Source organism: Lonchura striata, chromosome 35, assembly GCF_050655825.1.
Source record: "Lonchura striata isolate lonStrDom1 chromosome 35, ASM5065582v1, whole genome shotgun sequence".
NCBI lineage: Eukaryota > Metazoa > Chordata > Aves > Passeriformes > Estrildidae > Lonchura > Lonchura striata.
In genome coordinates, this window is record NC_140737.1 from 3,282,621 (window position 1) to 3,351,912 (window position 69,292).

General features: G+C 52.5%; 4 protein-coding genes across 4 annotated transcripts; 2 read left to right on the top strand and 2 right to left on the bottom strand.

Moving 5' to 3' along the window:
- Positions 1-23,310: 23,310 nt before the first annotated feature.
- On the bottom strand, positions 23,311-24,625 carry LOC144247635 (olfactory receptor 14A16-like). Its single transcript, XM_077788953.2, has one exon. The coding sequence runs from the start codon at positions 24,578-24,580 to the stop codon at positions 23,552-23,554; it is 1,029 nt and encodes a 342-aa protein (XP_077645079.2). The 5' UTR covers positions 24,581-24,625; the 3' UTR covers positions 23,311-23,551.
- Positions 24,626-32,581: 7,956 nt separating this feature from the next.
- Positions 32,582-34,684, bottom strand: LOC146764265 (uncharacterized). The gene has a single exon (XM_085565294.1). The coding sequence runs from the start codon at positions 34,016-34,018 to the stop codon at positions 33,032-33,034; it is 987 nt and encodes a 328-aa protein (XP_085421420.1). The 5' UTR covers positions 34,019-34,684; the 3' UTR covers positions 32,582-33,031.
- An 11,723-nt stretch (positions 34,685-46,407) lies between these two features.
- Positions 46,408-51,110, top strand: LOC144247603 (serine/threonine-protein kinase PAK 3-like). The gene is made up of 9 exons (XM_085564992.1): positions 46,408-46,611; positions 46,980-47,071; positions 47,902-47,950; positions 48,963-49,072; positions 49,827-49,944; positions 50,337-50,436; positions 50,685-50,698; positions 50,740-50,913; positions 51,096-51,110. Exons 1-9 carry the CDS (start codon positions 46,408-46,410, stop codon positions 51,108-51,110), a joined length of 876 nt encoding a protein of 291 aa, XP_085421118.1.
- Positions 51,111-57,530: 6,420 nt separating this feature from the next.
- On the top strand, positions 57,531-69,108 carry LOC146764266 (uncharacterized). Its single transcript, XM_085565324.1, has 2 exons — positions 57,531-57,594; positions 67,732-69,108. The coding sequence occupies exon 2, from the start codon at positions 67,743-67,745 to the stop codon at positions 68,649-68,651; it is 909 nt and encodes a 302-aa protein (XP_085421450.1). The 5' UTR covers positions 57,531-57,594; positions 67,732-67,742; the 3' UTR covers positions 68,652-69,108.
- Positions 69,109-69,292: the final 184 nt, after the last annotated feature.

The following is a 69,292-nucleotide window of genomic DNA, read 5'->3' on the forward strand; positions in this document are numbered from 1 at the left end:
GATATCTTCCAGCATTTGTGGATAGACTTGTTGAATTACCTCTGTTCAAACAAAGGGGAACTGAAGAGGATTCTTTCAAAGTGTGACTCCTCCCTATTCCATCAGCAATAGTCTCACAGGATTTATGGGTCAGGAACATGTACAACACATGGCAGGGAAGCTGGGCAAGCAGTGAGTGCTGTACCAGCAGGGCCAGAACGGTGCAAGAGCCAGCGCCAAACAGGCTGAGGCAGCCAGGCCAATCTCATCGTTCCAGGGCTCTGGGCTGAACACACAGCTTCAATAACGTCAGGTGCGCTCCCCACAGAGCCTTCTGCAGAGTTCTGGGTGAGGACTGCCAGCTTTCCTCTTTATTTTGTATCAATGTTCTGGTTTGAAAGAAAAACCAGTGAGAGACTGTAAGTCAGAAATACAATTTATTGGGAAAAGAGAAAAAACCCAAAAATATGTGCAATAATACAAAAAGAAGACCACTGACAAAGTCAGAATACAACCTAACACCTCTCTGGCCAACATGCTGGTAGCAGCCCAAATTGGAGTGGCTGCAGTCCTCTTGGAATGGCAGATGTGGTTGCTGTGTCTTCTTGGAAACCTGAGGAAAGGCTGCCTCTCTGTCTAGAAAGTCCCGGTTTTATCCAGGTGGGAATGCCTAGCTCCTCCCCCCTGGCCGGAGCATCTCACAATTGGCTGATATTATTCTGAGTCACGAGTTGTGTCCTTGATCACCTGTTGAACAGAACTGGCTCCTGGAGAGTATCTCTGAGCCATGTGGCAAGACATTGTTGGGCCTATTAACAGGAGTTAGGGAAAACTGCCCAGAGGCAGCTCCTACTCAGATGGTAATAAGAAACATCTTGGTGCTCCAATCTTGGACAATCAGAAAAGGAAATTTTTCTCTCGTTTTACCCATCTTACCTATGCAGATGTGATGGGAGGCCATCTCTCTGTTTGTGTAGGTGTTGAACCTGAGAAAGACAGTCTGTAGTGTCAGCTGGGTACCTGAGGGCTGTCACGTAAGCAGTAAGGGTGATGTCTTGGTTTGACAAGACAGGAGTCTGTGAAGGAGGGCAAAAAGCCTCCTGTGCAATGGAGAAGGTAAACCCCCTCCCTCCGAATTACTAGGATTTTTTAAATTAAAAGGCTCTCAGGCAAAGATATGGGAATGGGAGTAACAATTCTTTACTCGGAGAAAACTAGATAACAATTTAAAAAGGCAAATGCAATCAGTACAAACAAAACTAGTGATAAAGTCCACAACCTGAGGATTCGGGGTGTTGGTAGCAGTCCGGTTGAAATGATAGCTGCTCCTCTTGCAGTGGCTGATGAATTGCAGCTGAAGTGGTGATCTTTAGAAGGTATAGTTTTCTCTGAAGATCTGGTGGCAGTTGGGCCAGTCTTCCTCTGTGCCGGGGCTGCCTCCGAGCTCCGCCGCCGCCGCCTCACCACGCTCCGGCCGCTTCTCTGGGAATCCTGCCGAAGGAGCTGCTTCTCTGGGAATCCCGCAAAGAGGGAGAGTTGCTTCTCTGGGAATCCCGTAAAGAGAGAGAGAGAGCTGCTCTGTCTCCAAAAAGGTACCACTTTATACAATAAAAGAGTGCTTGGCTTCCCCCTCTGGGTGGAGCACCTCACAATGGGATGGTTTTATGTTACCAGGCCTGCAGTGAGCCAGTCAAGAGCCCATTAACAAACCATTACCTCTTCGGAGCAAACCATTGTTCTTGGAAGAGATAACAAACCTGCCCAACCTCCCAACAGATGGCAAATAGAATACAAGCTTATCTTACAAGCCAGGACAAGTGAACTGTCAATGTAAATCATTATAAAGAATGTAGTATGTTCCAGTCCCTCTTAACATTAAAATTCAGTGCCACCTGTGGCTCCAGTGGGCTGTGGATTAGGCATGTGTCTTTACCAAAAATGTAATGCTTATCGTAATATTTTTCAATTGGAATTGGGTCCAAAAGCAGGAGGATCTTGGTGCGAAATTAGTATTCAGCCTAAACATTACAACTAATTATGAGTTTTGTTGAATAAATGCACATGTACAAATGTGCCAGCAGTTAGACTCTTTGATGAGTAGGTTTGAGGCATTTTTTCATTTAGTCTGTAGTGTGAACTTCAGTGCCTGCAGACTTACATATTAAATTTCTCTCTTGGTCACCACTTGATGATTATCATCACTAGAATTAAATTCTTAGTGTAGTGAGGAGGTGGGAAATAGATAAGAAAGTCTGTTGGGTTAGCATGGCCAGGTTTTGGTAGGTAAAGTAATGGTTTTTTTAAGAAGCTGTTGGAAGGTCCCCCATGCCCACAGAGCAAATGCCAGCCGGCTCCAGGAGAGGCACACTGGCCTCGGCCGGGCCCGTCAGGGATGTGCTGATGCCTCTGTTATTGCTGTGAATATGTAAACTCACTGAAGAAGGGAAAAGCAATTGCAGCAAAGGAATTGTGTCCAGAAAGGAGCGAGGGTGTGTGAGAGGAGCAGCCCTGCAGACAGCCAGGTCCCTGCAGGAGGGGCAGGAGGTGCTCCAGGCACGGGGATGCTGAGATTGCCCTGCAGCCCTGGGGCAGCCCTGGGGAGGCAGCTGAGCCCTGAGCACAGGGAGGGCACGGGATGCTGAGATTGCCCTGCAGCCCTGCAGAAGCACATGCCCCAGCAGGAGGATGCCTGAGAGGAGGCTGTGAGCCCGTGGGAGGCCTGTGCTGGAACAGATTGCTGGCAGGGACCTGCAGACCTGTGGAGAGAGGAGCCCACCCCAGAGGAGGTTTCCTGGTTGGACGTGTGATCCTGGGAGGACCCGAGCTGGAGCAGGTTGTCCTTGAAGGACTGCGCTCTGTGGAAGAGTGATCCCCGTTGGAACAGTTTGGGAAGAACTTGTCAGGAAAATTAATCCACAAACACCAGAGTGTTATGTCATTGTCACATGCCCCCAGCTGGGTAATAATTAGCATTGACCCCATGATTCACAGAAGGCTGATTAACCTCTTTATTATATTATATATCATTATTAAGAAACCCATTGCTCTTATATACAGTTATAATACACCTGGACCTAATTGGTCCACTAATCCAAACACCACCACATTTGCTAATTAAAAAAACATCCCTTGGCAAATAAATCTCCATAACACATTCAACATGTGCACAACAGCAGGTGCAGCAAGTGAAGATAAGAATTGTTTCTCATTCTTTTCTCTGATCTTCTCACAGCCTGCCCCCAGGACAATGCCTGGGAAAGTTGTTTCTCTCTGTGGCCAGAGAGCTGCTGCCACAGGTTTATGTCCTAAACAGGGACAGAGGAGTCCTTTTATTTTATTCAAATAAAGGGAGAGGCCATGGGGCATTCCCTTGAGGTCTTTCCAATTCTTGGAGGACACAGCCTCCTTTTCATCCTAATTTCCTTTCTGTCTTTCCACACTGGATGAGGTACTTAAGCGGTACAGACTTCCTGATATGTCTGATACCAAAGATTCCCCTCTAATGTATGACCCTCACTTTTAGATTTTAATTTTCATGGAATCTATGTTTTTCCCCCATCGTTTATTTCATCTTTCAATATCCAATTTCATTTATCAGTAAACCTACAGTTCGTTTGTTGTCTGAGATTGAGAGGCCAGATGTTTTCTATTGCCATCTGTGTAGCAGTTGCCTCTGGACTGTTTTCCTTATCTCCTGTGAATGGGCCCATCAATGTTTCCCCACATGGCTCAGAGATAACTCCCTCCAGAGCCATTTCTGTTTAACAGGGGATCAAGTGTTGAAGCATTTCTGAGAGAGAGAGATCATGATTTATGTTTGGAATGAGATTTGAGCTACTCCAGTCTGGGCCTCAGATTTGGGCCTTGTGAGGCCTTCCAGCCTCTGACGCAGTTAGAAATTAAGAGTTTGTGGCGCAGTTAGAAATTGTATTAAGGTGTCATGGGGAGCACTGGGCTGTCTGGGTGTGAAGTAGTAGAGGTTTATAGTGTAAGGTTTCGGCCACCTTAAGACAAAGATAAACAATGTTAGTTTGCCAATCAGAGTGCCTTTGTAAATTGTAAACTATGTAGATGTGTATAAAAACTGCCATCTTCTCTCAAATAAGCAGAGAACGTTGCATTAATAATATTGGTTGGATGTGCATTCTGTCCGCCCAGCTTTCCTGTTTTATGATATTCCTGGCTTTTATCAAGGACCCACTGTGTTACTCAGAATGAAATCAGCCCATGGTGAGATGCTCCACCCAGGGGGAAAAGCTAAACATTCCCACCTAGATATATCCTGGGATTTCTAGACAGAGAGGCAGCATTCCCACAGGTTTCCAAGAGGACACAGCTGGGGTTTTCCACTGGATCGACTACACCTTTTCTACAGGACCACTGCTCCAACAGAAACCAGCTTTGGCTTCCCTCTGGCAGAGAAGCCCTTTTGGGGCACAGGTTTCTGGGGCAGGAGACGGGCACCGGTGCTGCCAGGGCTCGGGGGAACTCTGCTTGGGCGGGGACTGTGCCTCACCTGCTGCTGTCAGCGCTGCGCAGGCCCCAGGGCTCAGAGCAGCATTCCTGCCCTGGCCCACACGTTCCCGGTCTGTGTCCCACGGCCGTGCTTAGGATGGCCACCATGTGGGACATGTCCCGAGGAGGCCGTGCCAGCTTCTGTGGAGGCCCTGTGCCCTTCCCGCCGCGGCTGCGTCGACAGCTGTGGGGGCTCCTGCTGCTCTGAGCCCGCAGAGCAGGGCAGCGTTTGCTGATGGGCTGAGCCCTTCCTAAAGATCCTGTTGGACTGTCTGACACACCTGGGGCAAGGCATTCCTTCCACCCTGGGCCACTCTGGGGGGCTGGGGGTGGCCCCAGGGCAGGTGGCAGTGCGTGCAAGGGCCCTTGGTGACACGGTGCAGCATGGTCACCATGGAATGGAACGGGACAGGGGATCCAAGGGCCCTTGGTGACACGGTGCAGCATGGTCACCGTGGAATGGAACGGGACAGGGGATCCAAGGGCCCTTGGTGACACGGTGCAGCATGGTCACCGTGGAATGGAACGGGACAGGGATTCCAAGGGCCCTTGGTGACACGCTCTGGCAGAGGTGTTGGCAGTGACATGGCCACGCCACAGTGCTCGGTGCACGTGACAGGACAGGACGGGAGAGAGCGGTGCTGTGAGGAGCCCTCGCACAGCCACTCGTTCCTTGATGACTCCGAGGCTTTCCCGAGGCGTTACTCCTGCAGGTGACCTCCTGGGCAGACCAGAGCACTTGGTGACCCCTGGCCTTCCTGAGGCATCTCTTCTGCAGCTGCCCTCGAGAGCAGAATGTGGCGTTTGCTTAGCACCGTCTTTGACAGGAGTCTCCTATCCTTGTGGCTGGAGCCCTCAAGACCAGAGTGCAGGACTTGCTGTCCTGTAGCCTTGCCAAGACTTCACTCTTGCAGGTGCCCTCAAGGCACAACTGCAGCACTTGCTGACTCGGACCTTTTCCGAGCCACCTTTTCCTACAAGTAGCCATGAATCCAGGCAGTGACGTAGAGCTCAGACCTGCGAGCTTGCCCAAGCTGGCCTGGGGCAAGGAGGAGAAAGAAGGCCCTGGAGCTGAACCAGCACAGCAGCGTGAAGAGGTGGAGCAGTTCCAGCCACTGCAGAAGGGTGAGTGGCAGAGCTGGGCTGCAGGGCTGGTGCCTGCAGCCAGCTTGGCCCCATCCCATCCCATCCCATCCCATCCCATCCCATCCCATCCCATCCCATCCCATCCCATCCCATCCCATCCCCTCCCCTGGGGCCATGCCCATGGACAGGATGGAACAGGGGCCGGGCAGACACCCCACAGCCGTGCTCCGTGCCCGGGGCCGTCGCGGGGCTGTCCCTGCCTGGGCAGCGCAGGGCTGGGCTGTGTTCTCCGGCCTCTCCCGCAGCCCCTCAGCTCGGGCTGCGCTCGCTCTTTGCCAGGTGCAGCCGTGCAGCGCACACGAGAGCAGGAACGCACCCGTGGCCGCTTCCGCAGAACAGCGCAGGTACCTGCAGCCATCCCCACCTGGGCTGGGCCTGCTGGCACTGCTCAGCCCAGCAGCACGCCTGCAGCACTCCGTGGCTTCTTGCCCTTCTCCTACAGCTTGTTTGCAAATTCATCAAGAGAATTCAGCAGGAAGAGACCAGCGCCATGGGCCCTGGGCTCAGAGCATACTCAGAGCTCCTCGGACATGAGACCAGTGCCGCCCTGCTGGATTTGCTTGTGCAGAGGGGTGTTTCCAGAGCAGAGCAAGTAGGCAGCTGTGGCCAGGCTTCAATTCCCCCATGAGTCACACAGCTTCCCAAGCCACAGTGCTGGGCCCTGTGAGCCTTTGAGGCCATCACATTGTGGTGGGAAGGGAAACACTTCTCTGGGGACACTGGGAACACTGCTCGCTCTGGCAGCTTTCCAAGTCTCCCTGTGCCTTCTCCAGGTGCCCGCCATGGTGAGGTACATCCACCAGTGGCTCATGGCCAATGATTCTGCTGAGCAAAGGCTGGACAACACCCTGCTGTATCTCACAGAAGCGCAGCCAAATGACGCAGTAATGACGCTCCTGCGTGTGGCCCCATCCTGTGACAGGTATGGGGCCCACCTGCCCAGAGGGCTCAGGGCTCACCCCAACCCATCGTCCTGTACAGCCTGTGGCAGGTGTCTGACCAACAGAGAGTCCCAGGGCCCTCTGGCTGCTCCCTTTGCCAGCCCTGGCACGTCAGCCCCCGAGCCTGCTGCCATTCTCCCTCACTGCTCCACAGGGGCCTGTCCCCAAAGGGCTGGGTTGCCTTAGTGCTGCTGGAGAGGGGCAGTGGGCAAAGGCAGAGTCGGAGGTCATCCTGGGCCCCTAGAGATGCCCAGGCCACGGTGCTGTGCCTGAGATGCCCTGAGACAGAGCTCTAACCCCGCAGAGCTGCCATGGCCATGTGGAAGAGCATCATGTGCACGCCCTGGACTGCAGAGCTGGCACAGCAGATACTCCTGGATATGCTGGGGATCTGGCCAGACCACAGCACGTGCACCTCCGATGGGGACAAAACGGGTGTCTTTGTCCTGGCTGTGAGTTTCTGCCAGTGGCCTTTGCTGGCCCCAAGGCCGCCTCTCCAGCAGCTCTCCATCCTCCTTCCTCCACTGCATCTCCCTGCCTCAGGCGCTGGGCTGAAACCTGGCCTCGGGGCAGCTCCAGGGCCACCAGGCCCGCTGCTCCGCCTGCGTCTCTCCGGGCCTCTCCCTCCCGTGCTCGGGCCCTGCCACACGGACACCTCGGCACTGAGCGCTGTCTCAGGGGGCTTTGTCCTTTGCAGGCAACTGTGGTGATATGGAAGATCCTCCAGGAGCCCTGTGTCCCAGATATAGTAATGGAGCATTTCCCGCAGTTATTTGTGCATCTGCCCTTCCAAGTGTTCTTCAGCACCAAAGAGATGCCAGAGGAGGTGGATACCTTCTGGAAGGGATGCCAGGAAGAACACGGCCTTGCCACCAGCCCCAATAGGTGCTCCATCCCAGTCCTTCTGGCCCTGCCACACGGACAGGGCAGGAGCCAGTGCTCCCATTGTGACCAGGGCTTTGCTCTGCACTCAGGTTTGCAGTGAGGACCCTGAAGTCCCTGCTGTGCCAAATGGACTATGAGGATGTGGTGGTGTCAATGGAACGCAAGCATGGCTGGGACATGCTGCTCTGTGCTGACACCCACCATTATGCCGTGGGTCTGCTGGCCAGGTGAGACCCCCTTCTCCCCACTGCTCTCGGCATTTGTGCTCTGTGTCTGGGGTATCCCACTCAGTCCCCGTGGCCGTGGGCCAGAGGGACGAGGGATGGCCAAGCAGACTGGGAAAGGCTGGGAGAGGACGGTGCCCAGTAGCAGCCACATCTCAAAGGGCCCAGGTCCCCCTGCAGGGTGGGTGGTAAAGACAAGAACTGCGTCAGTCTGTCCTGGGAGGGGCTTCCCCCCGGCTCAGGGTATTAGTGTCGTAGGAGCAGGCCCCCAGCCAGGTAATCATTATCACTGACTCCATGTATTGCAGAAGTCTGATCAATAATAATCTTTAGTAAGAAACCCATTGTTCTTATAGATAGTTATGATCTAGGTTGATTTTAATTGGTGTTCTAGTATAAACACTATCACCATTAGTTAATTAAGAAAGCACCCTTTGGTTGACAAATCTCCGTAACATATTCCACATGTTCACAATACCAGGTGCAGCATGTTAAGATAAGAATGTTTTTTCATGCTTTCCTCTGATCTTCTTAGGCTTTCTCAGGCGATGCCTGGGAAAGTTGTCTGTTTCTCTCTGAGGTCAGAGAGCTGCTGCCACATCTTAGTGCCATTTTCCACCTTCCAGGGAGATGCGCAATGAATCCATCTGCTTGTGCAAAAGCATCTCAGGCTGTCTCCTTGAGTTGCTCAGCAAAGAGATGCCGTACTGGCACTTCCCTGCCATGGCATTCCTTGTGGAGGTGAGTCTGAAGGCCGGCGCTGCCTCCCAGCTCTCTGCCCTCTCGTAGCCGCAGCTGCCTGGGACGGTGCCCACGCCCTGCGCTGCTGCCTGGTCCCCGCCCTGTGCGGTTCTGGGCTCCCGCCGGCCGGGTCCCCTGTCACTGCCCTGTGCCTTTCAGGTCCTGCATTGCCTGGACTTGAGCGCATGCAGTGACAGCATCATGGATCTCTTGTCGAGGCACTTGCTGAGTGAGTGCACAGAGATGCGCCGCCAGGTTCTGAGAGCCCTCCTCTTGCTCAGGGATAATCTCTCACTGGTAAGGAGGGGCAGCAGCTGAAGCCGTGCAGGCAGCATGGGGCTGGGGAACGCAGTCACTGGAACTTGGCTGGGCTTCAGGCACTGGGGCAGCCGCTCCCAGCTCTCCTGCCTCCCACTTCAGCTGCCCGAGGGCTGCGGGACAGGCCTTTGGCCTCTGGGCCCTGTGGCAGCAGGGTGGCCTTTCACACACCTTTGCTCCGCACAGGCCAAAAGAATGTGGAGCCTGACCAAAAGCCTCAGGGAGCTCCTGCAGGAAAATGATAGTGATGTGGTCAGGATGGTCATTGTTCTACTTAGTGATTTGTTCCTGGATAATGACGCCCCAATACCCAGCCCCATCACCCTGCAGCTGGCTAAGGTGCTCCTGCCACTCTTTGACCACGTAAGGCTCTGTGCCCTCAGCCACGGCCACTGGCTGCTGCCCAGACACGGTGCATTGTGAAGATGCAGGCCTGCGCCCACGCGGGCCAGAATCAGCTGATGCCAAGGTCTTGTTTCCTTCCTGTTACACAGGATGATAGCCACGTGCAGCAGCTCTCCATGTTTGTCTTTCCAACCTTGCTGTCTGCTGTAGCAGAAGAAGGAAAAAAGCCCCTGATGACACAAGTGTGTCAGAGCCTGCTGCCACTCTTCTTCCACTGCCATGATGAGAATCAGTGTGTGGCAGAGGTGAGGACTCGCGGGCTGCTGCTGTTCCCCTGGGCGGGGGCTCGGCTGCCTCCTGCCCTGGCGCCTGGCAGGCTGCAGCCTCCTCCTGGCCCTGGCACAGGGATGCTGATCCTGGGCTGCGGGGCCATTTCCGTGTCTCTATTGCTCTCCAGTCTTCTCAGGAAACCCTGCTTTGTGTGGCCAAATTCCTGAACAGGAGGGATCTTGAAAAATCTGTAAAGAAGGAGAAACTGTGGAGGTTCATTGAGATCCTGGTAAGGAGGGCCGGGAAGCTGCAGCCCCAGCCTGGAGCAGCCCCTGAGCGCGGTGCTCGGTGTGCGGGCTGGCAGCTGTGCCCCTGCCCGCTGCTGCAGCCCGAGGCCACGCGGGCTCTGCTCCAGGCTGTGATGTCAGTGTCACATCACCGAGAGCTGTGTAACATCACAGACATGTTGGTGTGATTTTGCAGAGATGTCCATGTGACGTCAGAGAGATGATTGTGTGATGTCACAAAAAGTGGTGTGACCTCACTGGGTAAGTGTGACATCACAGACCTCTCAATGTGACGTCACAGAGGTATCAGTGTGACATCATAGAGATGTTATTGTGACGTCCAGGATGTTGTGTGACATCACAGAGATGTCCGAGTGACATCACAGAGATCTGTGTGACATCACAGAGAAGTCAGTGTGACGTCACAGAGATGCCCATGTGACATCACCAAGAGCTGTGTGATGTCACAGAGATGTCAGTGTGACATCACAGAAATATATGTGACATCACAAGGTCAGTGTGACGACACAGAGAACTTTGTGTCGTCACAGAGATGTCGCTGTGACATCACAGAGATGTCAGTATGACATCACAGTGAGCTGTCTGACATCACAGAGTTGACTGTGTGACATCACAGAGATGTCTGGGTGACATCACAGTAGGTTGTTTGACATCACAATGATATTTGTGTGACATCACAGAGAAGTCAGTGTGATGTGAAAGAGATGTCAGTGTGACATCACAGGAGTTTGTGTGACATCACAACTATGCCCTTGTGACATTACAGAAATTTCATTGTGACACCACAAAGTTGTATATGTGACATCACAAGAGATTGTGTGATGTCACAGAGATGTAAGTGTGACATCACAGGGAGCTGAGTGACATCACAGAGATGTCCATGTGACATCACAGAGAGTTGTGTGATGTCACAGTGATGTCAGTGTGACATCATAGAGATGTCAATGTGACATCAGAGGATGTAGTGTGACATCACAGATATGTCTGTGTGGCATCACAGGAGGTTGTGTGACATCACAGGAATATCATTGTGACATCACAGAGAGCTGTATGACATCACAGAGATGTCAGTGTGACATCACAGAGATATGTGTGTGACATCACAGAGATATGTGTGTGACATCACAGGAGTTTGTGTGACATCACAAAGATATCCATGTGACATCACAGCAATCTGTGTGACGTCACAGAGACGTCAGTGTGATATCACAAAAAGATGTATGACATCACAGGGTCAGTGTGACATCACAGAGAGCTGTGTGACATCACAGAGTTGTCTGTGTGACATCATAGAGAGCTTTGTGACCTCACAGTGATGCCAGTGTAACATCGTAGAGATGTTGATGTGACATCTTTGGAGGCTGTGTGACATCACGAATGTCTGTATGACATCACAGAGATGTCTGTGCGACAGCACAGGAAGGTGTGTGACATCACAGGGATATCATTGTGGGGTCACAGAGAGCTGTGTGACGTCACAGAGATATCACTGTGATGTCACAGAAATATCTGTGTGATATCAGAAAAAGCTGTGTGACATCACAGGGTCAATGTGACCACAGAGAACTTTGTGACATGACAGAGATGTCCCTGTGGCTTCACAGATATGTCAGTGTGACATCACAGAGATGTCACTGTGACATCACAGATATGTCTGTGTGACATCACAGGAAGTTTGTGACATCACAGTGTTGTCTGTGTGACATCACAGAGAGCTGTGTGACATCACAGAGATGTTTATGTGACATCACAGGAGGTTGTGTGACATCACAGATATGTCAATTTAAAGTCACAGAGATGATTGTGGGGCATCACAGAAAGCCGTGTGACCTCGCAAGGTCAGTGTGACATCACAGAGATGTCAGTGTGACATCACAGAAAGGCTGTGTAATATCACCATGTTCATTTGAATGCTTTAAAGTTCTTTTAATGGTTTTCTAAGCCTCCTAATGTTTACATATTTCTACTAGAGTTCTCATGTATTGTTCATTTACATAATAATTGTTGTACATTCTTCTTTATAATAAGAGAGAATTGGTGGACTGTTAGTTTAACCTGTGAAGTTAGAGAAGTAACAATTTCATCCTCCAAATAATTGCCTCTTTTAAAAAATCATATATTACATAAATCAAAAATAAAAGTTACTTCCTTTTACTCTTTTAATCTTAATATGAGTGTGAGTTATTTTGTGTCTTAGTGCAGCAGTGTGGCATCACAGGGGCTGTGTGACATCACAGGGGCTGTGTGAGGTCACTGCGGAGGTCACTCTGCCCCAGTTCCCCCAGAGAAGTCCAACGCTGCTCGTGCACAGCAGGGTCCCCTGTCCCCCCAGGTCCCCCCGCCCCCGGCGCCGCAGCCTCCCCCAGAGGATGTTCCATGAGATCGACCCCAGAGCCTGACACGGGGACGGGGGCTGGAGCCATGGGGAGTGGGACAGGGGGACAGGGACCCCCTGGCAGCGTCCCCATGTCCCCCAGGGCCAGAGCCTGGGCCAGGGCTCCTTCACCCTGTGACCAACGAGGGCTTGAGAGTGCTGAAAAAGTCCCCAGCAAAAACCAGATTTAATATTAAAGTGACAGCAGCACAAAGTTCCTTGGCAATAGTCACTCTGCTCCTGACTGGACACTTCAGGCACAGCAAGGAAACAAAGCAACAACAAAATAAAACAAAATCCAGGCAATCAAACCAGAAATGAACTGAGAACTGTCCCTGTGTGTGTGTGTGTGTGTGTGACAAAAGGACAGTGAGAGCAAGGATAAAAGGAATATGGCCTAAAAGCTTAACAGAGCTCCAACTTAACAGGACTTAACTTACATCTAAACCTTAAATGATAGTTTCACAGTCACAATTTAGCAAAAGAGAAGAGCTTAACAGTATTTAATCTAACTTATAACCTACAACTTAGCAATTTAACAGAGGAATAATATTTAACAGTATTTAACTAAGCCTATACCTTATATTAAACATAACAACTTAGCAAAACAACAACTCCTAGCAGCATTTAACTTAACTTAGACCTTGTGATTTAACCTCACTTACCAGCCTGACTGGCTCAGCTATCCAAGGCACTCAGAGCCCTCATGGAGCAGCATTTCTGCCACATTTCCCCAGCACAGGCACTCCTGTGTGCACACAGACACAGAGAGTCAGTGCAAGGCACCTGTGAGAAATTCCCCTGAGCAAAGGGAAATGCTCCCTGGGGATGCTTTGGCATCTCCCCAGCAGGGAAGGGTTGAGCCTGGAGGAGTGGGGGGATCGGTCCAGGCTCCCTCGTTGTTGGGGATCCCCGAGTGCAGCAAACGGGAGAGTTCCCGGCTCGGAGAGGCCCCACTCAGAGGGAGTCGCTGGCCCAGGAGAGCTCCAAGGGCTCCTTTTGGAGCGCTGTTTGTAGGGCCCCAAGAGAGGGGCTGCAGTCCCAGCCATGTTTCATCCTGGCCGCACTTGGCATCAGCAGCTTTCTTTGGCAGGGTGAGAACAGGGATGTTGTGCCACTGAGGGAACACAAACAGTTCCCAGGGCTGCTCCTAAAGCAGCCAGGAGCTGGCTGGGCAGCAGCAGTGCCTGGAGCAGACTGTGTTTGTGCTGAGCTCCAGAGGAGCTGAGCCCAGGGGCTGCTGGCCAAGGCCGAGGCCAGCGAGCATTTCTCAGCTGGCAGGGCGGCCTGAGAAGGGGAGGGGGGAATGCACCAGCACAGGAACCATGGAACCAAGGGACCATTGTGACACTGTGGGGCCTGTGAGACCAAGGGACCATTGTGACACTGTGGGGCACCATGGAATGTAGGGATCATTGTGACACTGAGAAGCCCCATCAAACCAAGGGTCCATTGTGACACCGTGGGGCCTCAGGGAACTGTGGAGACCATTATGACACTTTGGGGTGTCATGGGACCAAGGGACTATTGTGACACTGCGAGACTCAGGGAGCCAAAGGTCCATTGTGACACTGGAAGGCCTCATGGAATCATGGAGACATTAAGAGACTTCACAGCCTCATGGAACCAAGGGGCCATTGTGACACTGTGGGGCACCATGGAACCAAGGAGACCATTGTGACACTGAGGTGACTCATGGGATCATGGAGACCATTGGGACATGAAGAGGCCCCATGGAATAAGCAAAGCATTGTGACACTGTGAGGCCTCATGGCACCAGTGAGACCATTGTGACTGTGGGGGTCCCCACAGAACCAAGAGGACCATTGGGACACTGTGGGGCCTCGTGAAACCAAGAGGCCTTTGTGGCACTGCAGGGCTGTGGAACCAAAGGTCCATGGTGACACTGCAGGGCCTCGTGTCATCAGTGTTCCATTGTGATGCTGTGGAGCCAAAGGAGACCATTGTGACATCGCAAAGCCCCAGGGTCCAAAGGTCCATTGTGACATTGTGGCCTCATGGAACAGAGGAGTCCCGTGTCATTGTGGGGCCTGGGGAACCACGGAGACCACTGGGATACTGCAGGGCCCCAAGGAACCAAGGGAACACGGAACAGGTCTGGTTGGTTTGGCCTCCAGGGGCTGCCTGACAGCTTGGCACCTGCAGGGTCTCTTCTCATCTGCTATTGAAGCACTGGGGTTCGGGGCTTTTCTTCCTATGGAAAAGAACTCTCCTTCTCCTCTAGGCACACATGGCCAGAATTGGGGTTTCACCTCCATTTCCTTATATCCAGGGATTGTTCCCATGGACATATTGCCAGGACAAATCTGGCAGGCAGTCGTTTGGTAAGGGTCACTGCTTATCTGCTTCCAAAATACGGGGGAAGTATTCAAGCTTTCCTTCCTTTGGGAAAGAACTGTCCTGCTTCTCCAGGTGCTCATGGCCAAAATTGAGATTGTCTCCAAAATTCCCTATCTCCAAAGATTGCCTCCAGACAAAATCTGCCACTCCTGACAAGTCTGGTTGGCCTTGGACTTATGAGGCTCTCACCTGCCTTCCAAACAGTGGGGCTCTGTGCTTTCCTTCCTATGGAACACAACTGTGTTTCTCCTGCAGGTGCCAATGGCCATATTGGGATTTCACCTCCAATGTTGTGTGACAGACTGGAGGAGATTGTTGGCTGGAAACATTTCATGTGTAGGGGAGGAAGGGACGGGATCAGCCTTGCCCTGCCCTGGAACCCCAGCACTGCCCTGCCCTGGAACCCCAATCCCCCCAGAGCCTCTATCCCAGCCCAGCAGTGTCTGCCAGTCCCTGGCACAGCACAGGCAATGCTCCACAGCCACCTCTGCAGCCCCAGCCCAGCTCCCGAGTGACCAAATGACCCCAAGTCCCACCTGGGGAAGGGCCCAGGAAGACCAAGGGGTATTTAAGGCTGACCACAAGGCAAGCACACATCTTGACCCTACCTCCTCTTGGAATTTCCATCTGAACCTTGTTGGAATCCAGGAGCTGGTAGCTGAGTGTGTGCTTCTCTGTATCTTATTTTTCTCTTTTTCTGTATCTACTTCTTTTATTTCTGTACTCTTGCAAATATTGATTAACTTTAAATTGAACAGGCTTAGATTTTGTGCAGTTGAATGGGCCAAGTTAATGCTTTGAGAAGTTATTTTGGTTGTTTGAATGACATATTAAAATGTTTGCCAAAGTTTCACTGATTTTTCTAAATTTCCCAGTAAAGGCTGTTTTGTTGTTTAGAGCTCCTGAGAAACTCTTGATAGTATTGCTCCAGTGCATCCAACTCAGAGGACACAAATTATTATCATTCCTTTCAAATGTCTCCTTGAGAGAGTTTTTTAATGGATGGGGGTCAGGGCTTGTGTGTCCTGCTTGGCACAGCCCAGGCAGGGCTTTCACAGCCCCATCCCACACTCCATTTCCCAGCTGGAGCCGCTGGTGCCTCTGAGTTCTGCTGCCCCAGCCCCAGGAACGCTCTCCTTGTCTGCCCATTCCCCCAGGGTCTCTGGGCAGGGATGGCCTCAGTGGGGGCTGCTGACATCCTCAGCAACTTGGAGGCTGCTGCTGAATTTTACTGCTCCAGAGGCTTCTTCAGCCTTCAGCTCTTCAGTGCAGGAATTCAGTGCCCCAGGGCACATTAACATTCAGAACACCTTAACAAGCCAAGCCTCTGGAAATAATTTGATTTAAGCTTTCAAATCCTTTGTGGTTGGTTAGGCGGATTCCATTAGTTTAGTTGAAATGAATGAATTTTATTTACACAGGGAGAGAGAAACCATTTTTTAGGTCCCGTTTTGATTTTTTAGTTAATACATTGATATGTGCAATCTCCAATTGACACTGAATCCAAGTACCTCCTCCTGCAGTTTGAATGGATATGAAAATCAAGACCCTTTGTGGCTGACAATCCATCAGACCCTGTCCCTACCCCCACCCCACCATTTCCCCCATCCAAGCCCTGGCACTCAGAGCAGCCTTGTGCAAATCTGAGCTCCCTCCAGCCCAGGCTGCACCTGCAGGTTTCAGCTCCTGGGCTCCAACTCCCACCTGCTTTCCTTGGAGAAGGAGCTGCCCCAGACACAGAGGGATATTCATATTTATTACCAGCCAAAAAAGCTAAGGGAAGGCACAGCTCCATCCAATGCAAAAGTCATTCCTCTGCTGGATATTAAATCCATTGTGCACAGCAGACAGTCTCAGAGCAATGGAAAACACCTTCTGTGCCCAGCACAGATCCCAAAGTCCCCCTAAAACCTCCCTGCCCCAGTTCTGCCCAGATTTGCTCTTTGCACACACGAGTCACAGGCTGAAGTCAGGAGCTCCCTCCATGGCCAGAGGGAGGAAAAGAGGGAAAGTGGATGAAGAGCTCTCCTGTGCAGAGCCAAGGTCCAAGTGCCCCTGCAGTGGGAACCACAACTCCTCAGGTTTGTGTCCTTTGGGCTCAGGGACTGGTGACATTCAGAGGCACAGAAAGGTTTCTTGTCAGCTAACACAAGTTGAACATTTGAACAATTTAATAATCATCACAGCTCTTCCCTCAGCTCTCTGGGATGTCCCAGCAGCATCTGACATGTTCCCCGTCCCCAAGGGATTTCTATACAGGGACAGTTTTAGACAAAGACATAAGAAAAGGCAATTCTGTGACGGACAAAAACACAATTAAAATGTTGACTAATGTGATATTTATTTGAACTTCTGAAAGAGAGGACAACTCCCTGAAGCTCAAAGCATGAAACCAGTCAGTGGAGAGGCACTTGAATGACCCGAGAGCACCTAGATGAGGAAATCTGGGAACACCAGGAAGGACATAGATCCAGTTGGTCTAGTGAAGAGATGTCCTTAGACATACCCATTTCAACAGAAGACTTGGAAAATCCTAAAGGAAGAGGGAGGTGATATAATAAATTGAATATTGGTGATGCAAATAGAAGGCAAGATCAGTATTTCTCCTCATGCCATCAGTACACTTCCAGGAAATTCCTGATCCTGGTGGGAAAACTTTGCCATTTCTTAACCATTCTCAAGTGACCCAGAAAAAAAAAAAAACATTTGTAATATGAAATGTACAAGTACTAACATCTGTGGCCCTTTTCCAGGCAGACATCAGCTGTGTGCCCATGAACAGACAGTGCCACTTGTGCCCTGAGGTGCCGAGCTGGGATTGGATCTGTCAGAGAGGAGCTGAGGGAGAGCAGAGCACCTTGCAAGCTGCAGGTCCCTGCCAGCCCCGCAGGGCTCCTGTGTCATCAACATCTGCTCTGCTCCAGTCTGGAACAGGGCCCAGGACGGTGCCGGGACCATCAGAGAGCTGAGGTGTGTGCTGGAATTCCATGCCCTCCCCATGGCGCAGCAGCCCTGCATTTCCCTGCTCCAGCCTTGGTCTCCAGCACAGCCATGGACACTGATGGTTTTTGTGCCAGGCTCTCCCAGCCCAGCCCAGCTCCCTGCCAGCTCTGCCAGCTGCCCTGAGCTCTGGGCAGCACCAAGGGCCTCTCCCCAGCACAGCCCAGCCGGCTCTGGCCCCACAGCTCTGCTCAGCCCAGGCTGCTCTGGGCACTGCCCCACGGCCTCAGCCCCTGCCAAGGGCACAGCAGCAGCTGCAGCTCAGCCAGGACTCAGCCCCACCATGGGGGAAGGGGCTTGGCCAAGGCCAAAGGAGCTCCCTGGCTGCCCTGCTCCCCTCTGCCTGAGGTGCTGAGAGCTCTGCAGCCCCTCCTGCCATCCCATCTGCCCAGGCCAGCACAAGAGCCCCGGCCCTGGGGCCCTCCAGAGCTGCTCCTGCTCCAGGCCCAGGGCCCATCGCAGAGCTGGGGCAGCCACAGAGCTGTGTCCATTTCTGCTCATTGCTGCTCTGATGGAGATGCATCCTCACACACTTGGGGGTTGATGATGAATTTTACTGCTCCAGAGGGCTCTTCTTTCTTGAGCTCTTCAGTTCAGGAATTCAGTGACAAAAGGCTTCTAAACATTTGTTCAAAGTGCCATAACAAGGAAAAACCCATGGGAATAATTCAAGTCCTCAATTCTTCTGTGGTTAATTAGACAGATTTCAGAAATGTATACAAAGGGAATATACTATATTGAAAACAGGGCAAAGAGAATTGTTATTTTCCTGTTAATAGACTGATATCAGCAATGTCCAATTTATATTTAGCCCCAGCACCTTTTAACGCTGTCTGAACATATATGAAACTCAAGACCCTTCATGGCTGACAATCAATAACACTTTGTCCCTACCCCTCCCCACCATTTCCCTCATCCAACCCCTGGCACTCAGAGCAGCTGAGGAATGGAGTCACATCCAGGGGTGTCCCCAGGGCTCAGGACTGGGGCCAGGTCAGTGAAGTCTCTTTATTGCTGATCTGGACGAGGCCATCGAGGGCACCCTCAGGCAGTTCCATATGAGCCCAGGCTGGGTGGGAGTGTGGCTGTGCTGGAGGGCAGGAAGCTCTGCAGAGGGATCTGGACAGGCTGGAGCCATGGGCCCAGGACAATGGGATGAGGTTCACCAAGGCCAAGGGCCAGGTCATGCCCTGGGCTCACAACCACCCCAAATGCCTGGCCGTGCCCTGCCCCTGATCCCCACAGCCTGTCCTGTTTCCTTCATCCCTGCATTGCCAGGGACTTTCTGGGACAAGGGTGCTCTGCTCTGGGGATGGAGGGAGGGCCCAGTGCCACCACTGGAGTGGGAACCACAACTCATCAGGTTTGTGTCCTTTGGGGGTCAGGAACTGGTGAGACTCAGAGGCACAGAAAGTTTCTCTTCATGGCCAACAGACCATGGTTGAACTATGTGCAGGATCCCAGCAGTGTCTGATGAGTCCACCATCCACAAGTGATTTTCATGCTAGAATGAATTTCTGACAAATGTGGTTCTGTGATAGATATAAACACAGTTAGGTTCTTGTATCAGGATGCTCATCCTGAAGTGGGGGAAAACCAGCTCAAACAATTCCTGATGTGCAAAGCTGTCAGTGGTGGATGGAGAAGGGAGGTCAGGCTGCTTTTGGTGCTGAGGAAATGCTGAAATCAGCCTGACTCATTTCATCTCCTCCTGCCCTGGCTGATCTCCCCTCTTTCCCCTTCCAGACATTGGCTTCTGTCTCCCACCATGCCCCTGGTGAAGAGCCTGGCTCTGTGTTCTCCATCCCCTCCTTGCTGGCACTGCCAGGCTGGGATGAGGAGCCCCTCAGCCTTCCCTGCTCAGGCTGGACAAGCCCAGCTCCCTCAGCCTCTGCTCACAGCCCAAGGGCTCCAGCCCCACCTTGGAGGCCCTTCCCTAAGCCTGCTCCATCTGCCAGACATCTTTCCTGCCCTGGGGAACCCACCCCAGGCCACAGGACCTGGATAATCCACGTCCTTGATGTCCTGGTCACACAGCCCTGGCCCCTTGTCCCCATGTCAGGCTCTTTGGTAGATCCTGTGGAACATCCTTTGGTGGAGGCTGTGGCTCCAGGGGGACCGGGGGGATACCGGGGGACAGGGATCCTGCTGGGCATGAACAGCATTGGACTTGTTGGGAGAAACTGTGAGGGGGACCTGGGGCGGAGTGACCAACCCAGTGACCTCACAGAGCCCTCCTGGGATGTCATACAGCCCCTCTGGGATGTCACACAGCCCCTCTGGGATGTCACACAGCCTCTCTGAGATGTCACAGCCTATTCTGTAATGTCACACAGCTGGTCTCTGATGTCACAGCCAACTCTGTGATGTCACAGTCTGCTCTGCAATTTCAAAGCTCTGTCCTGTGATCTCTAAGCCTGCTCTGTGATGTCACAGAGATGGCCTATGATGTCATAACTTCTTGATGACACCACATTAACCACTCTGTGATGTCATGGACCATTCTGTCACAGATCACTCATGTGATGTCATAGCCCACTCTTTGACCTCATGTAACCAGATGATAAATTGTCTCCAGCAGGTGAGCTAACACCTGGAGCTTGTTCTCCAAAACCCCAGGCCTATGGAAACCACACAATGCCCATTGTGGGACAAGGGGAACTGGAAGTTCACCAGCCTCAGTGTCCTGCCAGCTCAGCCAGGCCCATGGGAACATTGGGGTCCACGACCACCAGGGACCACCAGAGAGACCCCCAGGACAGAAGAACACATGGGTAAAGGGGAGGGGAAATATGTTAATGAGTCTGGGGAAATGATTATCAGATGTGTGTTTAGTCCAGCACAATCAATTAATATGTGTATGTACAGAATATGAACAGAAACTTTCCTGTACTCAGCATGCTCGGCTTTGGGAGGAGCTATCCCCCGTGCATCCCCCTGAATAAAGAATGCTGCTTCTTAATGCTGCACTGGTGTTAAGGAGTTTTCTGTTTTAGCAAATTTTTGGTAACACTCCACTCCCAAGGAAAGCTCTGTCTGCTGCTGTTCACAAACAGAGAAGGGCTGGTGGCAGATGTGGGGGTTGGAGGCTGCCTGGGGAACAGTGACCATAAAATAATCAAGTTTTCAATGATCTGTGAAAGAAGGAGGGGCAGCAACAAAACTTCCACACTGGAATTAGGAAGGGCAGACTTTGGCCTACTTAGGATGCAGATTTGGGGAGTACCAAATCAGGTACTGATTTTTTTAATGGGAAACAGCCCTTAAAAACCAAGGGGTCCAGGGAGGATGGACACAGTTCAAGACAGTAATCTTAAGGGGGAAGGAGCAGCCTGTCCTAGTGTGGCAAAAGATGAGGTGGTGAGGAAAATGACTGTCCTGGTTGCCCATGGAGCTTTTGTGGGAACTCAAGGGAAGGAAGAAGGTGCATTAACTTATGACAGAAGATCAGGCAGCTTAGGAATTGTTTAAGAATGTTGTTAGGTCATGCAGGAAAATAAAGGAAAGAGGTAAAATCTCAATAAGAGATTAACCTGGCCACTTCTGTGAAAAATAATAAAAAGTGTGTCTATGAATAAATTCATAAGAAAACGTGGAATAAGGAGAACCTCTACCGTTGTTTGGATGAATTGGAAAATAGAGTAACTAAAGATAAGGAAAAGGTTGAGCTACTTAAGACCTTGTTTGTCTCAGTTTTCAATATTTGGACAGGTTGTCCTCAGGACAAGAGTTCTCCTGAGCTGGTAGATGGGCACAGGGAGCAAAACAGGCCCCTGTAATCCAGGAGGAAGCAGCTGCTGACCTGCTGAGCCACTCAGATGCTCACAGGTGGATGGGATGGGATGGGATCCATCCTAGGGGGATGAGGGAGCTGGTGGATGAGCTCCCCAAGCTGCTCCCCATCATTTGCCATCAGTTCCTGGCTCACCAGGGAGGTCCCAGAGCACTGGAGGTGCCAGTGTGAGCTCATCCCCAAGAAGGGCTGGAAGGAGGATCTGGGGAGCTCCAGGCCTGTCAGCCTGACCTCGGTGCCCGGCAAGGTTATGGAACAGATCACCTTGAGAGCCACCACAGGGCACCCACAGGATGGCCGAGGGCTCAGAGCCAGCCAGCGTGGATTTAAGAGGGGCAGGTCCTGCCTGAGCAACCTGATCTCCTTTTATAACCAGGTGACCCACCTGTGGATGTGGGAAAGGCTGTGGATGTGTCCATCTGGACTTCAGAAAAGCCTTGGACACTGTCTCTGACAGCATTCCCTGGAATAGCTGCAGCCCACGGCTTGTGCAGGTTCCCTCCTGGCTGGGAGATGGAAGAGCTGGCTGGAGGCTGGGCCCAGAGAGGGGTGGGGATGGTGCTGCACCCAGCTGGTGTTCAGTCCCTGGTGCATTCCCCAGGGATCTGTGTTGGGCCCAGTCCTGTTAAACATCTTCACCAATGATCTGGGTGAGGGGATCGAGCCCACCATCCCCAAATTTGCAGGTGACACCAAGCTGGGTGTGAGTGTGGATCTGCTGGAGGGCAGGACAAGAAGACACAGCCTCCAGCTGCACCAGAGGAGGTTTAGGCTGGACAAGAGGAAGAAGTTCTTCACAGAAAGGGTGAGTGGGCATTGGAATGGCAAGCCAGGGGGCAGGTGGCAGAGTCACTGTCCCTCTCCAGTGGCACTCAGTGGCATGGTCTGGGTGACAAGGCGGTATTAGGGCATTGGTTGGACTTGGTGATCCCAAAGGTCTTTTCCAGCCTATTTGATTCTGTCATTCTGTGATGATTGGGACACTCTGGGGCCATTGTGACCCTGCAGGGCCTCGTGGAACTAAGAGGACCATGGTGACACTGTGCAGCCCCATAGAACCAGGACTCCATTGTGGTGCTCTGGGGTCAAATGGAACCAGGGAGTCCCCGTGAGAATGGGTCCTGGTGGAACCACAGAGGCCATGGTGACACTGCGGGGCCTCGTGTGACCGAGGGGTTTCACCACGGTGACACTGCCAAACCAAGGAGAGCATTGGGAGAGTCCAGGGCCCAGGGGAACCAAGGGGCCCTTCTGACACTGCGGGGCCTCATGGAACCAAGGGGACATTGTGACACTGCAGGACCTTGTGGAACCAAAAGGCCACTGTGACACTCTGGGGCCTCAAGGAATCTGGAAGGCTGTTGTGACACTGTTTGGCCTCATGGAAACAAGGAGTCCATTGTGACACTAAGGGGACTTGTGGAAGCACAGAGAGCATTGTGACAGTGTGGGACCTCATGTGACCATGGGGCCTTTGTGACACCCTGGGACCCCATGGGACCAAGGGGCCACTGTGAAACTGCGGCACCAAAGAGAACATTGTGACACTGTGAACCCCATGGAACCAAGGAGTCCATTGTCACATTTTGGGGCCCATGGAACCAAGGAGACCAGTGTGACAGTGCAGGGCCTGGTGTAACCAAAGGGACATTGTGACACTGAGGGGCCCCTTGAAACCAAGGAGATCTTTGCAGATGACACCAAGCTGGGTGTGAGTGTTGATCTGCTGGAGGGTAGGAGGGCTTTGCAGAGGGACCTGGACAGGCTGGAACCAGGGCCCAAATCCAACAAGGTGAGGTTTCACAAGTCCAAGTGCCGGGTCCTGCACTTTGGCCACAACAACCCCTGCATTGCTACAGGCTGGGGACAGAGTGGCTGGACAGCAGCCAGGCAGAAAGGGACCTGCAGGGACTGATGGACAGCAGGCTGGACACGAGCCAGCAGTGTGCCCAGGGGGCCAAGAAGGCCAATGGCTCCTGGCCTGGATCAGGAATGGTGTGGCCAGCAGGAGCAGAGCTGCAGTGCCAGCCCTGATCTGCCCCAGCTCTGCACACAGACATTGCTGCTGCAGCTCCAGAGAAGGCAACAAAAGGACATCTCTGCAGAAAACTGTGCTGAGAGATCCTTTAGTTTCTTTAAAGCCGTTGAGAGCACAGCCCACCCATTGACACAATCTGTGGTCAATGGGAAGGTGGAGGTAAACAAAATGAGAAATGGCACAAACAATGATACTTTCTTTTGGACAATCTGAAAAAACTAAAACAAAGAATAAGAACCTCTGAAATGAAACCAACAAGAATTATCAAAGATGACATTTATATACAAATGTTTTACAGAAATTGGCCGTCAGTTTAATGTTCCTGAAAGCATCCAGTCATCAGTGTCCACACTGCAGCCTTGAGCTCCTGGTTCCTCAGGCTGTAGATGAGGGGATTCAGGGCTGGAGACACCACCGAGTACAGAACTGACAAGGAAAGATCCAGGGATGGGGAGGAGATGGAGGGAGGCTTTAGGTGAGCAAACATAATAGTGCTGACAAACAGAGAGACTACGGCCAGGTGAGGGAGGCAGGTGGAAAAGGCTTTGTGCCGTCCCTGCTCAGAGGGGATCCTCAGCACAGCCCTGAAGATCTGCACATAGGAGAAAACAATGAACACAAAACAACACAATGATAAACTACCAGTAGCCACAAGACGCCCCAGTTCCCTGAGATAAGATCTGGAGCAGGAGAGCTTGAGGATCTGGGGGATTTCACAGAAGAATTCACCCAGGATATTGCCATGGCACAGGGTCAGGGAAAATGTATTGGCTGTGTGCAGCAGAGCACTGAGAAAGGCACTGGCCCAGGCAGCTGCTGCCATGTGGGCACAAGCTCTGCTGCCCAGGAGGGTCCTGTAGTGCAGGGGTTTGCAGATGGACACATAGCGGTCATAGCACATGATGGTCAGGAGGAAATACTCTGCTGACATGAAGATCAGAAGGAAAAAGAGCTGTGCAGCACATCCTGTGTAGGAGATGTTCCTGGTGTCCCAGAGGGAATTGTGCATGGCTTTGGGGACAGTGGTGCAGATGGAGCCCAGGTCGCTGAGGGCCAGGTTGAGCAGGAAGAAGAACATGGGCGTGTGCAGGTGGTGGCCGCAGGCTACTGCGCTGATGATGAGGCCGTTGCCCAGGAGGGCAGCCAGGGAGATGCCCAGGAAGAGGCAGAAGTGCAGGAGCTGCAGCTGCCGCGTGTCTGCCAGGGCCAGCAGGAGGAAGTGGCTGATGGAGCTGCTGTTGGACATTTGCTGTGGCTTCACATGGGAATCTGTAAGAAAAATTATTATGGAATAGGTGGGTGTGGAGAGAACTTTAAATATCCCAGCACAGCTTGCTGGCATTTTTCCCCCACTGCCTGCCCAGGGCTCTGCTGCCTGGATCTGTCCCTGCCAGCAGCTGCTTCCCTGTGCCCAGGGCTGGGCCCTGCCAGAGCTGCCAGAGCCCAGCCCAGCCCTGGGGGCTCAGCTCTGCCCTGCAGACCCCTCCCAGCTCAGGCACTTCCCAGGGGCAGCTCTGGCTCTGCAAGCTCTGATGGTAACATCAGAGCAATCCTGAGCAGGCTGGAAAAAGCACAAAGATGCTACATCTAAGGGGCCCTGTGTTGAATTCTGTTACTGCCTGGTTTATTTAGATGTGAAAAAAAACTTTTCTTTTTCTCAATATGAACTGAGAGATGCATATCTATGGGGAATTCCCCATCCAGGCAACAAAGATTAGTACATAACAACGCAGAAATTTCCCATTTATGAAGTTCTTGTCTTGCTATGCTCCCTGTATAATTTATTTGGAAAAGTTGTGGAGTTAAATGCCATGCTGGGAACAGTCCTGAACAATGCAGCATCCTCACCACACAAGGAGAACATTCCAAGATTTACCAGCTGTCTCCTTCCCCCCAGATCTTATCCCCCAGCGCTGGGAGCAGCTCCAGGGCCGGCTGAGAGCTGTCCCTGGCAGGCAGCAGAGTCCCTGGCCCAGCACAGCGCCCTGGGCTGCAGGACCCTGCTCTGCAGGACAGCCCTGGGCACCCCTGGCTGCTCTGCACAGGAGATGAGCAGAGAATGCACTCACAGGGTCTGTGGGCATTGGCATGTTCCAGCTTTAGGAGATCTCTCCAGGAGCTGCAGCTGCATTGTCCTGCAGCCAGAGGTTCCTGTGCCAAGGGCTGGCAGTGATTCTGCCCCAGGCACTTCTCAGCCCCTTCCCAGCCCTGACTGATTGAAGCTCTCTGTGCCTCTGTGCTGTGCCCGCGCTGGCTGCAGGCAGTGCCCCAGCCCTGCTGGGCTGGAAGAAGAGCTGCTCAGCAAGAGAAATGTGCTTTTGAAGCTCTGCTTGGTTACCAGGATCACCCTCTGTGCCAGGAGCCCAGCCCAGCTCAGCAGCACAGACACAGCACAAGGACTTTAATGACCCTCTGGGGCTTTGTGCTCAGGCCCTGAACATCAGGCCCTGAGAGGGAGCTGCAGAAACCTCTTCAGAACTCCAAGTCAGAATCCAACTCCAAAGTTTCTCTGACTTTTAATGGGTCCCACTGAGAGACACAACTGAGAAAGTGTCCCCAGGCCCCAGGCCGAGCAGAGAAGTGGAGGCACTGATGCCAGGTGGGGACAAAGAGAAGACAAGTCTTGGTGCCCTGGGGCACAGCAGGGTCTGTGCCACCAAGGGCTGTGAGGAGACACCTTGTGCTGAGGCCCTGGGGCCTCCTGGCACAGCCCCAGCCAGGCTGGGCACTGTCAGCCCCTGCTCCTGCCCTCAGCATCCCCCCCTAGCTCACATCCCAGTGGCCTCAAGGATCTGCTGGAAGGAGTCCCTGGGGAGCCTTGGTCAGGAATGGCCCTGGGGCTCTTTCATGCTCCCAGGGACTGCAGGTTTTTCAAAGGACTTTGGGTTTGGCTTTTGCCTTGGAGTCTCTGAGAGGTTTCTGCAATCATGGCCTCCAATATTCTGCTGTAATTATTCCCTGGAGAGGCTTTGTCAGTAACAGCACTCAGTGGGGCCCATTAATGCTTCATGGTACTTCAGTTCTTTTAAGGTACTTGGTGTTTCCCTTTTGCTACAGACTCTGTGAGAGGTTTGTGCAATCATGGCCCCAATTATCTGCTTTAATGAGTCCCTTTAGAACTTTATACTGACACTCAGTGGAGCTCATGAATACTTTTAGATTCTTAACTTTTGTAAGGTACTTTGGATTTTCCTTTCCACACTGAGAGTTCTTTGCGCCATTTTCAGTCTCTGAGAGGTTTTTGTGCCATCCTGGCCTCCAGTTCTCTCCTCCAAGGACTCCATGAAGAGCCTGTGGTATAGATGGACCTTTGCAGTTCCCATTAATGCTTTAGACTCCAACCACTTTGGGGTTTTCCTCTGACTTTGACTTCGGGAAAGGTTTGTGCAATCTCCTCTCAGGCCCTGAGGTTCCAGGGCTCAGCTCCAAATGCACCACGGGGCTCATTAGGGTCAAGCAATTCCTTACAAACCATGGCTCTGCCTTGTTTTCTCTCTGCTCTGGTGCAGTTCATCAGGAAGTTTCTGTAGTGGTTTTGGTTCACCGTTTTGAGATGTCTCGGCCAATGCATCATTTAGTGTGGTGGGCTCAGTGCTGGCTAATTACCAGTGCACTCACTAGAATATACTTACTAATTTCCTGCTGTGAGATAGGATTAGAAGAAAGGGAAAGTGGTTTCAAAATTTTAAAAGGGTATAAATAAAATTGTATTAACAATAACTAAAGAAAGAGTAATAAGAATCAGAACAAAACTTTCAGAACAATTCCTCTCTCCATAAAACCTGACAATGTAAAGAGACAAAACCTAAAATTTTCAGTCAGTTTACCACCTCTAAAATAGTCTTTTTTCACTTCACTTAGGGAGTGAAGTTCCTCTTGTTAATGTTATGGAGACTTCTCCACAAGAAAACAGTTATCTCATGAGTTTTCATTTTCACAAATAGCAGTGGCCTGGAGAAATCTGCAATCATGAACTCCCTCCCATCTTTTCCCACTTTTTCCCACAGCTGTGTTTATGGGCCAGGCCAAGTTATGGGGTATTAGTTTCAAAATGAGCTGTTTAAGAGCAAAGGTTCTCTTCATATGTTTCTGAAATCATCTTCATCTCTGGGAACAGAGGTCTTCTTCTCTCCCTGAGGGCACAGGGTCTCATCACTGTTCTCCCTTTCTCTGTTCAAACCTCTCATTGGATCACAGCTACTTCAACATTTGCTCACTTTAGCATGGAGGCCTTTGCTGAAACAAGTCATCTCCCCATAATTTCAATGCATTATAGTGAAAAAGATAGTCTGATGCATCAGTGACATCCTTCTCCACAGCTTTAGCAGAGGATTCCAGCCCCAAGATCAAGGCATCTCCTCATCCCTCCCATCTGGGACTCAAATTCCCCTTCCCTGCCCTCGGTGTGTCCATGTTGCTCCTCTGTGTGCCTGCCCTGTGTCCTTTTCTCTCACGGGAGGGAGGATGGCAGCACTGTCAGAGTCAATATCTCCCGGGGCTGCAGATGGTTCCGTGAGCCCGGCCGGGCTCGGTGCTTGCGGCCGGAGCTGTTTTGCCATGGAGGTTTCTGCAGCGGCTGCGCTGGGGCTGTGTCAGGCTGGGCCACGCTGGGGCAGGGCCAGGATCTCAGCAGCCAGGCCAGAGCCCAGCAGCAGCACGGCCGGGGCCGATGGCTTCTCCTGCCCTGCCCGCCGGCTGCGGGCGAAGCCCAAGGGCGGCAGAGCCTTGGCCGAGCCGGCCCGGCCCGGGGCTGCTCCTGGGGCCCGGCGGATCCCGGCCGGGCCCGGGCTGGCGGCGGGGCAGGGCTCGGCAGGGCCAGATGTCAGCACCCGCAGCCACGGCCCGGCCTCGGCCCCGCGGCCTCCCCTGCCCTGCCCGGCAGCCGATGGCGCCTGGCGGCTCCCTGGGAAGGGGCCCGGCCCCACGGCAGGAGCCGCCCGGCCCCACGGCCGAGACGGGGCTGGGCCGGCCTCGGCACCTCTGTGGGGCCAGAAGGGAGAGAGACCCAGCCAGGCTTTCTCATCTGGAACTTGTGTCTGCACAGAGGCGTCTGCAGCTTCCTTAGTGCTTTAACAGACTGTCAGCTCTCAAAGCTAATTACTGATTGGTTTTTGTCAGACACACAGGAAACTGCTAGCAGCTTCTCTCAGGACATCACTTCTGTGTTGCAAAACCACCACAGCAGCACAGAGCACAGAGCTCCTTTGTCTATATGTAGTGGTCATGTGCCCAAGGGCTCAGAACCCCTCCTTGGGAGATCTCTGGGCCCTCTCCAAGGTGTTTTCAAATGAAAACATTCAGCTCAGAGTCTAAGAAAATTACCAGGGCATAGGGCCAGCCGGACCTGTCTGTCCTGGCTGCTTTTGTCTGGGAGAAATCCTTGGATATACGGAATTTGGGAGGTCAAATTCTAATTTGGGCCATGGTCCCTAGACATGAAGGCCGGTTCTATTCCATAGGAAGGAAAGAAGAGAGCCCCAGTGAGTGTTTCACGGGCAGATCAGGGGTGACCATTAGAGGCCAGATAGAGTGGCAGGTTTTTTCTGGGAGATACCCTTAGATATAGGAAAATTCTTAGGGAGAATACCAGTTTTGGCAATGGGCATCTGAATAGACAGAGCGTTCTCCATACAAAGAAGAACACAGAGCCCCATTGCTCCAGGAGCTGATGAGAAGCAGCCCATGACATCCCAAGATCAGCCAGACCTGTCAGGTGGCCCCTGGCAGGCCAAGCCAGCCAGACCTGGTCCATGTTCCCTCAGTTCCATGGGGCCTCACAGTGTCCCAATGGTCCCTTGCTTCCAGGAGGCCCTGAGGTGTCACAATGCCGCCTTGGTGACACCAGGCCCTGAAGGGTCAGAATGGTCTCCATGGTTCCATCAGGCCCCACAGAGTCACAATGGTCTCTGGGTCCATGAAGCCCCACGATGTCACCATGGCCCCTTGGTTCCATGGGCTCCAGTGGTGCCACAATGATCCCCTTGGTTCCATGAGGTGCCCACAGTGTCACAGTGATCTCCATGGGAAGGAAAGAACCGAGCCCCAGTGTGGCAGGGGCAGCCACCAGAGGCCAAGGCCAGCCAAACTTGATGGTACTGGCAGATTTTGGCTGGGAGCAGCCCTTGGATATAGGGAATTTTAGAGGTGGAATCCCAATTTCAGACATGGACAGTTGAAGTAGGATGGTTCTTTCCATAGGAAGGAAAAGACGGAACAGCAGTGTTTGAGGAGCAGATGAAAGGCAGCCACCAGGGGCCAAGGGCAGCCAGACCTCTCTTTCCTGGTAGCTTTTGTCTGAAAGCAACCCTTGGATGTAGGGAATTTGGGAGGTGGAAGCCAAATTTCAGCCATTTCTGCATAGGTAAGGACGGTTCTTTTCCATATGGAGGAAAGCACTGTTATGTTCCGCCACAGCAAAGGGCACAACAACTGCCCCAGGACCCAGAGTCTCAGACATCAGGCAGACACCAATAACCAACAGCGTAAGGAAGGCAACAGGACAGGTGTTGGTTTAGAAAACCAAGGATTTTTCATTTTCCCAGGGTCCAACACAAGAAACAAGGTGGTAGGGTCAACACTTTTATATTACAGGGTAGGGGTGGAGTTTGGATCAAGGTCCAATATTAAGAGGAGCAGGAGACTGCAAAGGGGTGGATCGAGGAGGACAATCATTGGAAAAAAATACAGTGGGGACATTGCAGCACAATTGAAACCAATAACGGTACAGAAAAAGAACATTCTGGGGCCATTCCTTATTTGATCAGATAGGGTGGAGTGTCTTTTCCCAGGCTTTCAGGGGCACACCCCACAGCGTGGAGGGGTGGAATCTTCTTTAAGTCACGCTCTCACCGGATGCTGTGTCTGGGTAGAATCCCCACCTCATTGGGCAGGGGCACTCTACACCTTTGGTGCCATTATTTCTTTCTCTGGCTGTTTTATACAATGAAATGAAACTCCAGCATCTGTGGAACCACCCTTCAATCCTTCCCAGGCTACTCCTGTTCTGTCCTCAGTCTGCACACAACTGAGCCCAGAGCCTGCAGCCTCTACCTGCTGGTTATGTGATGAAGCCTTCAAACCCCATCTTGGGAGATATTTGGGTCCTCCCCAAGATCTGTGAAAATGGAAAAATAATTATCAAAGTTATTTTGTCCCAAGTCTAGCAGTGACAGAACAAGGATCAAGATGTTTAAACTGAATGAGGGTGGATTTAAATTTGTTAGAGGGAGGAAATATTTTACAGTGATGAGAGTGGCAAGAAACAGCAACAGTTTTTCCAGAGAAGTGGATTCCCCATCCCAGGAATGCTCAAATATCAGGGAGTGTGTGCAACCTGACCCAGTGAAATCCCCTCCCCTCCCCAAGGATGGAATTCCTGTTTGTGGGTTCCCAGATGTGCTGGGTGCCCTCACAACAATTCTGGCCAGAATGTCTGCTGAGGGCAGCCAGGCTGCTGCAGGGGCAGTGACCTCACAGCCATCACCATGGCAGCCCTGTCCCCTGGGCCTGGCTCTCCCCTTTCCTCTGCCCCTGCCTTGTCTCTGCTGGAATGAAGAGTTTTGTTGTTAATATCTTGTCCCCAGGGTGCTGGGCCAATGGCTTCCCAGTCAGGCTCCTGGAGCAGAAGTGGCTTTTCAGAGCCCAGCCAGAAATGAGCCCTGAGGCAGCAGCTCTGCAGCGCTGGCCACCAGGCCGGGTTGCAAGGGAGGCTTCTGGCCATGCCCTGCAAGCAGCTGCTGCTGCCAAGGTGCCTTTGGTGCCTCGGCCTGTCCCTGGCACAGCTCCCAGCACGGCACTCTGCCCTTGTGCCCGAGGCCTTCCCTGAGCTGGGGCTGGCCTGGGGCTGTTCCTGCAGCGGGACCTGCCCTGCTCCTGGCACAGGAAAGGCAGTTCCTGCTGGAGCAGGAGGCTCTGCCTGCAATGGGCTCAAACCACTCCAGCAAGGCCCTGCTGACTTCAAAATTGCTTCCTAGAGCAGAATATCCTATAGGTGTTATAGATTCTGGACTGTGGAGTAAATAACTCTGGTTAAGAGCTTACTGTCCAGTCATTATCAGATTGTATTTATGTAAATATATCTGGCATTCCATCATTAATCCTGTGGGACAAATTGCATTGACAGATTGTTCAATTCTACCTGTCCAATCGTTTATACATAAACCTTTGACAAATTCTGGGGCCAGGATTGGATCCAGTCACTCCCAGTCTCCTCTCTTAAAAGGAATTTTAGAAGTCTGGAGGCTCTGCAGGGCTTTTAGAACCCATGGTGGCTGCTGGGTGTCTCCATCTCATGACTCAGCAGGAGTTTCTCCAATAAAGAAATCAAGCTTTTGCCTGAAGCTCCCACTCTGCCCATGGCAGGAGTGTGTGTGACATCCCGGCTCTTTGGCAGCCTGAGGATGCCTGGGATGTCACCGTGGAGCCCCTGTGAGTGCCTGTGACAGATCAGTGCCTCTGCAGGCCAAGGTGCCCTGGGATGTCACCATGGAATGGCTGTGACTGCCTCTGACCACACGGCTCTTTGTCATCCCCAGAAACCCTTGGGAGGGCTCCATGGAGCCCCTGTCTTTGTGTGTGACATTCCAGCTCTTGAACAGCCTGGAGACTCTTGGAAAGTCCCCATGGAACACCTCTGAGGGCCTGTGACAAATCTCATTCTAAGGAGGCAACCATCACCAGGAAACCCTGTTGCTATGGTCAGTTTCCATGGCAACCATCCCCAGCCCCTGTTGCTATGGTCAATCCCTGGGCAGCTCCATGGAGACCCCATGCCAGGGGTGGTTGCCATGGACACCAGCTCAGGCCTGGAGCCCGTTGCCATGGCAACCATTGGCACTCCCATCCCCAGGCTCATGGATCCAGAACCACAGAATTGGCTGAGCTGGGAGGGACCCATCAGGATCCTCGAGTCCAACTGCTGGCCCTGCACAGGACACCCCAACACTGCCAGCCTGGGCCTGGCAGCGCTGTCCAAACGCTGCTGGAGCTCAGAGAGCCCTGGAGCTGTGACCCTTCCCTGGGGAGCCTGGGCAGTGCCCCAGCAGCCTCTGGGCAAAAACCTTTTCCTGAGATCCAACCTAAGCCTGCCCCAACTCAGCTGCAGCCGCTCCCTCCACTCCTGTCCCTGGGCACCAGAGTGAAGAGGTTCCCTCAGCCCCAGCCAGGGACCCGCTCCCAAGGCTGCTGCCATGGCCACCAGGGCTGGCACCAGCTGGGATGCTCAGTTTCCACAGGCCGGGGTTTAGGAATGGCATTTCTCAATTTCCTGCTCCCGCTAAAACTGCCCTGCCATTTGTTGCCCTCCCACTTACCATGGAAAGCACAAAATGCAAAGATTCCAGGCTGGAATAAGAACAATTTACTGGGAACAGCAACGAGATAAGGAACAAACAGAAACAGAAAAAATATTGACAACAGAAGGGATAAGAAAAACTAGTTACAGGGAAAACTACATCACCATCAATTGTATCTTCCTGGCCACATGTTACCTCCTGCATGGAAAGGACACCTGTCTCCTCAGGGAAAGAGAGAGAGAGAGTCCCTTTCCTGCCCCTGGCAATGACCTGAGGTGGGAGTGAATGTAGTGACAGGGCCATGGCCAGACCCTCATGTTCTTCAATCCCACATCAGGTCATTGGCAGGGGCGGGAAAAGGGTCAGGTGTCTTCCCAGCACAGATCACAGGGAACATGGATCACCAGGGCTCTTCCCAACATGGTCCTCCAATGGGGGATGAAGCTGGAGCAGTGCACAAAGCTCTTCCTGCAGCTGGGGAACTTTCAGGGCTCCCCTTATCAGTGTCTCTGTTGGTGTTTGGTCAAGTGAGTGCTCCGGGTGAAGCTCTTCCCACACTGGGGACACAAGTATGGCCTCTCCCCAGTGTGGATGTGCCGGTGCCTGACAAGGTTGCACTTCTTCTTGAAGCCCTTGCCACAGTTGGGGCAGAGGAAACGCCTCTCCTCCGTGTGAATCCGCTCATGCAGGAGGAGATTTGAGCTACTCTGAAACCTCTTCCCACAAGTGGGGCACATGTAGGGCCTCTCCCCAGTGTGGATGCGCTGGTGCATGATGAGGGTGGAGTTGTGCTTGAAGCCCTTCCCGCAGTCAGGGCAGCGGTAGGGCCTCTCCTCTGTGTGAATTCGCTCATGTAGAAGGAGATTGGAGCTGGTCTGAAACCTCTTCCCACACTGGGGACACTCGTAGGGCCTCTCCCCAGTGTGGATGCGCTGGTGCCTTCTCAGGCCTGAGCTCCACCCAAAGCTCTTCCCACATTCCAAGCACTCATAGGGCCGTTCCCCAGTGTGGATCACCTGGTGCCAGATCAGGCCAGACCTGTCTATGAAGCCCTTCCCACACTTCCCACACTCGTACGGCCTCTCCCCGGTGTGGATGCGCCGGTGCCTGATGAGGTGGGAGTTGTGCTTGAAGCCCTTCCCGCAGTCGGGGCAGTGGTACAGCCTCTCCTCTGTGTGAATCCGCTCATGACTGAGGAGATGGGAGCTGGTCTGAAACCTCTTCCCACACTCCCCACACTCGTAGGGCCTCTCCCCAGTGTGGATCCTCTGGTGCCGGATGAGGCTGGAGCTCCAGGTGAAACCCTTCCCACATTCCAAGCACTTGTGGGGCTTCTCCCTGCCATGAGGATTCTCCACCAGCTCCGAGCTCCGCCTGGATCTCCGCCCACCTTCCTGGCTCAGGGGGGCTCTTTCCTCCCCGCAGCTCCCTGGGCTGGGTTTGCAGCTCCTCCTCCTGCAGCATCTCTGGGGCTTTTCCTCCTCCATCCAGGCACACCCTGGGTATGACAAATCCTGGTTTGGGGAAAAAACAAGAGGAGAGCACCTTGGACTGGAGGTTCCACCTTGCCCAAGTTAATCTCAGGAAGTCATTTGGAATCTTGTGTCTGTAAGAACCTCCAAAACACCAAGATTCAGCCCAAAAATATCGCAAACTTCCAAGACACAAATCAAAAACTCCCTAAACATCACAACTCAGGAAAAACCTCCTCCAGGATATAAATATTCAGCTGCCACATAAAACCAAAGCACCAACATTTAGCCCAAGCAAGCTCAGAAACACCAAGATTCACCCCGTGAAGATCGTGGATCCATCTCCACAGTCACCTGCTGCATGTGGAGGGAGCAGCGCTCCTGGGGCTGGGGGGAGGCTGCAGACACAGGGAGGGGTGGAACCTTCTGCTGCTTCCTCTTTCTGCTCCTCCTCTTGTGTCTCTGCTCTTCCTCACACTCCTCTTCCTCCTGCAATGCTTCCTTCTCCTCCACAATCCCATCTTCTCCTGCCACATCCATCGTTTGACCATTCTGTTCCTCAAGCCTGCTTCTCCTTCCCTTCTCCTCCTGCCCCCAGGCCCAGCACCCACTGCCGGCTCCCTCTTCCCCCCAGACCCACCGCATCCCAGCGCAGGGGCAGGGATGGAGCTGGGGCAGGTCGGGCTGGGGCAGCGCTGGGCTCTCGGCCGCTCCCGCCCGCACTCGGTCCCCACTGCAGCCGCTCCCGCCAGGACAGCGCGGGGGGGCCCGGCCTTGGCGCTGCCCCACTCCCACCTCCCCAAATTCCCCTCGCGGGGCCATGGGGCCGAGGGGGGGGCGCAGGTGGGTCCAGGTGGGGAACGCGGGGAGCTGCGAGTCTGCCTGGCAACTGGTGAGTCATCAGCGCCGCGGGCTCTGATTGGCTGAGCTCTGCCCGAGCCCTGGGGCTGCAGCACAGAGGGGACACCCTGCTCCAGGGGGGATGTCCCACAAACGGGGACCCATGAAAGGAACAACAGGAAAGTGTCTTTACAAACAGATGCTCTGAATCTGCTCGGACATAGGGCCAGGGAGCTGTAAAAAAGGAAATTACAGGAGACACCATCAGTTTCAGAAAATGCTATCAATTGATGACACAAACTGCTGCTCAGCCAAGGTCCTTCCCTATTCATGAACTTCCAGAAGAACAACAAAGACTTAACAGAGCCATGAATATCGTTTGCTATATAACAGCAGGGAACATATCAAGGTGGGTATGTAGTAGGTGGATTGGGAAGTCTGTACCTGTCAAGTGCTTCAGGCAGTGGGGAGAGCAGAGGGAGATGTGGCCAAGAAAGTTCAGATGAAAAAGAGACTGTGTCCTCCAACAATTGGAGATATCCCATGGGGAATGTCCCATGGCCTCTCCCATTTTTAAGAATGAAATTCCATTTACAGGACTCTTCTGTCTGCTCTATGGACAGAATTCTCTGCTGATGTCAATTTTTCCACACACCCTGGGGCTCATCCCGAATTCCTTCCACCATCTGGGGCGGCGGGCAGGGAGTGCAGCTGAAGGTGCCTCACCCACTTTGGGTGATCGGCTCCCTTGGCTGGCAGCAGCACCGGGGAATGATTTGGGACCCGGGAGTGACCAGGAGACAGACGAGTGACACATCAGGGGGGTCTGGGAAGAGTCAGCAGGGAGAGAGCACTGAAAATCTCATCAGTGAGTGCCCTGGGATCTTCGGGGAGTGAACATAGCAGGGCACCCATGGAGGGGAGAAAAGGGAAAGCCAGGGAGGGGTCCTGGCCAAAGGGGTGATGATCCCAAAATGTCTCTGAAGGGTCCCTTGGGAGAATGTTGAGGTAGTTTGCACATTCCCCCAGAGGTAATTAAGGACATGGACACCCAGGGAGGCAACAAGGAAAGTGGAGAAGGCATTTAGACAACAGGGGATGGATGGTGTTCGTGTCCTGGGAAGGAATCAGGTGAAGGGGAGTGTGCAGCAATATGGTTCAGGCAAGAAGCAGCAGGAGGAATCTGTGTGGTAAGAAAAAGGATGAGGGAAAAAAGGAGGAAGAGAAAAATACTCTGGATTGGGATGTTTTTCCACAGAGTCTTAACTTCACAATTTGCCAGCTAATATTTTGAATTCCCAGTTTCCCAGACAGGAAAAGCAGGAGGTCAGGATGCCAGGGGTTTCTCTGCGGTGGCAGCGGCAGCACCGGGCGCAGAGGTGCGGCACCGGGAGCACGGGCTGGGGCCTGTGGGGAGCTGCGGGGCCGGGCCGGGGCTGTGGGGCAGCCGGGGCTCAGCGCCGGGCGCTGCCTGACCCCACCAGCCCCGGGCAGGGCCGGCAGTGGCCCCTGGCCCCCAGGAGGCTGCGGGACGCCCCGGCCGCTGCCCGGCCCCGGGGAGCTGCCGGCCCTGCCCGCCGGGGGGGCCGCCTTTGGACACTGCGGCAGGACAGGCACCGGCTCTGCCACACGGGCTGGGCAGGGACCCTGAGCACAACGGGGAAAACAAGGGAACAGCTGGGAAATGCAGAGTGCACATGGAAGGATCAGGATTTTCTGTGCAGGATTTGCTTTGGGTCCCTGCAGAAAGGAAAGGTTTTGCAGAAAGCTCAGCAGCTCTCAGAGGATGAGTACCCACAGGCAGTGACCGGGCCTGCAGGACTGGCAGAAGAAGCCCTGCAGCACTTGGGCACAAAGGCACAGCAGCTGAAGGCAAGAAGGGATGAGCAAAAGGCCAAGCTGAAGGCAAAGGCCACGGCAGAGTTCCCACAGCCCCTGAGGGATCAACCCCAGGGCCCAAGGGGGCCCCAGCACCCAGGACATGACGGGGTCGGCCACAAGCACCTGGCAGAGGCATTGCCCTCCTGGCCAGGGCAGAGCCCACCCAAACAGCCCCTGGGAAGGAGTCAGGGCTCCAGCTGCAGCCCACAAGGACACTGCAAGCACAGACAGCAGCACCCTCAGCAGGAGCAAGTCCACCCCTGCATGGACATGGATTGTCAGGGCTCTCTGAGCTCCCATCCCACCGGGGACCCACCACACTGGAGCCCTGGAGAACGCTCAGTCTTCGTCTGAAAATGGAGAAAATGTGTTTGTGGATGGCTCTTCAGGGGCAGCAGAAGGGAAAAGACTTCCACGACACGCTGTTATTGAGGAAAGGGAATCAGACAAAGCGCAGGTTACCCCCCATGGTCAGCTCAACCGGCACAGCTGTGTGTGCTTGTAAGAGCCTGGCACTGAAATGCCCTGAGCAGGAAGGCTTCAATATCTTCTGGTGACACCATCTCACCTAACAGTGGGGCAAAAGCAATTCTGATTGCTCAGCAACCACTGGATCACTTATTAAGGTATCTGTAAAAGAAGTAATTAATATAAAAGGGACTGTGGAAGAAACAGACTCAGACAAGCAGAACTCATTCTCCAGGAAAGATCCTCCAGGGGCTTATGGAAGCTTTAGGAATACAGTGGGACCTCCAGAACCCCTGGCACCCCCACAGCTCAGGCTGGGTACAAAGAATGAATGGGGAAAGAAAGAAACACCTTTGGAAGCTGGGGATAGAAACCAAGATGCCATGGGTACAGCTTTTGCCATTGGCTTGGGCAAGAAGAAGAGCCAGACCCAGGGCAGATACTAAATTATTTCCCTTGCACTTGATCTCGGGAATTCCTTACCCTGGGAATTCTCCACCTAGTGCAGGGTGCAGATAAGGGATGCACATTTAAAGCAGTCTGTGGCCAGAATCCTGTCTCTGGTGCAATCTCTCCCCCAGGAAGCTGGGCTGGCACAGAGCCTGCCTTGGCACTTTGCTGTTGCCAACATCCAAGCAGGACATGGGCTCTGCCTAAGGAGTGCAAAGCAGCACCACTGGTGGCCAAGTGGCGTGGCCCATGCCAAGGGGCCCCGAGGCCAGAAACAGCCGCCAGCACAGCTGAACACGGGGGGACCCCTCAGCCTGGGCTCCAGGTCTCTGCAGCCCCAGAGATTTGCACTTCCCACCTGCAGCAGGAGGATGGGAGGCCCCCCTGAGCCTGCACTGAAGGCAGCGCAGCAGCAGCCAGGGCTCCACAGCGGGGCAAGGCCCTGGGCCTGCCCACACCTCCTCTGCTGAAATCCTCGGCCTGGTCACCCTCCCTGGGCAGCTCCAGCCACCGGGGCCAGCCCTTGCTGCCACTGCTGCAGCTTCAGTGCTCTCTGGGCCTGCACTGCCACAGCTGCTGGGGACACACCAGGACAATTCCACTCTGGCTCTCACTCACACTCACACACTGCCCTGCCTGCCAGTGCATCCATGGAAAATAGACCAGCTCATAGACTTGAACATTGTTAACCTTTGATTTCTCTACTCAGGCTTGCTTTGCCTTGGCCTTGGGGAAAGAAATGTTAAAGGTTTTGTTAAGGGATGTTACACCACTCAGTGGAGATGAATTTAACATCTCAACACACTGGGAATGGCCCAAAAGAGACCCACAAAGATAACGACCAGCAGCAAAACATCAACCCCAGCAGCAAACAGCAACCAACATCTACCCCAGACACTGCCCCCGGCAGGGCTGCAGACACCTGGTCTGCAAAAGGCTGAGAAGGAAATCCAGCACTTCCCACCTCATTAACAGCACAAACCAATAAATCCGGGTCCAATAGGAAACCAAATAATATAAACTGCACAACTTGAAACTACAGAATATTAAACCAGTTGATTTAGATTGCTTCAGACTGCACAAATTTGGGGAAAACCTAGTAAAACCCGCATGTAATGGAACTATTTTCTCTGCACACCTGGGCTATGTGGGAATGGAATGATTTTTGTTGCACATCCTGGCCAGAATCAAGGAATGCCTCGACTCTAACACTAAAAAGATTAGTGAAGTTTTTCTTTTTCCTGAAGTTTCAGTGCAAAGTTTAGAGCATTAGAGTATTTTTTTATTACTCATACTTCTATATAGTGCTTAGGTTTGGGTAAAGGATGTGAGAATGAGTTTTTCTTCCGAGAGGAAGTAGAAAAAACTGAATTACCTTGAGCCTTTTTCTCTATGTTTTTGTGAAGCTGTAAAAGATACAAAAATTTTGATCTGGGTTTTTCAAAGTTCACCTTTAGGCTGCATCACTAGAAGAGATTTAAAGGTGACCCCTTAATGTTTAAACAGGTAGCCTGGATAGGAGCTTTAGAAATGCAAATTAGCACTGCAGGGGCAAAGTGAGGACAACGTACCTGGCTCTTCTTGCCTGGGGCAGGAATTGGCTGATTCCCTCTGCCCCTCACCCCAAGCTCTGCCTGCTTGCACAGATGGAATCTGCACAGCTGAAGGCAGAGCCCATGCTGAGGATCTCTGACTCTGCAACAGAAATGGCTGAAGCTGCAAAGGGAAACAGCAAATGGAGAATGTTGGGAAAACTTCACTAAAATAAGGGGGGGATCATCCCTCTGCCCACTCCAACATCTGCTGTCACTGTATGTGCTGTACAGGGTGTATCAGAGCACTGGGGTTTTTGCTAGAACAAGTTCAGGAAAATCAGTTGGAATTCAAGTATTTGATGATGTAATTAGAAAAAAGCGGTCAATTGATGGAGTCCCAGCTGAAGGGAGCACCCAAAAATGGGGAAAAGATTAATGGCCACCAGAAGAAATCCTACAACACCATGGACCAGCCCCTGAGAACCCGAACCAATTCATATCAGGAGACAGAGAACCCATTTATCATTTCAATGGCATCATTACATTACAAGCGGTCCTCAAAAGAAGAACGAACCAGACAGCTCCAGCTCCTGACCTTCCTGCCGACCAATCCACTGAAATGAGGAACACAACATTTCACCAGGGGATGGGATCAGATTATCTGTGAGCAGAAAAAACAGGAGTTTGTGGAAAACTAAATTACTCAAACTACTGCTGGTAAGAGAAGACAAGTGAAAAGTGGTGAAAAGGATAACAAAGGAAATAGGAGAGCAGTTTATGTATTGGTCAATCACGGAAAGGATGGAAATGGGACACGCTTTCCTGGCTCCCCACCAGACCAGGGGTTAAAGGAATGCGGCTTCTCTTCTTCTGTGCTGCAGCAACTCTCATCTTTTTACCATGCTCCACACCTTGGCAGTGCAGCTCATCCAGCAGCTGAGCCAGGGCATGCAGGTGGCAGCCAGGCCTCCTGATCCACAAACGGCTACAAAAGGACAGGGAATGAGGGCACCGAGAATAATCCCAAAACCAAAGAGGACCCGGGAAGAACAAAACAGAGTCAAGGAGTGAATCTGCCTGGAGATAGGGCCGGGCACCTGTAGATAAGGGGAGAAACCATCAGGTCCAATAAATGTTCCAAATTGACCCAGACAGCTGCTCAAAGTCCCGCTACATTCCCGAACTTCGAGGAGAAGCACAAAGACTTAACAGAGCCATGAATATCGGCTGTTCTACAAAAGGAGGGTGCACATTAACGAGGACAGGCTCCAGGCGCATCGGGAAGTCGGAACCTTCCAAGGAACTCAGCCGGTGGGCAAAGGCAGAGGGAGATGCGGCCGGGAAAATGAGGATAAAAAGGAGGCTGCGGACTACAAGCACGGCAGAGAGCGCACGGCAAATGCCCCACGGCCTCTGCCCCTGCTCGGCAATAAAGTCACTTTGACAGGACTCCTCGCTCTCCGCCGGGCACACGAACCTCCGGCGACGGGAATTTCCCCGCCCGCTCCCGGCCGCGGGGCAGCCCCTCTGTCCTACCCACAGCAGCCGGGCCGAGCCAGCGCTGCTCCGGCAGCGGCTCCTGCCCGGCCCCGGCGGGAAGGAGACCGCGGGCAGCCGCTCCCGCAGCGCCCTCGGCCCGGGGCCGGCACGGGCCGGACACGGCACCGGCGAGCCGCCGGAGCCCCCTGCCGCCCCCTCCGCCCGCAGCCAGCCCCGAGCCCCCGCAGAGCCCAGCGCGGCTCCCACCTGCGCCGGGGCCGCCTCCGAGCTCCGCCGCCGCCGCCTCACCGCGCTCCGGCCGCTGCCGCCGCTGCCGGGCCCGCACAGCCGCTCGGCCAATGGCGGCGCTGCGCGGCCACGGCCGCCCTCAGCCCGCCGCCGGGGCCGCGCCGCGCCCCGCTCCCACCAATCAGCGCGCCGCAACCGCGACTGACGGCACCGGCGGCCAATGGCAGCGAGCTCGGGGCGGGCTCTGCGCACGGCCCCGCCTCGCCCCGCGCTCTCGGCGCCCCCGGGCTGCGTGAGGGGAAAGCCGGAGATGAGGAACAGCCCCGGCACGGGCCCGGGCCGAGCCGGGATTGAGCTGCCCACACAAACAAACTTCTCCGCGCCTCCCGCCACGGCTTTCCCGGCCCTGCGCCTCCCGTGCCTCCGCCTCTGCGGGAAGCCCAGGAGCCTCACTTCTCCTGCCCCTCGTTAGCGCATCAGTGCTTCGCTTTGATTTCCCCCGAAAAGGGAAACCTGCCCCAAGCCCTGTGGGTGGGTGGGGCAGGGGAGAGATTTCTGTCAGAAAACTCCAAAGACTCGGAGCAGGAGAGGAGAAGTCAGTGCAGAGCCTTAAATGCAGCTTTCCCCACGCCTCCCTGCTCCCAGCTGCACCTCCTCCCCCGGCAGGGCAGGAGACAGGGAATGGGGCCATGCTCAGCTCATCCCCCGGGGCTTCTCCCTCTGCTCAGGGACAGGAGTCGTTCCCTGCTGCACCCTGCGCTCTCTCCCGGCCGAGACTTCTCCAGGAACTTCTCGGAGCGGAGTCCATCCCCTGGGCACAGCCCCCTCCGAGTGCTGCAGCGTGGGTCACTGTGCCACGGGCTCAGTCCTGCCAGGACAGGCTGCTCCAGCGGGGCCCCTCTGCCCGCGGGCTCACAGCCTCCTCTCAGGCATCGCCGGTGGGAAAAACGCTAATTACCTGTTTTTTAAAATTTTTAAACTTTAATAATAATAAAATTGTTATAAAAATAATAATACTGTTAGAATAGTAAAGTTTAGAGTTAGGATAATTATAAGACAATAAAAAGCAAAGAATTACAGACGTCTGGATGCTTTTGGACACTAAATTACGAAAAGCATACTTTATGGACAAAGGAATAGCTTTAAAAGTAAAGCTGGTTGCATATTCATATATTTTTCATACCTTCTGTTTAAAACAAGAACTCTTTCTGTTGTATGTAAACTGTTTCATTTAATTCTTAAGGCGTCTTCAACTCTGAGTAAGGTTTGAAGAAATTAGCTTCTTTTGATAGCAAAACTATAAATGCTTTTTTTTTTTTTCCTGAAGATTTAGGTGTTCTTTAAAGTGAGTATGTCATTCTAAAAAAAAAAAAAAAAAACCTCCCACCACATACATAGTCTCTATTTTATTATTTTGGAACCTAAAACTTACACCATTAGTTTATTTAACACACTAATTAAGAGAATGAATACAGAATAACTTTCTAACATTACACATATAATATTCATTAAAATATTTGCGAAAAGCCAGTCATAAAATATGCATTTTTCACCATCTTTCTTCTTATTTTTTATAAATCATTTGGCTTAAGCAATATTTTTTATTTGCTTGTATTCTTTGGACTCCATTGGTAATCTAATAAAACATGGGATTAAACAAAGAAGAAACATTAAAACACTTGTAACACATAAAAGGAAGAATTTTATTTTTTTCTACTATTTCATTCTCAATACAGTAACCCACTTCTTAGTGTTTAACATTATTTTCTCATTTTTGGACTGATACCTGGGTCATAATCTTTTTTAATATATCTTTTGGTTTTGGGATTTTTTTTCTTTTCTAGGATGACTTCCCTATTGCTATCTATTTTTAATAATTTGTATACTCTTTTTTTTATCTAATAAATAGTTTAACGCTAACATATTTTAATACACTGCAGATTTTGTTTGGTTTTCCTGGCTTAATATTAACTCTAATGTTTGAGTAGCTTTGTTTCTTATGTTCCTTATAACTGTTTGGAGTTTTATAATATGATTTAGTATAAAATTGGGGGTTAATACAGAGTTAGACTGTTGTGTTGGTTTTACTTTTTTTTTGTTTACTAATTGTTTTTTACTGGATTTTGGACTATGTTTTTAAGATTAAATGTAAAGCAAATCCATCTCTCTCCTTTTGGATATTCTATGCTTTATGTATTACTACTTTTTCTTAACTTCTTTGCAATCTAATAATTTTCCCCCTTTTTCCTGCAGGTACTTAATTTGGATGGGTTATAACAGTGGCCAGGAAACCCTCGGCTTCTTCTCTCCACGGGGTTCCTCTTCTTCCTAAGACCCAGTCCCAGTATCCCCGGGGGGGATTCTCTCTTTTTTATCACTCCCTTGGTCTCTTTACTGGCCGCTTTTCCCACGAAAAAGACGAAAAGCAGCATGAGAGGCTGCAGCAATCACTTGGCAAGTCTGGGGTACCCAGCAGCCTCTGTCACAAACATTCATTCCCCCCTTATCCGCCCCATCCCAACAAATACTCACCTGTCCTTTGTCCTTGGGTCTTGGTTCTTCGTGTATACTTTAGTCTCAGGGGCTAATTACCGCGGTTTTAGGGAATCCTTTCCCTGTTCTTTGTTTTATTGTCTCCTTTTGCCCGTGGATCATAACCTGTGTCTGTGGTCACACACCAGGGGAACAGAGCGAGGCTGCCTAAATAGGGCAGGACCCATCTTCCTCACCCTGACTCTCCTCAAGCCCCGGCAGAGAGGTGTTAGAAACCATCCTGTGCTACCATAATTGTGAAAAATCCCAATCACTTGGCTCCCTGGGCTGGGTTTGCAGCTCCTCCTCCTGCAGCATCTCCGGGGCTTTTCCTCCTCTGCCATCCAGCCATGCCCTGGCAATGAAAAATCCTGGTTTGGGGAAAAACAAGGTGGGAGCGCCTTGGACTGGAGGCTCCTCCTGCCCAAGTCCATCCCTAGAACTCAGCAGGACTCTTGTGTCCATGAAAATCTCCATAGTATCAAGGTTCAGCCCAAAACAACACTCCCAGGAGTTCCCTATCTCTGATCTCTCCACTTTTGGGGTTCCAGAGGTTTCCTTTCCTTGGGATGATGGGGGTCCAATGTCTTCAGGGGTTCCCCCTTCTCAGGTGTCTTGCTTAGGGATGATCCAGGGGCTGTTTGGGCTCCATGGGGTCCCTTCTCCCCTGATGCTCTACTTTGAGATCCCAGAGGTCCTTCCTCTCCAGGCTCCCCCCCTTTCCAGCCAGCCGGGGGTCCCCCAGCTCCAGGATCGCCCCTCTCTGCTCTCCCCACTCCGGGGGTCCCAGGGGTTCCCCTCCTCTGCTCCCCCGGGGGTCCCCAGGACCAATGTCCTCCCCCTGGTGACACTGGGCAAGGGCCACGTGGACTCCCAAAGATCCCCCAGGGGGCTCAGCTTTGGGGTCCTGAAAGATCCAAACCTACACACACACACAGAAAAAAACCTCCCAGGGTTTATTTGGGCCTCCCAGACGACATCTGGGGCTCAATTCCACAATCTGCAAGCTCCCAACACACCCCAATAAAAAACCCTCTCAGAGACTCCCCGATATATTTGGGACGAGCTCCCCCTCCCCTCTCACCTGCAGGATGAGCTGGGGGCGATGGTCCCGGGGCCAAGGGTGCTGCGGCCTCAGGGGGCGCTGGAACCTCCTGTTTCTCCTCCTTTTCCTGCTCCTCATCCTCCTCTTCCTCCTCCTTTTCCTCTCTCCCTCCTCCTCCTCCTTCCTAATCCCACCTCCTGCCCAGTTCCTGCCTTCTGTATATTTAGAGTGGAGCACCTTGCTTGTTTTTAGAGCGAGAACAAAGATCCCCGCGGGAACACGGCTTGCTGGCTTTAGTCAGAAGTAGCAGTGACTAAAGGTCCTGTTTCCTCTGCTGTGCTCCCGTCCTTGTTCCTCCTCAGTGTTCAGGCTGGGCTATGGGGTGTCCCTGTTTGCTGCATTTTCAGAGCTCCTTCTGGAGCCTTTGGGCAATAGGCTGTGCCCTGGGAGGGTTCTTTGTGCTCCTTTGTGACCCAGGAGAACCTTCCGGGCGGTTTCTGCGTGAGCTGCTGCTGTGATGTCACAGGAGCACTGCCACGTCCCCGAGGTGCTCCCGTGGCTGTGGGACACGGAGGCCTCAGTGTCCCCAGTGGCTCTGGGCACTGCTCCGTGCCGGAGGATCCTCCTGCCCGAGGCATTCTCAGCACCAGCCCAGCCCTGACGGGTGTCCTTGTGTGCTTGCAGGGCTGCAGTCTGCAGGCGTGTGCAGCGCAGCCAAAATGATCCAGCACGTGGCTGCTGCAGTTTGCATGCTGTACTCTGTGGCTTATTCGGGCTATTTTTTAACCCACTTGGCACGTAAGTCGAGGTTTTCCCTCGCTGCTGTGGCTTTGGGCTTGCTGTGTGCTTTCTGTTCTTCCTCTGGACCCGAGCTGACTTTGTAACCAAATGGCCATGAAGGCTCCATTGCTTTGGGAGAGCTCCTGGCAGCAGCTGCAGCTGAAAAAGGGGGTGTCTGCAGCCAGCGGGGCGTGCACAGCATTTGCAATGAGCCCTGGGGGGTTCTGTTCCCTCCAGCGGGGAGTCTGTGGCAGCAGAGCCGGGAACTCCCTGCCCAGCCAAGAACTGACCCAGCCCAGCATTTTGTGCTGTTCTCTTGCTGTGGGAAGGGACTGGAGGGACGCTGGGAAAGCAAAATGCTCTCTCGTGGTTGCCCTGCTCCGTGGCATTTCCCACCACAGGCAGTTTTTTCCTGACAGCATCTGGTTCATGTTCCCTCTCCCGTTGCAGGGCACCTCATGTGTGGATTCCGAGCAGCTCCTCCTCCGGTGAGTGGGAAAGGAACCTTTGGTGTTTGGAATTGTGCAGCAAGCTGTGAGCTCGGCGTGTGGCAGCCGAGTGCCAGCCTGGGAGGCTGAAGAAAAGTTCCTGTCAGAGTCTTTGCAGCAGCAGCAGCAAAGGGATCCCCAGCAGATTTCTCCTTTTCTGCTGCTGATCTTCTGAAGAGGTCTGGTTTTGCAGGCAGAGGATTGCTTGCTGGCTTTAGCCACAGTGGAATATGGAATTCCCAACAATAAGTGGCAATGTCGACTTTAGCCCATTGTTAGTTTGAACAGCTCCAAACCCAATTTCTGCTTCGTGCAGCTGGATGTGCAGCTGAGGATGAATAAGGTGATCACTGAGATAGAACTTCCCGTCCCTCACGCTGCCATCTGTCCACAGGGCACAAAAGCAGCACCAGCCCCTCCTCTGGCTCCCTCTGCTTCCCAAGAGGAGGCCAAAGAGGAGGAAGACAGCAGTGAGCTCCCCGCTGTTCTGGGGGACGCTGGTGAACTTCCCTCGGTGCCGGGAGATGACAGTGAACTTCCCGCTGCTCTGGGAGACGAGGGCGAACATCCCGCGCTGTGGGAATACAGCGGCGAGGCTCCCGCGGCGTGGGACAAGGACAGTGGACATCTCCCGGCGTGGACATCCCCTGGTGCGGGATGAGGATGGCCAAGCCCCCATGGTGTGGGATGAGGACAGAGGACATCCTGTGCCTTGGGAAGAGGAGGCTGAACTTCTCCCAGCATGGGAAGAGGACAGTGAACGTCCTGTGGCTTGGAAAGATGATGGCAAACCTGCAGCGTTTTGGGAAGAGGATGGAGAATCTCCCTGTGCTTGGGAAGAGGATGGAGAACCTCCCAGTGGTTGGAAAGAGGACACTGATTCTCCCTGTGCTTGGGAAGAGGACATTGAACCTCCCTGTGCTTGGGAAGAGGACACTGAATCTCCCTCCCCTGTGGGATCCTGGGCTGAAGGTTCTGACAGCAGCACAGCCCTGCAGCCAGAGGGGAGAGGGGAGTGGTGCCTGGTGCAGCTGAGTACGTCTGCTCTGTTCCTGTGTTCAGAGCAGGGGCTGTGTGTGTGTCTCGGCATCAGCTGCAGCCAGCGTTGCTCTGCAGCTGAATGTCACAGGGGCATTTATTGTCCTTCCCCAGCTGAGACCAAGGGGCTCACGGCCCCAGGGAGTGGGGCTGCATTCTGGCTCTGCTCTGGCGGGGTCTCGCTCTGGTAGGGAGCCTCTTCCACGTGGTTTCTTTCAGGGAACATCGTGAGCATGGAGGATCCTGCCGAGAAATACCTGGAAGTGGAGCAGATTGGCCAAGGGTAAGTGCACGGCAGCTACTTCTGCACAAGCAGCCCAGGGGTTGTGCTGGTGCAGGATCAAGGGAGAAGTCAGGAGAGCTCCAAACAACTTCAGACACTGGAGTGTCATCCTGCTGTCTCTCAGTCCTGATCAGAATTGAGAAGTGTGGTCAGAAGGAGCCGTCACAGGCCCCTGAGGCTGGCAGTGTCCTGCCTGCAGCAAGGAGCAGGACCTGGAAGATCTTCTGTGTCTGGAACTGGATTGCCTAAAAGAGCCACTCACCATCTGGTGACTGTCAGAAAACAGTTCTCAAGGAGATTTCTTTCAAATATTTTGCTTCAAAAAATATCCTCCAGTCAGCATTAACAACCTAATGGTTTGGAAACAGGAACCAGAGATGAACTAATGAGTGCTCTATTCTAGCACAGCTCGTAGACCCCATACATTCAGCAACAGACACAGAGCTGATGCACTTTGGGGGAAAATGCATCACCTGCCTGATGGCAGGACCCTTGTGGATCCTGCAGGTCTTAGGCAGGAAATGGAAAAGGATGAAATGCATTCTTTTCCAGTTCTTTAGACACCCATTGCTCACTTCAGGTTTTGAACTAAAGCAATTCTGTGTGGACATTTGGGATTTGCTCCAGCCCAATTCCTTCGTGTTGGGTCTTAGTTTTCCCTTGGACACCTGGCATGGCAGAGGGCTGGTGGCTGCTGCGCTGTTGTTGCAAGGGTCGATGCACCCAGGTGTTTGTGAGTGCTGCAGGCAGCAGAGATCTCCTGTCTGGGCTGGCTTTCACTCCCAGGGCCTCAAGCGCTGCTTCTTTCTTCTCTGCTGTTTTGTCTCCAGGGCTTTCGGAACCGTTTCCAAAGGACTCGACAGGGCCACTGGAGGAGAGGTCAGTGCCAACATGCCCAGCACGTCTGGCAGCTCTTCAGGGCTCTCCCCTCTGCTGGGAGCTGTGGCTGCAGCTCTGGGGGCCAGCAGAGCTTTCCTGCACAGGCTGCTCCTCTGAAGGCAGAGCAGTGTCAGCCTGCAGAGCACAGCTGGGACACACTTGGTCCTTCTGGAGTGCCCAAAGGGATGCAAGGAGGGCAGCGGTGTCTGTCAGAGCAGGACACGCTGGCTTGCTCTTCATATCTAAAAGTGTGAATGGATCAGGGCTGGAGACTGAGGCCCAATTTATCTTCACCCCAGCCGCAGACAGGAACACTATTTAGCAGTTTTTCTATCCTACCTTTCATCTTCAAAGGGTACCTCAAGGATTAATTAGGGGGAGATCCTGCTTTGGCTCAATTTGGGGCTGTAGTTCCACTTCAGCTGTCCACAGAGAGAGAGGGAGAGAAATGAGAAGATGGATGTCCAGAGCAAAGCTCTCTCTTAAACCCTGCAGTTGTGTTTGGGTCTGGGGTCAGTGACAGCCTGTGACAGGGATCACCTGAGCAATGGATGTGTGTGTTTGCTTTGTTGTGCAATCCCAAACAAAGCAGCTGCATCTGAAATCATGACCAAATCCCATGGAATTGCTAAAGGGTTCCTGGCTGTCTTGCTCTGTTTTCACAGAACCAGAATTACCTCCCGCTTGCAAAATGTGTTTGAATAATAATGAGAGTGTTGAGGCCATTTGAGAAGACTGTAGGTGCAGAGAATGTGGTTAGAGCTGGGAGGCTGACAGCTGAGGGGCCATTTCTGCAGAGCTTGCAAGGCCAAATGTCTCTGGCCGTGTGTCCTGTAAGCAGCCCCAGCGAGCAGAGCAATGGGCTGTGGGAGTGGCCCTTGCTGAGCTCTGGTGCCCATCCCAGGGCAGTTTGGCACAGCCCGGCTCCGTCGCTCCAAAAAGCCTCGCCCCGTGTTGGCTGTGGCCTCCTGCCACAGACTCCTCCAGTTAAAGGTCTGCAATGTCCCCTCAGGTGGCCATAAAGAAAATGAGTCTCAGAGGGCAGAACGGGGAACGCGCTGTGAATGAGCTCCTGCTCCTGAAGGACAAGAAGAACCCCAACATTGTCAACTCTTTGGACAGGTGAGTGCTCCAGGCCTCATCCCGTGCACGGGCCCTGCCTCAGCCTTTCCTGGCACCCATAGTCTGTAGCCTGTTTTGAAAATGCCTGACCCAGCCGTATCTTCCCAAAACAGCAGCCTGGCAGTTCGCTCCCTCCGTGTGCTTTGGTTGCTTTGGTTCAGTTTTTCCTTCAAGCTGACCCCGTTTTTTGTGTCTTACAACAAGTGCTGATAAACCACAGCAGAAATTATTTCCCTTGGCTTCTTCTTCCCAGCCCTTTTCCATTGCTGCAGATGCCAGGAAGACCAGGGCCTTGTTTCCAGAAATGCCTCATTTGCCCATTTTGCACTGGCCTTGCCTGTTTCTGAAGGGACTTTCTGAAAGGTTTTCTGATTGCTTTTGTCCCAAGTGCTGCACGGCCTCCTCCCCTGGATAACCCTGGGAGTTGTGTTGCCTTGTTCTGCAGGGAATGGTGGAACTGATGAGCTCAGAAGCTGGACCAGCTGGGGGCCAGTGTTGTGGTTCCACGCTCATCTGGGCTGTTGCTAAACTGCTTTTTTCACCTGCTTGCCATCTAAGGCCTCTCCTTTCTCACAGGTGTCTCTTCCTTTAGACTGTGCAGATTCCAAGGACTCGGCAGCCTGGCAGGAATGTCTCTCCATCTGATTCTGTCCTCATGGACAAGTGACCTGGAAACAAAACTCTACTCCAGGCTTTTCCATGGGGGAATTGAGCACTGCACATTTGTCTCCATGCCACTGCTTTCCTCTTCCAGCTTCCTTGTTGACGGAGATCTCTGGCTGGTGATGGAATACATGGATGGAGGAACTTTGCAGGACGTTGTCAGACAGACACGCATGGCTGAAGGAGAGATGGCAGCTGTCAGTCGGGAGGTGAGGGATCCTGCCTGTGGCTGCCACGGCTTGGGCACGATGGTCCTTCCACACAGGCTTGAGAACAGGAGTGGCTCCATGCTCAGGGCTCTGTTTCTCTGTTGTTTTTATGAGCTGGAGAAGAAAGAGCCTCTGCAGTGAACGGCCTGCCAGCATCGCTGCACTTCTGCTCTGTTCTTGCTCTCTTTCCTGCTGTTGTGGCACTCTCTGTCTGTTCTGGATTTGATGTGCTGTTCTCAGCTTTGCCCTGAACCGTTTGCCAGGAGCCTGTCTGCTCTGCACTCCTGGCCTGTCACAGCAAAGCTGCTGCTGGCAGAATTCAGAACTGTCCTTTCTTGTGTGATAGATTCCAGCCATTGGTTTTTGTCCTGGTGTTTCTTGTTCTCTCTCAGTGCCTGCAGGGCCTGGATTTCCTCCATGCGAACCGGGTGATCCACAGAGATCTGAAGAGCTCCAACATCCTCCTGGGCATGGCCGGCTCTGTCAAGCTGGGTGGGTGTTCCTGGCCAGGCACAGCGCTCCCGGGTGCGGCTGTGGGGCTGTGGGGCCAGAGGGGCAGGAGTTGGAATCTAAAGCTTCAAGGGAATCAGTAAAAGCCACTGCACGAAAGCTGAGGGTTTCTTTAAGGGTCCAGTTCCACCTTCCCTTGGCTACAGCCCTGAGGACTTTTCCAGCTGACTTCACTACTGCATTCTCAGACTGAGAGTGGGGAGTCTTGGTGCTCGGTTTCCTCATTCCAGCTGCCTTTGACAGTGTTTGTTTCTGTCCTCAGCTGATTTTGGCCTCTGTGCTCAGCTCAGCTCTGAGCAGGACCAGCACAGCTCCATGGTGGGCACTGCTCACTGGATGGCCCCAGAAGTTGTGACCAGTTCTCCTTATGGCCCCAAGGTGGACATCTGGTCCTTTGGCATTGTGACCATTGAGATGGTGGAAGGAGAACCTCCTTACTTCAAGGAAACGAGGGTCATGGTAAGAGGCAAATTCTCCAGGGGCTGCAGAGCCCTGTGAGCACAGGGTGACCCTGCACTGGGAGCAGCAGCTGGAGGTTTCTGCACCTGGGGAAGGGAATTCCCAGAGCACTCGAGCCTCAACACAGACAAATATTCTGCAGTCTCCAGCAACAATTTGCTTTGGGATTTATGCTGTTGCAGCTCTTCTGGCTCTGAGGATGACCTGAAAATGTGAAGCAAGTGCATCAGCTCTTTCCAATGGCTGTGGCAGCACCAGGCTTTGGGTTTCTTGGTTGGCACAGGAAAATGAGCTGTGAGCAGCATCTGTGCCAGGGAGGAAAGTGCCCCTGGAGCTGGGGCTGAGAACCCGGGGTCGCTGTGAGCACCTGTGGGTGGGAAGGAAGCTGGCAGAGCGCTGAGTTTGCTTTTCCTGCAGGCTCGCGCTCTGATCCGGCACAACGGGACCCCGCAGCTGCAGGAGCCCCGGCGCCTGTCGGCTCTGCTGCGGGACTTCCTCGAGTGCAGCCTGGAGCCGGACGAGGAGCAGCGCTGGTCTGCCCAGGAGCTGCTGCAGGTGAATGCCGAGCGGCTGAGGGGAAGCAGCAGCACCAGGGAGGGGTTTTCTGCTGGGGCCCCTCCGATAGTCTCCAGCCTCGCTGCGTTCCACACGCAAAGCAAGCAGAATCCTCGCCGGGTTTGGCTTGGCAGGGTTCTTTCGAGGGCATCTGCCCCTGGTGCCCCACAAGGAGCAGGGCCATCTTCAGGCAGGTCCGGTGCTCAGAGCCCTGCCTGGCCTGAGCTTGGATGTTCCCAGGGAGGAGGCACCTCCCACATCCCTGGGCACCTTCTGTCAGTGTTTCCCCACTCCTGGCAAAAAGATTCTGCCTTCGATCTAACCTGAGCCTGCTTCCCTCTCCTGAGTTTCAGACCATTTCCCTTTGTCCTGTTGCAACAGAGCCTGTGAGTAAGTTGGCTTTGGAAAGTAACAGTTCATTTCTTTCTTTTTTATCCTTTGGGCAGCACCCATTTTTATCATCAGCCAAGCCTCTCTCCAGCCTGACCCCTCTGATCACCGCAGCAAATCAACTGAGGCAGCAGCAGAGGAGATGAAGCACTGGAGGAAAGCTGTTAGTTACAGTAGTTAGTTAGGACAACCAGTTAGTGATGGTAGTTAGCAGTGCTAGTTGGTTATGGTAGTTAGGACAGCCTGTTTGTTACAGCTCTTACGACAGCCTGTTTGGTATGGCAGGTTTTTGAATAAAAACTCTCTTAAACCTCAACTCCCTTGAGGTGTCCCTTCCTCCTCCCTCTGTGACTCGGCTGCCCGGAGCAATGTGAGGGGAGAGCGGGCCCAGCCTGGCCCAGAGCTGAGCCCCAGCAGAGCCCTGGCAGAGCCCAGAGCAGCCTCGGATCTGCAGAGTCAGCCTGGGAGGAGGCGCTCGGAGCCTTCTGGGCTGCACCCGACTCTTGGTTACAAACTGCGTGTGCTGGAAAATGCCACCGGCTCTGCCAGAGGGCAGAAGGGGCCCGGGGAAGGCCCCAGTGCTCCCTGCAAGGGAAACACCTGCCCTGGGTTTGTTATAGAGAACTATGTAGTTGGTGGCTTTTGCTCTTATGTCTTGACTTCTCCAACTTATTCTTAGTCACAACTATTTTGATACAGTACAGTTTGTAATCACTTTTAACTGCTTTTGCTGTAGTATAATTTGTTAGCTTTTTGTGGCCAGTGCCCTGGCCCCTGTGTAGCTCATATCCTCAGAACATCATTCTTGGATGATAGTTTAGTTTGTGCACAGTGTGAAAAACATACATACTAGTTTTGGCTTTTGCAAAATATTGAAGTGGATGCCATGTGTTGTGCAATAGAATGTTAACTTTTGCAGAAGTAGCTGTAGTTGTGAAATAATAACTAATGCTTTTATTTTTGTAACTAACTGACAGTAATAACTCAGAGGTATTTGTGAAACAGCCAATGTTGATTTAAAGTACTTGTGGAAGTAGCTAAAACCGTCTGCATGGCCAGATAACATTTAAGGAACGGGTGTGATGAGGACCCTGCCGCTGACCCTTCGACTGTCAGGAACTGTCTCCTGCTGATGTGGAAACCCAGGTGTCCCAGGGTGAGGTTCTGGTGTTTGTATCCCCAATCGTGGGTTCTGTTCATGTTTGATATTCTGTTCTGTGCTTTCAGAACTGACTCTGAAAGTGAAGGTTTGTTTTGTCTTGTTATCAGCTGGCTCACCTCCCCCCATGGTCTGTTCTCCACAAGAGGCTTGTGTGGGCTGGCTTGGCTTGCTTTTGCTGGCTTTGTTTGCTTGCTCTTGCTTCCGCTCTTGCCTTTGCTTTTTCCTGTTAGTTAGTTTAACTAGGCATTCCATTTTTTTCCCTGGACTGTTTCTTTCCATTTCCCTTTCCTGAATACCATCCAACCTGCTCTGGACTGGGACCTGGGAACCCCGAGGAGCACCGGGAGCCTGCGCTCTGTGATCTGCAGCAGCCATCCCCAGTGCCCAGAGCAATCCCCAGCACCCAGACCCGGGCGACCACCCCCAGGAGAGACTTTCTGGATTTGTCATCTCTTCAGAGTGGTGAAAGAGTTTTCTTGTCATCTGGTGTTGTTCATTTTTTTTAGTGCTGGGGAGTGTTTTGTTTGTTAAATAAACCGGTTCTTTTCCACTTCTCTCAGAGAAAATTCTTCCCAAATCAGGTGGGTGGGGAGGAGCCGTGGGGGTTTGTTTTCTGGGAGCTCCCTCAGAGGACGATCTGTGGGATTTGCATTCCAAGAGCACTCAGGGTTGCGGATTGAGGTTATGCCCAAGGGGATCTGGGGTTGGACAACAGTAACACCTAAAATTCTGCTGAGTTGAGAGACATCCAGGATTAAACCTACTGGGTTGATGGATTAACATTCCATGAGCACTCAGGGTGTAGATATGTAATGTAGACTGTTTGAAAGTAAAAGGTACCTTGTATGTGAAAGTGAGTGAAAAATAAAAGGGAGTAAATGTAGATGAATGGAAGTATATATAATGTAGATTGTTTTTTTTGAGCTTTACTTTATCTCCTTGGAGGCAGGTAGATTATGTTGAATGGTATTGTGAGAGAAAGGACTTTCTGAGTAGTTGAAAGAAGGTGGTATTCAGGTTGTTAGAGAAAGTGGGAAACAGAGGCAGAGGACTTGTGAAGAAACGTGAGGAATGGACTATCACATCTAAAATGGGCAACACCAAAACACACCAAAGGAGTGTTGAAAAGGACTTGCATAGAAAAATCAGCAAAAAGGAGTGACAAGGGAAACAGAGGGCAAGCCTGGATTGAGCACTGTACTCACCAGCGAGAAGATCACACGTACCTGCTGTGGGCAGCAGCCCCACAGGCAGGGGAGGTGGGGGTATAAGCCATGCCAGACCTCTGTCATTCCTGTTTCTGTCTCCCATTTGTTGTCTTTTCCCTTCTGAGATAGCAGCAAGATCGTGTCACAAATGCTACAGAAAGTATTACATGGAAAGAAACCAAAGTTCCTTTTTGGTACACACACCCATGTCAACAGCCACAGACCCACCCAAATTGAGTACCTGCAAGCAAAATGGGGAAAAACTGCAGTGTACCAGAATAGGTTGGCTTTAGACTATTTATTGGCTAATGAAAGGGTGTTTGTGGAAAGTTTAATGTATCAGATTGTTGAAAATAGATGACAATGGGGAGGTCATCCTAGAAAAAAACAACCCAGACACCAATCCAAAAATGGGAAAACAATGTTAAAAACTAACTGCTGGGGTAATGTATTGAGGCTGGGATGGTGGAAGAAATGGGAATTCTTCCTTTTATGTGTTACAACTGTTATAAATGAAAATTTGTCCAGCCAAATTAATATGAAAAAATAAAATATTTATTTTGCAATCAAATTCTACCTAGCCAGCCACAAGGAAAGAACAGAGTGGAGCCCGGGGTCGGCCCTGGGTGTGCAACAAAGAGGTCAGCCTCAGCAGAGGTTTTCCTCTATGCCCACACACCTCCATCCTGGCACAAGCAGTTTTTATAGGGAAAATTCTGCCTGAGGCCAAGATTTCGGCAGTCAGTCTTCTCTTCAGAGTCTACATGTTAACAAGATTTTCTGCTTTGGTGATGAGGGAGAACAATTCAGTGTCTGGAGTTTGTTGAATCCCTTGATGAAATTTACGGGAGGGAACGCTGCATTCACCTGTGTCTGCCCAAGGATTTCCATGATATCCATCTCGGGTCCTTCAGGCAGGGATCAGCACCGGGGGTTCCTGCATCTCCCCAGCCATGGCCCATCTCCTGGGGAGCCGCACCTTCTTACTTGTAAATCAGTTTCCAATATACACCCGGTCTCACCTGCGAGGGTGGGGGGGGAATCCTAATACAAACGTGTAGAGTGTTAGAGTGTTCTAACAAATCTAACAAATATTCAATATCACATATATCATATTAGAAATGGCGCCAATTATATCTGCTACATATAACAGTATGGTAAAGGTAGCTTTGTAGATAAAATGAAGCTTTAGTAGTAAAAAAGAAACTATGTAGGTGTGTGTTGGGGGGGGTTTAAGGAATGAGATACTCGCTTCAAGGAACACGCAAATTCTCCAGAGAAGAGCAATTTATGGTTTTCTTATTAGAAGAAGCTGATTTCTTCACGCCTTGCTCAAACTCGAAGACCCCGTGGGGATTAAAGAAAACAGTTGACATACAACAGGCAGAGTTTTTTGTTTCAAATATAATGTATGCATAACCACGAAGGATATATGAATATGCAACAGTGTATTGTTTTAGGGGTGATTCCTTTATTCACAAGGTACATTCCTCTTGGCTTAAGTGCCTGAGAGCATCTGGACCTCAGATATTCTTTCTTTTTTATTGTCTTGTAATTGTCTTAACTCTAAATTTTTATCAGTCTAATTCTATTCCTATTTTTTCACCATTTTTTTATTATTAAACTTTTAAAATTCTAAAAACCAAGTGATTGGCATTTTTCACAAATTCCTATCAGGAGACAGAGAACCCATTTATCATTTCAATGGCATCATTAGATTAAAAGCTGTCCTCGGAATAAGAACCAACCAGACAGCTCCAGCTCCTGACCTTCCTGCTGACCAAGCCACTGAAATGAGGAACACAACATTTCACCAGGGGATGGGATCAGATTATCTGTTAGCAGAAAAAAAAGCAGTTTGTGGAAAACTAAATTACTCAAACTGATGTTGGCAAAGAGATGACAAGGGGAAAGTGTTGAAAAAGATAATAAAGGAAATAGGAAAGCAGTTTCTGTATTGGTCCAAGCATGGAAAGGATGGGAATGGCACACGGTTTTCTGGCTCCCCGGCAGACCAGGGGTTAAACGTTGGGTGTCTCCTGGATTTTCCCCGGAAAGGGCCCATCTCTGCACTGAGACACCTTTTTTCATTTGTAAATTAGGTCTTTCTTTCTCTGCCAACTGTGGTTTCTCCAGCCCCGGCTGCAGCCACTGCTCATTTAAAACTTGAAGATTCTTTTTCTAGAGGCACAACTGACTTGATGTATATTTTTCATAAGCACAAATTATTCCATAACATATATTACAATGGGGCTGCAGAGATCCCCCTGCAGGTCCCTGGGGATGCAGAGATCCCCTGCAGGTCCATGCGGATGCAGAGATCCCCCTGCGGGTCCATGGGGATGCAGAGATCCCCCTGCAGGTCCGTGGGGATGCAGAGATCCCCTGCAGGTCCATGGGGATGCAGAGATCCCCTGCAGCCCCTGCAGGAGCCGGGCTGGAGCTCGGCGATGCCTGAGAGGAGGCTGTGAGCCCGCGGGCAGAGGGGCCCCGCTGGAGCAGCCTGTCCTGGCAGGACTGAGCCCGTGGCACAGTGACCCACGCTGCAGCACTCGGAGGGGGCTGTGCCCAGGGGATGGACTCCGCTCCGAGAAGTTCCTGGAGAAGTCTCGGCCGGGAGAGAGCGCAGGGTGCAGCAGGGAACGACTCCTGTCCCTGAGCAGAGGGAGAAGCCCCGGGGGATGAGCTGAGCATGGCCCCATTCCCTGTCTCCTGCCCTGCCGGGGGAGGAGGTGCAGCTGGGAGCAGGGAGGCGTGGGGAAAGCTGCATTTAAGGCTCTGCGCTGACTTCTCCTTCTCCTGCTCCGAGTCTTTGGAGTTTTCTGACAGAAATCTCTCCCCTGCCCCACCCACCCACAGGGCTTTGGGCAGGTTTCCCTTTAGGGGGGAAATCAAAGCGAAGCACTGATGCGCTAACGAGGGGCAGGAGAAGTGAGGCTCCTGGGCTTCCCGCAGAGGCGGAGGCACGGGAGGCGCAGGGCCGGGAAAGCCGTGGCGGGAGGCGCGGAGAAGTTTGTTTGTGTGGGCAGCTCAATCCCGGCTCGGCCCGGGCCCGTGCCGGGGCTGTTCCTCATCTCCGGCTTTCCCCTCACGCAGCCCGGGGGCGCCGAGAGCGCGGGGCGAGGCGGGGCCGTGCGCAGAGCCCGCCCCGAGCTCGCTGCCATTGGCCGCCGGTGCCGTCAGTCGCGGTTGCGGCGCGCTGATTGGTGGGAGCGGGGCGCGGCGCGGCCCCGGCGGCGGGCTGAGGGCGGCCGTGGCCGCGCAGCGCCGCCATTGGCCGAGCGGCTGTGCGGGCCCGGCAGCGGCGGCAGCGGCCGGAGCGCGGTGAGGCGGCGGCGGCGGAGCTCGGAGGCGGCCCCGGCGCAGGTGGGAGCCGCGCTGGGCTCTGCGGGGGCTCGGGGCTGGCTGCGGGCGGAGGGGGCGGCAGGGGCGGCAGGGGGCTCCGGCGGCTCGCCGGTGCCGTGTCCGGCCCGTGCCGGCCCCGGGCTGAGGGCGCTGCGGGAGCGGCTGCCCGCGGTCTTATTCCCGCCGGGGCCGGGCAGGAGCCGCTGCCGGAGCAGCGCTGGCTCGGCCCGGCTGCTGTGGGTAGGACAGAGGGGCTGCCCCGCGGCCGGCAGCGGGCGGGGAAATTCCCGTCGCCGGAGGTTCGTGTGCCCGGCGGAGAGCGAGGAGTCCTGTCAAAGTGACTTTATTGCCGAGCAGGGGCAGAGGCCGTGGGGCATTTGCCGTGCGCTCTCTGCCGTGGCTGTAGTCCGCAGCCTCCTTTTTATCCTCATTTTCCCGGCCGCATCTCCCTCTGCCTTTGCCCACCGGCTGAGTTCCTTGGAAGGTTCCGACTTCCCGATGCGCCTGGAGCCTGTCCTCGTTAATGTGCACCCTCCTTTTGTAGAACAGCCGATATTCATGGCTCTGTTAAGTCTTTGTTCTTCTCCTCGAAGTTCGGGAATGTAGCGGGACTTTGAGCACTCTCTGGGTCAATTTGTAACATTTATTGGAACTGATGGTTTCTCCCGCCAACGAAAAAGATTAAGAAACAGTATTTCCGAGGGCCTGGAATTCCAGGATAGGGGGGAATGGCTTCCCACTGCAAAAGGGTGGGATTAGATGGGATAATGAAAAGAAATTGTCTCTTGTGAGGGTGGTGAATCCGTGGCACAGGTCTGCCAGAGAATCTGTGGCTGCCCCTGGATCCCTGGAAGTGTTCCAGGCCAGGCTGGACAGGGCTTGGAGCAACCGGGGTTATGGGAAAGTGTTCCTGCCCACGGCATGGGGTGGAACAGGATCATCTTTATGGTACCCTTGAACCCAAATGATTCTGTTTGATCTTTGATCTCATAATTCTGTGATCTGTTTGAAATGGGTACAAAAAAGGCACAGCAGCTGGCAGGGACTGCAGGAGCCATTGTGGCCCCCAGCGATGGGCCATGTGACTGTGGTCGAAGTCATGTTGTTGTTCTCCATCTCAGAGATCAGTTCCAGCCTTCTTAGGGACTCAAGTTCAGTCCTCGTGGGTGAAATTAGAAGCCTAGTTTTACTTTAGGCCCGACTTTTCTGCAGCCTTTTTGTGAGAACCCCGGCCTTGCTCTGGGGTCTCATGTGGTGGTGAAATTCCTCCTCCAACCTGTGCTTCCAAAGAAAAACTCCACAGGCTTTAGCTGTTCAGTCTCAAGGCAGTTTATTGCTGGTTATCTAACAGATTATGTTCTTGAACTGCGTCTATTTGATCAGCGGCCTGGGTAGAGGCACACACACCCTGACATCCTCTCTCTCTGCTGTCTTCTTCGTCTCTTCCCCCACCCAGGGCTGCTGCTATATTTTATATGATATATTAGTACAAAGTGAAAACCCCCCTGTACAAGTGTTAAAACCCCCCTGTACGATACTAAAAAAATTTCCCCTCTACTTTGTAATTACTTATACTATACTATTTAACCTTTTGTGACTGCTTGTTCCATCTCCAAAGTTGGTCATTCATTCCATGGCTCAAACTCAAAATCACAGCTGTTTTTCAGCTGTCTGCCAGGGTCTAGAATGCTTCTGACCAGGGCCTGGAACCTCTAAAAATGTCTGAGAGACATTTTGAGTTCCCACACCTTTTTATTAGTCCAGCACCAGTGTGATTGTGAAATGTACTCCCTGAATCCTAAGCAAAGACAAACTTGCTGGCTTTAACCTGCCTGTGGCAGGGAATTCTGCAAAAGAAAGCCTGAAAATATTGCTTTGCCTGTTTTTTATAATGCAAAAAGGAATACTGCTGCTTCTGGTTGTGCTGGCTGAGCCCTGCTCTCTCTGCAGGCCAGGTCAGTGCTGAAGGTGTTGTGCCTTCTGGTGTTCCACAGCTGACTGACACACTTTGCCAAGTTACTTCCTTATCTACAAGTGCCCGGCCCTATCTCTAGGCAGATTCACTCCTTGACTCTGTTTTGTTCTTCCCGGGTCCTCTTTGGTTTTGGGATTATTCTCGGTGTCCTCATTCCCTGTCCTTTTGTAGCCGTTTGTGGATCAGGAGGCCTGGCTGCCACCTGCATGCCCTGGCTCAGCTGCTGGATGAGCTGCACTGCCAAGGTGTGGAGCATGGTAAAAAGATGAGAGTTGCTGCAGCACAGAAGAGGAGAAGCAGCATTCCTTTAACCCCTGGTCTGCTGGGGAGCCGGGGAGCCGTGTCCCATTCCATCCTTTCCATGTTTGGACCAATACATAAACTACTCTCCCATTTCCTTTGTTATCTTTTTCAGCACTTTTCCTTTGTCTTCTCTTTGCCAACATCAGTTTGAGTAATTTAGTTTTCCACAAACTCCTGTTTTTTCTTCTAACAGATAACCTGATCCCATCCCCTGGTGAAATGTTGTGTTCCTCATTTCAGTGGCTTGGTCAGCAGGAAGGTCAGGAGCTGGAGCTGTCTGGTTGATTCTTATTCCGAGGACAGCTTGTAATCTAATTATGCCATTTAAATAATAAATGGGTTCTCTGCATTTTGATAGGAATTTGTGAAAAACTCAATCACTTGGTTTTTAAAATTTTAAAGGTTTAATAATAGTAAAAAGGTGAAAAAAGTAATAATACATTTAGAGTAATAAAAATTTAGAGTTAGGACATGTACATGACAATAAAAAACAAAGAATTATGGAGGTCCGGATGCTCAGGCACTTAAACCAAGATGAGCATACCTTGGGATCTAGAGGAATCACCCTTAAAACAATACACAATTAGCTTCTTATAGTAAGAAAACCATAACTTCCTCTTCTCTGGAAAATTTAGGTGTTCCTTGAGTGAGTGTCTCATTCCTTAAACCCCTCCTCCACATACTTAGTTTCTCTTTTAACTACTAAAGCTTCATTTTATCTGCAAAGCTACATTTATTATACTATTAATATGTTAATACAGCACAACTAATCAATATGACATAAGACATATAGTAACTATCTGCGTAGAGCCATATAATATGCATTTTTAACAAATTTGTTGGGGTTCCCAGTGGCTGGTCCATGGTGTTGTAGAATTTGTTCTGGTGGCTGTTAAACTTTTCCCAATTTTTGGGCTCTGCCTCAAGCTGGGGCTGCATCAATTGACCTCGTTTTTCTTATTCCATCATCATATACATGAATTCCAACTGATTTCCCTGAACTTGTTATAGCAAAACCCCCAGTGCTCTGATACACCCTGTACAGCACAGACAGGGACAGCAGATGTTGGAGTGGGCAGAGGGATGATCCCCCCCTTATTTTAGTGCAGTTTTCTCAACATTCTCCATTTGCTGTTTCCCTTTGCAGCTTCAGCCATTTCTGTTGCAGAGTCAGAGATCCTCAGCATGGGCTCTGCCTTCAGCTGTGCAGATTCCATCTGTGCAAGCAGGCAGAGCTTGGGGTGAGGGGCAGAGGGAATCAGCCAATTCCTGCCCCAGGCAAGAAGAGCCAGGTACATTGTCCCCACTTTGCCCCAGCGGTGTTAATTTGCATTTCTGAAGCTCCTTCTGGGTGCCTGGAATGCAGCTTCTCTTCCAGCAGCCTCACATGTGCCACCTCCCCCACAACCTGCCGCTTTATTTTTTTTTCCTTGAAATAATCCATTTAGAATTTGAGACTTAAAGGGTCACCTTTAAATCTCTTCTAGTTTTGTGAAGTGCAGCCTAAAGGTGTGTGTTGAAAAACCCAGACCAAAATTTTGCTATCTCTTACAGAAACATACACAAAAAAATTCCAAGGCAATTCAGTTTTTTCTACTTCTCGGAGTAAAAATTCATTCTCACATCCCTAACCGAAACCTAACCAGAAATACAGAAGTAGGATTATTACAAAAAATACTCTAATGCTCTAAACTTTGCACTGGAACTGCAGGAAAAAGAAAAACTCCACCAATATGTTTATTGTTAGAGTCAAGGCATTCCTTGATTCTGGCCAGGATGTGCAACAGAAATCATTCCAGCCCCACATAGCCCGGGTGTGCAGAGAAAATAGTTCCATTACATGTGGGTTTTACTTGAGTTTTCTCAAAATTGATACAGTCTAAAGCAATCTAAATCCATTGGTTTAATGTTCTGTAGTTTCAAGTTGTGCATTTTTGAGTGTTCCTTTGCTTGTGCTGTTAATGAGGTGGGAAGTGCTGGATTTCCTTCTCAGCCTTTTGCAGACCAGGTGTCTGCAGCCCTGCCGGGGGCAGTGTCTGGGGTAGGTGTTGGTTGCTGTTTGCTGCTGGGGTTGATGTTTTGCTGCTGGTCCTTATCTTTGTGGGTATCTTTCGGGCCATTCCCAGTGTGTTGAGATGTTAAACTCATCTCCACTGAGTGGTGTAACGTCCCTTAACAAAACCTTTAACATTTCTTTCCCCAAGGCCAAGGCAAAGCAAGCCTGAGTAGAGAAATCAAAGGTTAACAATGTTCAAGTCTATGAGCTGGTCTATTTTCCATGGATGCACTGGCAGGCAGAGCAGTGTGTGAGTGTGAGTGAGAGCCAGAGTGGAATTGTCCCGATGTGTCCCCAGCAGCTGTGGCAGTGCAGGCCCAGCGAGCACTGAAGCTGCAGCAGTGGCAGCAAGGGCTGGCCCCGGTGGCTGGAGCTGCCCAGGGAGGGTGGCCAGGCCGAGGATTTCAGCAGAGGATGTGTGGGCAGGCCCAGGGCCTTGCCCCGCTGTGGAGCCCTGGCTGCTGCTGCGCTGCCTTCAGTGCAGGCTCAGGGGGGCCTCCCATCCTCCTGCTGCAGGCGGGAAGTGCAAATCTCCGGGGCTGCAGAGACCTGGAGCCCAGGCTGAGGGGTCCCCCCGTGTTCAGCTGTGCTGGCGGCTGTTTCTGGCCTCGGGCCCCTTGGCATGGGCCACGCCACTTGGCCACCAGTGGTGCTGCTTTGCACTCCTTAGGCAGAGCCCATGTCCTGCTTGGATGTTGGCAACAGCAAAGTGCCAAGGCAGGCTCTGTGCCAGCCCAGCTTCCTGGGGGAGAGATTGCACCAGAGACAGGATTCTGGCCACAGACTGCTTTAAATGTGCATCCCTTATCTCCACCCTGCAGTAGGTGGAGAACTCCCAGGGTAAGGAATTCCCGAGATCAATTCCAAGGGAAATAATTGAATATCTGCCCTTGGTCTGGCTCTTCTTCTTGCCCAAGCCAATGTCAAAAACCATACCCATGGCATCTTGGTTTCTATCCCCAGCTTCCAAAGGTGTTTCTTTCTTTCCCCATTCATTCTTTGTACCCAGCCTGAGCTGTGGGGGTGCCAGGGGTATGGAGGTCCCATTGTATTCCTAAAGCTGCCATAAGCCCCTGGAGGATATCTCCTGTAAAATGAGTTCTGCTCTCTGAGTCTGTTGCTTCCACAGTCCCTTTTCTTGAAATTATGTCTTTTAGACATACCCTAATAAGTGATCCAGTGGTTGCTGAGCAATCAGAATTGCTTTTGCCCCCCTGTTAGGTGAGATGGGGTCACCAGAAGATATTGAAGCCTTCCTGCTCAGGGCATTTCAGTGCCAGGCTCTTACAAGCACACACAGCTGTGCTGGTTGAGCTGACCATGGGGATAACCTGCACTTTGTCTGATTCCCTTTCCTCAATAACAGCGTGTCTTGGAACTCTTTTCCCTTCTGCTGCCCTTGTAGAGCCATCCACAAAGACATTTTCTGCCTCAGGCCAGGCAATGTCTCCAGACCCCAGGCTGGGTCTGGAGCTGTGTCACTTGAATGCAGTGCTGGGTTTCTTCCCAGCCCCTCTGTGGGCTGTTCAAACAGGAGGCTGGGTTAAACCCTTCCCCTGTGCTCAGTTCTGAATCCTCCTGTGCCACTGCACAAGTTTCACACTGTAATAACCGAGCACTGCTCATCCATTGCGAGGCTCTTTTGGTGATCAAAGCTTGAACTTGATGGCAGACTGGAACAATTGGAGATCCTGTTGTCATCAGGTTTTGGGCCTCAGTTCTGTTGAATCTGTGGCTGCACAATTCTGCAGACAATGAGGCCACTCTGGCCACTGGGTGAAACATTTTGGCCCAAGAGTTCCTTTGGCATGGCCCTGTTTAATATTCACCTACAATTCCAATTTCTTTTCTGAGTCTGGAAGAGCCAGGGCTGAGGCATCAATATTTTTGGGTTTTCATTTTCTCAAGTTTTGCTCACTTTTTCCTTTCCATACCACAGCATGGAGGCTGTCTGGGGTTACAAAGTCCTACAATGTTCTGTCCGGAACAGAGAATCCTCAGTCCAGGCTGTGTAATTCCCTGTTAATCCTCAGAATTGTCGCAGCTCCTTTTTGGTGCTGGGAAATGTTACTTCTGAGATTTCCCAGACCCTCTTTGTGTCAAACCACAACAAACCTTCAGTCCCATTATGTCCCAAATATTTAATCTTTGTCTCCATTATTTGCACTTCTTTTTTTTTTTCAGATACTTAAAAGATGTTTTAGCCAAGAAATTCAGCCTTTTCACAGAGGCTTTGTCTAGCACTTGTTCTTGTCCTCCTCATTGGAGCCATCTGATTCCCTGACTGGCAGGATAGGAGTGCTGTAGGGAGACATCCCTGGCTCCAAGAGCCCTGCCTTTAGCAGGGACTCCATACCAGGCTGTGAGCCCTTCCTTCCCTCCCCTGGAACAGGGTGTTGCTTTTAGACACCACTTGTCCTGGTTGCTTCCGAGTAACTTGGAGAGCCTCTACATCAAATTTTCCTTTTGGGGCTGCCCACGCCTCTGAGTTCACTGAGCAGAGGCCTTGCCAGACATTTGACACAAAGGTACAGCAGCAATAGCCTCTGTACCACCTTTTACAATATTCCAATGCCACCATCAAATTCCTTCCTGGTTCATAAAAATGACAGTAGGAAGAAAAATAAAAAAGTTCATTTCAAACATATCCTCCACAGATCCTAATAGTGATTGAACAAATGATACCAGTTCAACTTTCCCATTTATTCCCTTAATAATTGAAACATTCCTTTACAATTTTCCCTCCTTAGGTGTAAAATTCAGAGTGGATGGAAAGGCCCCTGTGTCCATCAGGAGAGGCCTCCTCTGGATGCAGACCCAGCCTGAATGTTCTGCAGGGCTCCAGTGTGGTGGGTCCCCGGTGGGATGGGAGCTCAGAGAGCCCTGCCAATCCATGTCCATGCAGGGGTGGACTTGCTCCTGCTGAGGGTGCTGCTGTCTGTGCTTGCAGTGTCCTTGTGGGCTGCAGCTGGAGCCCTGACTCCTTCCCAGGGGCTGTTTGGGTGGGCTCTGCCCTGGCCAGGAGGGCAATGCCTCTGCCAGGTGCTTGTGGCCGACCCCGTCATGCCCTGGGTGCTGGGGCCCCCTTGGGCCCTGGGGTTGATCCCTCAGGGGCTGTGGGAACTGTGCCATGGCCTTTGCCTTCAGCTTGGCCTTTTGCTCATCCCTTCTTGCCTTCAGCTGCTGTGCCTTTGTGCCCAAGTGCTGCAGGGCTTCTTGTGCCACTCCTGCAGCCCCGGTCACTGCCTGTGGGTGCTCATCCTCTGAGAGCTGCTGAGCTTTCTGCAAAACCTTTCCTTTCTGCAGGGACCCAAAGCAAATCCTGAACAGCAAATCCTGATCCTTCCATGTGCACTCTGCATTTCCCAGCTGTTCCTTTGTTTTCCCCGTTGTGCTCAGGGTCCCTGCCCAGCCCGTGTGGCAGAGCCGGTGCCTGTCCTGCCGCAGTGTCCAAAGGCGGCCCCCCCGGCGGGCAGGGCCGGCAGCTCCCCGGGGCCGGGCAGCGGCCGGGGCGTCCCGCAGCCTCCTGGGGGCCGGGGGCCACTGCCGGCCCTGCCCGGGGCTGGTGGGGTCAGGCAGCGCCCGGCGCTGAGCCCCGGCTGCCCCACAGCCCCGGCCCGGCCCCGCAGCTCCCCACAGGCCCCAGCCCGTGCTCCCGGTGCCGCACCTCTGCGCCCGGTGCTGCCGCTGCCACCGCAGAGAAACCCCTGGCATCCTGACCTCCTGCTTTTCCTCTCCTGCGAATTGAAAGTATGAGATGGTAAATTCTGAGAAAAAACGGTGCTAGAAAAGAAACCAATCCTGAGTATTTTTCTGTTCATCCTCTTTGCCATCATCCTTTTTCTTATTACACGGATTCCTCCTGCTGCTTCTTGCCTGAACCATATTGCTGCACACTCCCCTTCACCTGATCCCTTCCCAGCACACCAACACCATCCATCCCCTTGCTGTACAAATCCCTTCTCCACTTCCCTCATTCCCCCACTGGGTGTCCATGTCCTTAATTACCTCTGGGGGAATGTGCAGACTACCTCAACATTCTCCCAAGGGACCCTTCAGAGACATTTTGGGATCATCATCCCTTTGGCCAGGCCCCTCCCTGGCTTTCCCTTTTCTCCCCTCCATGGGTGCCCTGCCATGTTCACTCCCCGAGGATCCCAGGGCACTCACTGATGAGATTTTCAGTGCTCTCTCCCTGCTGACTCTTCCCAGACCCCCCTGATGTGTCACTCGTCTGTCTCCTCGTCACTCCCGGGTCCCCAATCAATCCCCGGTGCCGCCACCAGCCAAGGGAGCCGATCACCCAAAGTGGGTGAGGCACCTTCAGCTGCACTCCCTGCCCGCTGCCCCGGAGGGTGGAAGGAATTCGGGATGAACCCCAGGGTGTGTGGAAAAATTGACATCAGCAGAGAATTCTGTCCACAAAGCAGATGGAGGAATCCTGTAAAAGTAATTTCATTCCTAAGAAAAGGGAGAGGCCATGGGACATTCAAGCCATGGGATCTCGCCAATTGTTGGAGGACACAGTCTCATTTTCATCCTAATTTTCCCAGCTGCATCTCCCTTTCCCTTTCTGTGTTGGCTGAAATACTTGAGAGCTACAGACTTCTCAATCCACCTACTACTTACCCCTTTCATATGCACCCCAGTTTTGTATAGCAGATGATACTCATGGCTCTGTTAAGGCTTTGTTGTTCTTCTCCAAGTTAATGAATTTAGCAAGACCTTGGCTGACATTTTCGGAAACCAATGGATTCTCCTGTCACACCCTTATGTACAATTCTCTAGCCCTATCTCCGAGCAGATTCAGAGCATCTGTTTGTAAAGACACTTTCCTGTTGTTCCTTTCATGGGTCCCCCGTTTGTGGGACATCCCCCCTGGAGCAGGGTGTCCCCTCTGTGCTGCAGCCCCAGGGCTCGGGCAGAGCTCAGCCAATCAGAGCCCGCGGCGCTGATGACTCACCAGTTGCCAGGCAGACTCGCAGCTCCCCGCGTTCCCCACCTGGACCCACCTGCGCCCCCCCTCGGCCCCATGGCCCCGCGAGGGGAATTTGGGGAGGTGGGAGTGGGGCAGCGCCAAGGCCGGGCCCCCCGCGCTGTCCTGGCGGGAGCGGCTGCAGTGGGGACCGAGTGCGGGCGGGAGCGGCCGAGAGCCCAGCGCTGCCCCAGCCCGACCTGCCCCAGCTCCATCCCTGCCCCTGCGCTGGGATGCTGTGGGTGTGGGGGGAAGAGGGAGCCGGCAGTGGGTGCTGGGGCTGGGGGCAGGAGGAGAAGGGAAGGAGAAGCAGGCTTGAGGAACAAAATGGTCAAACAATGCAGGTGGCAGGAGAAGATGGGATTGTGTAGGAGAAGGAAGCATTGCAGGAGGAAGAGGAGTGTGAGGAAGAGCAGAGACACAAGAGGAGGAGGAGGAGGAGGAGCAGAAAGAGGAAGCAGCAGAAGGTTCCACCCTCCCCCCAGCCCCAGGAGCGCTGCTGCCCCCACATGCAGCAGGTGGCTGTGGAGGGTGATCCACAATTTTCATGGGTTGAATCTTGGTGTTTCTGAGCTTTCTTGGGCTAAATGTTGTTGGTGCTTTGGTTTTATGTAGCAGCTAAATCTTTATGTTTTGGAGGAGGTTTTTGCTGAGCTGTGATGTTTGGGGAGATTTTGGTCTGTGTCTTGGAAGTTTGTGGGATTTTTGGGCTAAATCTTGATGTTTTGGAGGTTGTTAGAGACACAAGATTACCAATGACTTCCTGAGATGAATTTGGGCAAGGAGCAACCTCCAGTCTAAGGTGCTCCCCTCTTGTTTTTCCCTCAAACCAGGATTTGTCATTGCCAGGGCGTGGCTGGATGGAGGAGGAGGAAAAGCCCCGGAGATGCTGCAGGAGGAGGAGCTGCAAACCCAGCCCAGGGAGCTGCAGGGAGGAAAGAGCCCCCCTGAGCCAGGAAGGCGGGCGGAGATCCAGGCGGAGCTCGGAGCTGGTGGAGAAGCCTCATGGCAGGGAGAAGCCCCACAAGTGCTTGGAATGTGGGAAGGGTTTCAGCTGGAGATCCAGCCTGATCCAGCACCAGAGGATCCACACTGGGGAACGGCCCTACGAGTGTGGGGAGTGTGGGAAAAGCTTCAGAAACAGCTCAGCCATGATCCTGCACCAGAGAATCCACACCGGGGAGAGGCCCTACAAATGTGGGGAGTGTGGGAAGGGTTTTGTACAGAAATCCCACCTGATCCAGCACCAGATGATCCACACAGAGGAGAGGCCCTTCCGCTGCCCTGACTGTGGGAAGGCCTTCAAGCACAACTTCACCCTCACCATGCACCGGCGAATCCACACTGGGGAGAGGCCCTACAAATGTGGGAAGTGTGGGAAGAACTTCAAAGACAGGTCTAGCCTCCTCGAACACCAAGTGATCCACACTGGGGAACGGCCCTATGAGTGCTTGGAATGTGGGAAGAGCTTTGGGTGGAGCTCATACCTGAGAAAACACCAGCGCATCCACACTGGGGAGAGGCCCTACGAGTGTCCCCAGTGTGGGAAGAGGTTTCGGACCAGCTCCAGTGTTCTAAGTCATGAGCGGATTCACACAGAGGAGAGGCCCTACCGTTGCCCCGACTGTGGGAAGGGCTTCAAGCAAAACTCCCACCTCACCGTGCACCGGCGCATCCACACCGGGGAGAGGCCCTACGAGTGTGGGAAGTGTGGGAAGAGCTTCTCCAGGAGCTCTCACTTGACCCAGCACCAACGGAGGCACCACTAAGGGAAGCCCTGTGAGTGCCCCGAGTGAGGGAAGAGCTTGGAGTGAGGGAAGAGAGTGAGGGAAGAGCTTGGTGTGCTGCTGCAGCTCCATCCCCCATGGGAGGATCCGGGATGGATGATCCCCAGTGACCCCCGTTGGGCAGAGCCCTGGTGCCCCCATATGGGGAATAAAACAGAGAGTAAAGCAATGGAGCTGATAAAGGGGCCGGATATCTGAGGCCTGACTGAGCAGAAACTGTGGGAGACACAGACACAGTTTCAGTCTCCCTGGGCAAGAAGTGACCAGGCAACATGGTGTGAGTCTTTGTGATAAAATAAATGTTCCCAGGTTACTGGATGTCACGAAGAATGTGTAACCAATGGGAAATTGTTACCAAAAACAGAGCCCTCTGTAAGCACCATACAAGTAAATCCCTTTATAAACACCTGGTACACTCAATAAAATTGGCTTTGGTCTAAACTCGGATGTCCCCGTCTCTCCATGGTGGATAACCCTGTTGTGGGTGATCCCCGTTGGGTGGGGGAAGGTGCTGGAGGGATTTCTTTCCCTTCTCCTGGTGCTGCCGTGGTTTGGTTGGTAATAAATTCCCTCCCTGTGCCCAGGCCGGGTCTGTTGTCCCCGTGCCGGTGCTCGGGGCGGGA

What these genes read in the sequence shown, in the direction of transcription:
- LOC144247635 (XM_077788953.2), bottom strand. Translation starts at nt 24,580, where the DNA reads ATGCCAGCAAGCTGTGCTGGGATATTTAAAGTTCTCTCCACACCCACC.
- LOC144247603 (XM_085564992.1), top strand. Translation starts at nt 46,408, where the DNA reads ATGAGGATGGCCAAGCCCCCATGGTGTGGGATGAGGACAGAGGACATC. An exon ending in ACAGGGCCACTGGAGGAGAG is followed by an intron (nt 47,951 to 48,962) that starts GTCAGTGCCAAC and finishes ATGTCCCCTCAG; the next exon opens with GTGGCCATAAAGAAAATGAG. An exon ending in TGGCAGCTGTCAGTCGGGAG is followed by an intron (nt 49,945 to 50,336) that starts GTGAGGGATCCT and finishes GTTCTCTCTCAG; the next exon opens with TGCCTGCAGGGCCTGGATTT.
- LOC146764265 (XM_085565294.1), bottom strand. Translation starts at nt 34,018, where the DNA reads ATGGAGGAGGAAAAGCCCCAGAGATGCTGCAGGAGGAGGAGCTGCAAA.
- LOC146764266 (XM_085565324.1), top strand. Translation starts at nt 67,743, where the DNA reads ATGGAGGAGGAGGAAAAGCCCCGGAGATGCTGCAGGAGGAGGAGCTGC.